General features: G+C 50.4%; 2 protein-coding genes and 1 long non-coding RNA gene across 5 annotated transcripts; 1 reads left to right on the top strand and 2 right to left on the bottom strand.

Annotated features, from left to right (window-relative positions):
* Nucleotides 1-969: 969 nt before the first annotated feature.
* On the bottom strand, nt 970-23,411 carry LOC146349108 (BPTI/Kunitz domain-containing protein-like). Of its 3 annotated transcripts, XM_084854589.1 has the most exons (6): nt 19,532-19,655; nt 17,717-17,806; nt 4,809-4,985; nt 3,829-3,969; nt 2,968-3,135; nt 970-1,148 (listed from the first exon to the last, which is right to left on the bottom strand). In XM_084854589.1, the coding sequence occupies exons 3-6, from the start codon at nt 4,975-4,977 to the stop codon at nt 1,138-1,140; spliced, it is 489 nt and encodes a 162-aa protein (XP_084710715.1). In that variant the 5' UTR covers nt 4,978-4,985; nt 17,717-17,806; nt 19,532-19,655; the 3' UTR covers nt 970-1,137. The 3 variants fall into 3 exon arrangements, with proteins under 3 accessions (XP_084710715.1, XP_084710716.1, XP_084710714.1); XM_084854590.1 differs by lacking the exons at nt 17,717-17,806; nt 19,532-19,655 and adding an exon at nt 23,334-23,411; XM_084854588.1 differs by lacking the exon at nt 17,717-17,806 and having other exon boundaries at nt 19,532-19,774.
* Nucleotides 23,412-32,164: 8,753 nt separating this feature from the next.
* On the bottom strand, nt 32,165-44,246 carry WFDC3 (WAP four-disulfide core domain 3). Its single transcript, XM_084854965.1, has 3 exons — nt 44,102-44,246; nt 33,597-33,743; nt 32,165-32,344 (listed from the first exon to the last, which is right to left on the bottom strand). The coding sequence occupies exons 1-3, from the start codon at nt 44,181-44,183 to the stop codon at nt 32,334-32,336; spliced, it is 240 nt and encodes a 79-aa protein (XP_084711091.1). The 5' UTR covers nt 44,184-44,246; the 3' UTR covers nt 32,165-32,333.
* Nucleotides 44,247-50,310: 6,064 nt separating this feature from the next.
* On the top strand, nt 50,311-55,363 carry LOC146349106 (uncharacterized). The gene is made up of 3 exons (XR_014790827.1): nt 50,311-51,196; nt 53,858-54,028; nt 54,514-55,363. It is a non-coding gene; the product is annotated as an uncharacterized LOC146349106 (long non-coding RNA).
* Nucleotides 55,364-60,902: the final 5,539 nt, after the last annotated feature.

Below are 60,902 nucleotides of genomic sequence, written 5' to 3'. Positions count from 1 at the left end.
TCTGCCAGTCCGCTTTCCTCCGCTGGTGTGCCATTCACTGATATGCAGGAAAATGTGGCGAAGAGAGTCCATAAATACCGCTCCCCCACTGCTTCATCTCCCAATCCCGCCATTGTCCTGCCTCAGAGTATGAAATCCTCGGTCTCAGATGTGCCACTCTGTCACTGTAAGGAAGTTCACTCTGCGAGTCTTGGGGAGGGGTGCAGCTCATTGGCAGAGCCCCTGCTTTCCATGCGGAAAGTCCCAGGTTCAATCCCCGGCCTCTCCAGTTAAGAAACTTCATGTAGCAGGTGACATGGAAGCCCCTTCTCTGCCCGAGGCCCTGGTGAAAAGCTGCCAGCCAGAGCAGAGAATCCTGGGTGGACATGTCTCGCCTGGTAGAAGGCAGCTCCCTCCTTCCCTCCCAGTCCTTCAAAGTCTCTGGAAATCATAGCATCCTAGAAGGACATTTGGGTTCCTCTCTTGCTTGCCCACTGGGGCAGCCCCACTGCTTCATTCCCTTTTCTCCATCCCTCAGATTCTGTACTAAAGGGGGTCCTGGCATGGGCTGATGTTCCTTCCATCCAAGCAGCAGCAACAGCAGCGACAACAGGAGGGGCTTTGGGCACTTGCTCTTCCAGCAGCACAGCTGGAGATGGAAAGACCCCTGGGGCTGCTGCTGCTGCTGGCGTAGAGGAGAACCATCCAGGATGCGGTCAAGTGAGGCAGCAGCCAAGCAGGCCCCTCCTCAAGAGTGCTTGTGGCAGAGCGCGTGCAGGCAGCCGCCGCTCGGCAGGTTCAGTCCCTCTCCCGCCATGCCTTTGCAGAGCACAGAGCGCTCTGTTTTGCTGAGGGATGATGCAAACCCTTGGATGGAGCTCAGCACTGGAACTGCATGGAGAGGCAGGCAGGCAGGCAGGCAGGCAATCCTTTGCACTGCTCTTGAAAGAAGGGCACATGCCCTGGGGGAAGACGCATCAAGGCGTTTCTAGGGATGTGCAGCAGTTGTGACATCACTCCACCAAATTTATTCATTGTGACTTCATTTGTTTGAAAATGTACACCCAGACTCTCTATGCAATGCAATCAGTCTCTTCTTGTACGACATTGTATCAGGCTGGTCTGGTCAAGAGCTTTGCGTCAGTCAGTGGGGGAGAGTTAGGAAGAGCCTAGAAAAAGAGGGAGGAGACATCAGAATGCTGTACCAGTGACTGACTCCTAGCTGAATTTGCTTGTAGTCTGGGGCCCTTTGGTGCTACCAAGGCACTGCGTTTCTGCCAGGAGTTGGAGCTGAAATTAAAATGATGGTTCCACACAGCATTTGATATAGAACTATTTTATCCAGCAATGCCCATTCTCCTGGCCAAGTTCCTTCTACGATATTTACTCAGAAGTCAGTCCCATTCAGAAAAGAGTCTCAGCAATGTTAATTAAAAGCTTGAAATTTTCCCCCTTCTTTTGTTGCTTCCTACTGCTTCTTTACTGATTAATAGCATCCCTTAATTTTCTCTTGATGTCAGTTCCCACTCCCCAGTAGGGGTGGGGCTTTAATCGCTATTTCCTCTCATTATTATTTTCCATTCCTTTTTAAATATAGCACTATTTCATTACATTAAAATGAAAAATTGAAAAATAAAAAAACAAGTAATAAAGCACCCCCCACAGGAAAATGACATTAAGGGGCAATTAAGAAAGTCTGTTGACGGGGCAATTAACAACTATTCATCAGCAACTCCACTGTCATGTTCAACAGGAAGCAATAAAAAGGCAGAAAATGCAAGCAGGAAGCTTTTATATAAAGACACAGTAGACCTGAAAACCCCAATAGCACTTTGCCAGTCTATGCTGTCCAGGTTGGCTCAGCAATTTCATTTTTAAATAATAATTTAAAAGGTTGTTACAAATCAGGTCAGGCACAGAAAGTACTGGAATGATATCTGGATTCTCTGTAAAAAGCAAGTGGAAAAAGGAAGCAAATTCCAAACTAAACCATTAATGTGTAAGCAACCAGTGATGGTAAATACACATGCTGAATATTCTGTGGGAAGGGCATCACTCTCCACTTGTGCAAACAAATTTGCAGTATTCTCACCTCTGTCTTACATGTCCCCCAGTATATTCCTTTTACAGATGGGGAGACATCTGCTCAGACCAGTGTTGTCTGCACCTAGGTTGCTCAAGAAGGGGCTTCCCCACTTACCAAGGGCTTTTGCTTCCCCCTTTCCCCACTTCTTGCAATTGCCGCAAACCACAGGATGCCTTGTCCTTACTGTCGCTATTGGGGTGGGGGTGGCGTGGCATTACTTTGCATTACTTGGAGAAACTGCCTCCAGGGCAGGAGTAGGACTGGTAAAAGGGCCAGAAATGAGAGGCATAAAATTGCAGCTGCTCTCTGCGGAGAGGATCCTGGGCCCTGCCACGGACTATACTTGACAGCTGTGCAGTCAAGAGGGCACCAAGGGCTATTTGTCCGCCATTATTGAGGAGATTATCTGGATTCATCTGACCCTGGCATGAATATTGTGAAGGAGAGCAGTGGGGCGGCAGGCTCATTGGCCTGGCTTCATCTTTAGTCAAACGGAAGGGACTTTCCAGGTGGTCAGACTACGGATCCCAAGGCATAAACCAGACTTGGTTTGGTCCAGACCAGGAGCCTGCAAAGAAATCAGGTGGGAGGTGCACAGGTCTGCTGAGGGGATGGAAACTACAAGGGCAGTTGAGGAGACATGGTGCAGGATCCGACCCCTTGAGATGTAGAAGAACCTGCTGCCCTGCAATCTCGGATTTGCCCATGTTAATGCATTTGAAAAGGCCTCCATCTGAGGAGGGGGCCTGAGTTAAAAAACAAAGACGCCAGGAGAGGGGAGACAACCTGATGGGGACTTGAGGGGCTCCTGGGGAAAAGTAAATCCTCGGACATAAGACAACCCCCCGCTTCTCTCCCTGCCATCCCCCGCTGGGTCCCAGCCTGCTGAGGTTCATGCTTACCTTGTCGGACGCACCTGTGCCGGCACTCTTTGAGCTTCTTGAAGTTGTTTTGGTTCCCGTGGCACCCACCATAGCTGAATCTCTTACATTTTTTGGTGTTCCAGTCATAAAACCAGTTCCGGATTTTGGCATCACAGGGGCCAGGCTTAGGAGGCAGCCTGCAAATATCTGAGATCATGAAGGAAGAGCAAGGGAGGGCTGAAAGCTGGAGCAGGACAAGGAGTGGCCTTCGTTCTGCACTATGTCTCTTTGAGGCTCCCCTCCCTCCATCTCCCTGGCCTGGTCTTCCTCTGAAGGGCTGTTGGTCCTGGCAGTCCTAAAGTCATGTTGCCAGGGCAGAACCGAATGCATGCAGAGTTTTCCAGGTAAGGCATTTATGGTGCCATCACTCTGCTTCATTCATGGATGAGGGGCAGGGGGGGGGGGGCTGATGTCGTTGTCATCCACTTGTAACCCTCCAGGGTTTTCCCACCAGCTATCCATCTTTTTTCTCACCATGGAAAATCCATTAAAGAAGAAAAGGCAGAATTCAGTGCCTTCTGCCTGTTAGCACTAGGACCCATCCAACTGGAAGCACCCTATTCCAATTTATTCAGACATGATTTATCTAAATAAATATCCTTAATTTTTAATTCTCTGTGTGTGAGTATATATTGATGAAGCTAATACTCCATTGTGACGCACCACGTCTGAAGCTGAAACATGGCTAAGGGTTTTCACGCGTCTGCGGAGGACACGCATTAACAGTACGCAGCTCAGTTCCCACAGAAGTTCAGCATTATTCAGAGAAGGACCCAGTCCTTCTCTGAATGGGACCCCTTTCCTCTGTGTCCCTCCCAACCAGCAATATTTGGGTCTCACCTTTGACGGGGGTGGTGCAGCGCAATGCACACCCAAAGGAGCAGCACTTCTGATCTCCAGGACAGGTTCCGTCATGCGTGCAGTGTACTAAGCACTCTGCCGTGACAACTTCGGGACTCGGGAGACAGAACCCTGGCTTTTCTGGAATACAAAACAACGCCATGGGTGCTGGGTGTGAAGGGGCTGGTGGAACATGGTTTGTGTGGCCCCCGTGGGTTGTCAGCTGCCATAAGAATCTACAAGGGTACAAATGGGTGGCAGTAGGGGTGGTGCATGAAGCGGGTGGACTCCCAGCTGCTCTCAGGGATCAGCTGCATGGAGAGGAGTGTGGTTTCATCACGGATGCTCCTAGGTACATCAGAAGAGCCCTGAAGCTGGATCAGGCCAGGGGTCTGTCTGGTCCAGCATTCAGTTCACATAGTGGCTGACCAGCTGTCTGCGGGAAACCCACAAGCAGGACATGAGTGCAACAGCCCATGCTCCCAGCAACTGCTGTGCACAGGAGCACTGCCTCTGACACTGGACACAGCATGTAACCATCAGGACTAGTAGCCATTGATGGCCTCCTCCTCCTCCTCCTCCTCCTCCTCCATGAATTTGCACAATCCCCTAAATCTATGGGGCCCTTCTCTTTCCCAGAGAGAGAGAGACAGATTGAGACCCCGACCTGGATTTTTGTTCTGGAGCTTGCATGAGCACTGTGGCAATTCAACTGCCAGCACCCCCTGCTGACCATGGCTCCCTGGCATGGGGGCAGAGCAGGTGTCAGCCTACATTGGACTAGGCTGCTGAGTGCAGAACACGACAGGGGCCAGAAAGTCCAGGGGTGTCCAAGGTGTTGCATTCTGAGCTCATCCAGGTGAGAAGGGCCACCTGTGAGCCGCCTGAGGGGCTGTCACCCAAGAGGGGCAAGGGCCCTTTCCCACAGCCCCTCACCCACATGGTGGTTACTCCCACCTATATTTCTTGCTTTCACTCACCAATGTGTCCACAGTTGCGATGACATTCTTCGATGGTGTAAAACCAGTTGAGGTTCCATGGGCAACCTGTGTAAATGAAAGGCTCACACATCTTGGAGGTCATGTTGTAGAAGAAGCGACTTTTGGGCTCACCACATCTGTCGGAGTCCTTTGGGAAGGTGGTGCACATGCCTCTAACTGCAGAGAGAAGGGTGGGCTTTGAGGAAGGGGAGGTTCCTCCTCCTCCTCATTTAATTTATATGCCACTTTTCCACAAAAGCGCCCAAAGCAACTAACAAAACACCAATACAACAACAAAAAAGCATGCCAACACATCACTATAACAGAACCTCATTACAATCATAAACAACTCATTTCACTGATACTAACATATGATTTCAGATTAATTACGAAACAGGTAAAATCAAACATAGAATCATAGAATAGTAGGGTTGGAAGGGGCCTACAAGGCCATCGAGTCCAAACCCCTGCTCAATGCAGGAATCCAAGTCACAGCATCCCTGACAGATGGCTGTCCAGCCTCGTCTTGAACGCCTCCAGTGTGGGAGAGCCCACCACCTCCCCAGGTAATTGGTTCCATTGTCGTATTGCTCTTACAGTCAGGACATTTTTCCTGATGTTCAGCTGGAATCTGGCTTCCTGTCACTTGAGCCCATTATTCCGTGTCCTGCACTCTGGGATGATCAAGAAGAGATCCTGGCCTTCTTCTCTGTGACAACCTTTCAAGTACTTGAAGAGTGCTATCATATCTCCCCTCAGTCTTCTCTTCTCAAGGCTAAACATGCCCAGTTCTTTCAGTCTCTCTTCATAGGGCTTTGTTTCCAGTCCCCTGATCATCTTGGTTGCCCTCCTCTGAACCCTCTCCAGTTTGTCTGCATCCTTCTTAAAGCGTGGTGCCCAGAACTGGACACAGTACTCCAGCTGAGGCCTAACCAGTGCTGAGTAGAGGGGAACTAGTACTTCCTGGGATTTGGAAGCGATGCTTCTATGAATGCAGCCCAAAAGAGCATTTGCCTTTTTTGCAGCCACAGCACATTGTTGGCTCATATTCAGCTTGTGATCGACAACAATTCCAAGATCCTTCTCGCTTGTCGTGTGGTTGAGCCACGTATCCCCCATCTTGTAACTGTGCATTTGGTTTCTTTTTCCTAGGCGCAGAACTTGGCATTTATCCCTATTAAATGTCATTCTGTTGTTTTCTGCCCAGCGCTCCAGGCTATCCAGATCACTTTGAATTCTGTTTCTGTCTTCCAAAGTATTAGCTATCCCGCCCAATTTGGTGTCATCTGCAAATTTGATCAGCATTCCCTGCACCTCCTCCTCCAAGTCATTCATAAAAATGTTGAAGAGCACTGGGCCCAGGACTGAGCCCTGCGGTACCCCGCTCGTTACCTCTCCCCAGTTTGAGAAGGTCCCACTGATAAGCACCCTTTGAGTCCGATTCTGTAGCCAACTGTGGATCCACCGGATCGTTGTTTCATCTAGCCCACTTTGAGCTCGTTTGCTCATCAGGAGATCATGGGGCACTTTGTCGAAAGCTTTGCTGAAGTTGAGGTATATGATGTCTACAGCATTCCCACGGTCTACAAGGGAGGTTACTTGATCCAAAAATGAGATCAGATTTGTCTGGCAGGACTTGTTTTTGACAAATCCATGTTGGCGTCGAGTAATCACGGCACTGTTTTCAAGGTGCTTCCAGATGGATTGCTTTATCATCTGCTCCCGAATTTTCCCAGGGATTGATGTCAGACTGACTGGTCTGTAGTTCCCAGGTTCCTCCTCTTTACCCTTTTGGAAGATAGGGACAACATTAGCCCTCCTCCAGTCATCTGGCCCTTCCCCCGTCCTTCATGATTTCTCGAAGAGAATAGACAGCGGTTCTGAGGGTTCTTCTGCCAGTTCCTTTATTACTCTAGGATGCAGTTCATCTGGCCCTGGAGATCTGAACTCATTCAAAGTAATTAGGTGTTCCTTGACCATATGCCTATCGATCTCAAGCTGCAATCCTGCCCCTTCAGCCTGTAGTTCGCCTTTGCCAGGGGGGTCATAGACCCTCTTTTGGGAGAAGACTGAGCCAAAGTAGGAATTGAGCACCTCTGCCTTTTCTTTGTCATCTGTTATCGTTTTGCCATCCTTATTTAATAGCTGAACCACCATTTCTTTCCTCTGCCTTTTACTATGCATGTAGCTGAAGAAAGCCTTTTTGTTGTTTTTAGCATCCCTCGCTAACCTCAGCTCATTCTCAGCTTTAGCCTTCCTGACGCCATCCCTGCAATTCTGTGCTACCTGCCTGTACTCTTCCTTTGTTACTTGGCCTTCTTTCCACTTCCTAGATGTGTCCTTTTTTGTTTTCAGGTCATCCCTAAGCTTTTTGTGAAGCCACATTGGCTTCTTCTGTTGTCTTCCACCTTTTCTTCTTGTTGGAATGGTTTGTGATTGTGCCTTGAGAATTTCCTTTTTTAAAAGCTCCCACCCATCTTGGACTCCTTTTCTCGTTAGCATTGCTTGCCATGGGACCTTACTGATCATTGTTCTGAGTTTATGAAAATCAGCTTTCCTAAAATCCAGGGTACGCGTTTGACTACACTCAGCTTTTGCTTCCCTTAGAACCAAGAACTCAAATGCAACATGGTCGCTTTCCCCCAGAGTTCCTGTAACTGCTACTTGATCCACTAAGTCATCTCTGTTGGTTAGGATCAAGTCAAGGATAACCGATCCTCTAGTTCCTTCCTCTACTTTCTGTAGGAGGAAGTTATCCGCCACAGAAGTCAGGCATTTCCTGGAGGGGCCATGTTTTGCAGAATTTGTCTCCCAACTAATATCAGGGAAATTGAAGCCTCCCATTACTACTACATCGCGCTTCCTTAAAACATTGGCTATTTGCTTTTTAAAAGTTTCATCCTTGTCTTCTCCTTGATTGGGTTTCCGGTAGTAGACTCCGACCACCAGGTTCCTTTTATTCTTTGCTCCATTTGTTTCAACCCAGATGCTCTCGATGGGGCTACCAAGCTCATCCTCCTGTATTTCTGTGCAGAGATATGTATTTTTCACATACAGTGCAACCCCACCTCCCTTTCTGTTCCTCCTGTTCTTTTTGAACAAGCTGCATTGTTCAAAAAGAACAATGCAACATTGCAACACAATATCTATTATGATCTTTCAGTAGTGTGTAGACTGGAGCCCAATAAACTAGAGCTTTCCTATGCATTAAGGAAATGCATAGAGTTAATAAACTCTACTGTTTAGAGTTGTACTGTTAGAGTTAATAAACTCTACGAACTGCAACAGCTACGCCAGGAAAACAACGTTCAGAAAACAGAAGCCAGATTTCTTGCAGCCTACAGCAGTTGACCTCTCCCGTGCTCCACTCTCTCATGCTGGTGAAGTTCTCAAGGATCCAAGAGAGACAAGGGTGGTGGTGTTCAGTCTCTTCTCCTGTGCTCTGCATGTTTCTGCTGCTCTGCCCTCTGCCCAAGAACTCAGGCAGCCCCTTCCCCAAGGATGGTGATCATAGAATCGTAGCATCACAGAGCTGAAAGGGGCCACTTAAGTCAAGCCCCTGCCCAGTGCAGAAATCCAGTTTAAAGCAGCCCTGACAGATGACTGTCCAGTCTCCACTTGAATACCTCCAGCAACTGAAAGCTCACCACCTCCCTAGGAAGATGGTTCCATGGTCTAACTGCTCTGATTGTCAGGACATTTTCGTGATGTTCAGCTGAAATCTGCTTTCCTGTAACTTAAGCCCCTTATGTTGTGTCCTACAGTCATAAAGAACAGGCTGCAACTCTTTGTGTGACCCTTTAGGTACCTGAAAAGCACTATCATATCCTCCCTCAGTCTTCTCTTCTCAAGGCTAAACATACCCAGTTCCTTCAACCTTTTCTCTTGGTCTTAGTTGCTATTCCCCTGATCATCTTTGCTGCCCTTCTCTGAACTTGTTCCAGTTTATTGGAATCCTTCGTAAAGTGTGGTGTCCATAAATGAACACAGTATTTGTGGTAAGGTCTGATCAGTGCAGAGTAGAGTGGAATTATGACTTCCCGTGATTTAGAAACATGATGGTATATGTGGTGCATCTGAAATTGAAAATCTGGCCCACTATTTAATGGGATACCAATTATATTCCAGTTGTAGGGAACATTATTTATCTCCATTTCTTGGCCATATGAAAAACTGGGTGGCTGAGGACAAGCTGGATTTTCTTTTATGAAAGAAAATGAAAACATTTTCTTTCTAACCAGTTGGTGACTCAGAGCGTCACCCTCTTTGCAGTTAAGGCAGCCAGTTGAAGGAAAAAAGAAAAGGAAAAGTTGTCTGATTAAATGAGCCATGTAACTGTTTTTAAATCATGTGGGGTCATAAGGGGTTCATAAAACCTCATTTTATTCAAGTGTGTGTGTGTGTATAAATTTTAGATTCTTTTATGTTAGTTTCACATTTTAAGATTTATGTATTATTGTTTATTTTAAAGGTGTGCTTATTGTGTTTCAAATGGTCTGGACTGGATGGCATTACGACTAGCCCATGAGACCTCAAGCTGCACTCCCACCCTTTCAAGCTGCTTGTCCCATATGACACAGGATGGGACACGATCCTCCGTTGCGGGAAGACTGAGCCAAAACAGGAGCAGCGCAGTTCTGCCTGTTCTTCATCACCTGTCAGCATTTTGCCATCTTTGCTGAGCAGCTGGCCCACCGTTACTTTTGTTCTCCTTTTAACGAGGGGGGGGGGGATCATAATGGAAATGCACTGAGACTCGGTCAGCTTTTTTCTGCTTTCCCCTGAAATTGGCTTTGGTCTGTCAGCAGCACACTAAGCTGAAACATGCCGACTCTACCCCTGCCCAGCCAGCGGCTTTCGCAGGCCACAGTGCGCGCTCATAGATTCATAGAATAGTAGGGTTGGAAGGGGCCTACAAGGCCATCCAGTCCAACCCCCTGCTCAATGCAGGAATCCAAGTCACAGCATCCCTGACAGATGGCTGTCCAGCCTCATCTTGAAGGCCTCCAGTGTGGGAGAGCCCACCACCTCCCCAGGGAATTGGCTCCATTGTCGTATTGCTCTTACAGTCAGGACGTTTTTCCTGATGTTCAGCCGGAATCTGGCTTCCTGTCACTTGAGCCCATTATTCCGTGTCCTGCACTCTGGCATGATCCAGAAGGGATCCTGGCCTTCTTCTCTGTGACAACCTTTCAAGTACTTGAAGAGTGCTACCCTGTCTCCCCTCAGTCTTCTCTTCTCAAGGCTAAGCATGCCCAGTTCTTTCAGTCTCTCTTCATAGGGCTTTGTTTCCAGTCCCCTGATCATCTTGGTTGCCCTCCTCTGAACCCTCTCCAGTTTGTCTGCATCCTTCTTAAAGTGTGGTGCCCAGAACTCGACACAGTACTCCAGATGAGGCCTAACCAGTGCTGAGTAGAGGGGAACTAGTACTTCCCGGGATTTGGAAGCGATGCTTCTATGAATGCAGCCCAAAATAGAATTTGCCTTTTTTGCAGCCACATCACATTGTTGGCTCATATTCAGCTTGTGATCGACAACTATTCCAAGATCCTTCTCGCTTGTAGTGTGGTTGAGCCATGTATCCCCCATCTTGTAACTGTGCATTTGGTTTCTTTTTCCTAGGTGCAGAACTTGGCATTTTTCCTTATTAAATGTCATTCTGTTGTTTTCTGCCCAGCGCTCCAGTCTATCCAGATCACTTTGAATTTTGTTTCTGTCTTCCAAAGTATTAGCTATCCCTCCCAATTTTGTGTCATCTGCAAATTTGATCAGCATTCCCTGCACCTCCTCCTCCAAGTCATTCATAAAAATGTTGAAGAGCACTGGGCCCAGGACCGAGCCCTGCGGTACCCCACTCGTTACCTCTCCCCAGTTTGAGAAGGTCCCATTGAGAAGCACTCTTTGAGTCCAATTCTGTAGCCAACTGTGGATCCACCAGACCGTTGTTTCATCTAGCCCACTTTGAGCTAGTTTGCTCATCAGGATATCATGGGGCACTTTGTCGAAAGCTTTGCTGAAGTCGAGGTATACGATGTCCACAGCATTCCCACGGTCTACAAGGGAGGTTACTTGATCCAAAAATGAGATCAGATTTGTCTGGCAGGACTTGTTTTTGACAAATCCATGTTGGCTTCGAACATGGATTCATCCGCCTTGCTTTGGGGTGGCATGGGCACAGTCAACCACATCTGAGAGCCTTGGTCTCCGCCGCCCTCTTTCCCCTGCTCAGGACAGGAAATGCATTGCAAGGGCTATCAGGCATCCAGAGAAAGGCGCAGAGCCCTTGTCTGGACATTGCCCTATGTCCCACCAGCAAGCGTGCTTGCCAGTCTTTCTCCGCAGAAACAAGACTCCCATATCGCTAAAGCGTTAAACCCTTAAAGCAGGGAATCTTTAACACGTCCCAAGGTTGGATGAGAGTCTCTGTAAACACTCCCCCCACACACACTTTCTGTGCATGTTTACTGGGAAGCAGGAAATAAATCTCATTCCCCTGCAGTGAGTATGGGGTTAATTTGTGTTGGCTTTCAGTCCGGGAGCAATACCATTTCAATACCAAACTGAGTCACTACTAATAAAATCCCTCTGGACCCTCTAAGCATATTCAAAGGGCAGTTATCCATCCCTGCCCCCTGCAAATAGCCATAGACCTATACACTAGATCAAATTCAGCAGCAGGGTTTCCAGGGCGCATGGCATGGCCTTCAGGCAGCTTTAAACTTTTGAGCCCTAACACTTTTCTTAGGCATTAAGGCCTGGCCTCTGAGCATATACAGAATTCCCTTCCCATAGCATAGAAAGTGACCCTAACCAATAAGGAAACAGCAACAACACAGGAATGGGGTGGAACAGCTCTTTCTGGCCCACTTTTCACAGATCAGGTCATCACTCATTAGTCAGACAAGAAATGCCTTACAACTTGGGAGGGTGGCCACGCAAGACCCCCGACCTGAGAACTGCTGCCTGCCCTGAGAGAGGCATGGGCCCAGGCTCAAGGTCAGCACCCTGAGCCCCCCCAGCAGCTGCAAGAGGGCACCAGCTCTACTGTGCTGTACAAAGGGGGATTTTGCCTCTCCTCTGCCCCTATGGATGAATGAGGCCTTGACTCTTCTCGTTGGACTCCTCCAGCTCCCTCTCTGGAACAAGCATCCCTTTCCTCCCGAGAATCCACCAGGTGACCATAGCTTGCAAGGTTACAAGGACATTCTGCATCTAAAGAACAATATTGACAGTATGAAGCATTCACGTTTGAGTGACTCAGACAAGGAGGAGGAAGAAAACAAAAACCGCAGAAAGATGCTCAACAAACAACTCAGCGGAAAATAACCTTATTCACCTGCACTGCTGCCGCCTCTGAGGCACCTGAACCGAAATCAGACCCAAGATCAGCACTACCACTGCTGACTGCAAGAGAAAACGCCCTCCGAAAGCTTGTCATCATTAGTAGTGGCCCTGTGCCAGGCGGTGAGGGGGAGAAGCTGACCCCCCCCAGCAGTAAAGAGACTGACACATCTGTGAACCAAGACCAGTGGTGCAGCTGTAAGCGCAGCGTACGACGTCAGTGTGTTGCAACTGGAAGATGTTTGTGGTCTGCTGTTAGAGTAGAGGTAGTGTCATCATTCATAAACTTTCTCTACGTCAGACTACAAGTATATACTATCTCAAAGGTGCCTTCCCTTTAGACACTATTGACCCCCAGAGAAATGATCAATGCAGGCTGGTCGAGTCCATTTCTGGCAACAAGGCTGTGGCAGAATTTTTCTCAAGTGTCTGCAGTAACTGGCCAGTAGTTCTGGAAATACCAGAAACAGACACTCCAGACTGTGACACAAAATATTCTAATAAGCTGCAGGTTTACTACAAAAATCTAAATAAATAAATAAATAAATAAATAAATACCGTGTTTGCTTTGATGTTGGTACTGTTTCCCCACTCTATGAGAGGGATTGCAATCCAATAAAATCCCCTCACCGTATGTCCCTGGTAGAAGAATCTATGAATTCAAGACTATTTGTTTCAGAGAACGGCATAAGAGCTGTAGCTTATGATCTACATCCTGCTGAAGCAAAAATTTTATCAAAAAAAGAATGAAGATACAGAAAACCAGACATCACAGTGTACAGGGAGAGAAATTTTGTTAAGAGGTTTTTCAGGAAAAACTGGTGGTTTGTAAGAACCCTAAGAATTATTGTGTAATGAGCCCCTATATTCTACTGTTTCAATTCAATTTCACTAAAATTTCATACCTCTGGTCAGGGTTTCGGTGGCTTCCAATTTGTATGTGTGTTTTTGGTTCATTGATTAAATTTTATGTGTCCATTTGTGTTCACTGGGTGTCCAAAAGCTAGGACTGGGTGCCCATTTGGACACACAACTATTACTTAAAAATGCCTTGTTCAGTGGCCTGCCTCCTTCCATTTCCTGTATGTGTCCTTTTAGATTTTCAGATCATCACTATGCTTTTTGTGTAGCCCCGTTGGCTTCTTCTGTTGTCTTCCATTTTCCTCCATCTTTGGGATTGCTTCTGATTGTGCTTTAGTATCTCCCATCCCTCTTGAACACTTCTTCCTGGTAGGTTTTCTTGCCATGGGATCCTACTTATCATTGTTGTTATTGCTGTCCAGTCGTTCAGTCATGTCCGACTCTTCGTGACCCCATGGACCATAGCACACCAGGCCTTCCTGTCCTCCGCTCTCTCCCGGAGTGTGCTCAGGTCCCAATTTATTAAAATACGCTGTCTTGATTTTAATAAAGTCCAAGGCACACGCTCCACTACACTCAGCTTTAGTTTTCCTTAAAATTGAGAACTCAAACATTACATGGTCACTTTCCCCCAAAGTTCCTGCTACTTTCACCTCACCAACTAACTCTTCCCTATTGGAATCAGAATCAAGTTACGGATGGCTGATCTCATTCCTCCCTCCACCCTCTGAAAAAGAACACTGTCAGCAAAGCAAGTCAGGAATTTCCTGGAGAGACTATGCCTGACAGAGGGGCCCCCCCCCCATTTTAGGCTAATTAAAGTCTCCCATTATGGCTATTTCATGCTTCCCTGACATATCTGCAATTTGCTGTTGGAAAGCATCATCCACATCTTCTTGGCTGGGTGGCCAGTAGTAGAGTCCAAACACAGCATTGTTTTTATTCCTTCCTCCATTTAAAATAAATTTATTTTAACCCAGAACCTTTCCATAGGGCCACCATGTTCATTCTCTTGAATTTCTGTGCAGGTGTGTACATTTCTAACCGATAGTGCAGCTTCTCTCTCTCCTCCCCTTCTATGGCATCTGTTCTTTTCGAGTAAGTTATATCCTTCAATTGCTATGTTCCACTCATCTCATCAAGGGGCTCATCACACGGGCGCAGAATCCACTTCAATACCAGGACTTTCTCCACCTGGTTTCATCATGGGATTAGATCGGGCTCCTGTACAGAGTTGTTTCTGTCTCGTTATAGTCTGTTCCTCACCTTTTCACAGGGCGGCTACTTTTCCGTAAAGACGTTTCATGCACTGGGGGCATCATGAAATTTCCTCCCTGGTTCCCACCACTCCCCTCCCCTTTGCAGATTACTGGTGGTTTGGTTGTGATTGACACGTAATGCAGGTGGATAGCAACTTCCACTGAACTGCCTGGACCCCGCCCCCCAGGCACTGGTTTCCCAGAGAACTGCTGGCGTGCTGGTATGCCAGCCGTTTTGTGTTGTGGAGTAAGCAGCCAAAGCTGGGAGCAAAAGTTGGGGCATTGTGTTTAGTCACACCATGGCAGCAAGCCGGCAGGTCAGTATAACGACACCCCCACATCACTGCTGTCATCATCATGACCGCGCCCCCAGCAACCCCAAACAATGAGAGTTTTTCACGCTGCAGGAGAAGTGCATGGGCGGGCTGTGGTGCTCCCCTGGCGCAGACTGAAAAGATGCCGCATTTCTCCCATTTGGGGATAACGTGGGATAGGCAGGGGGAAATGGCAGGAAAATCACTGGAGGATTACGGCGTCGTGTAATGGACCCGCAAACTTCCATGAGTGGCCAGTCATGAATGTGCAATCAGTCACAGGTGTAGAGTTGCCCCAAGTCCCAGTTATACCTATTTAGTCAGATTTGCCTTCTTGAATCAAGAGTTCAAACTCATCCTGTTTATTTCCCATACTCTGAGCATTAGTATAAAGACACTGAAAGCCATGAATGTTATGCTCCAGTGACCTCCCAGCACTTTTATTAAGAGGTTTAACAGGCCCCACTGCAGCTGCTCTTTCAGTTCCTGCTCCTGTGCATGAGCCATCGCCTTCTGGGCATCTGCCATCATTGCTCCCCCAGGTTTCAGTTTAAGGCCCCCCTGATCAAACTCACTGTTCTTCAGGCAAGCCCATTCTTCCCAGTCTTGGTGAGGTGCAGTCCATCTCCTGCCAGCAGCCCTTCATCCAAACAGCATCAGCCATGGTGCCAGAAGCCAAATCTCTCCTGGCGACACCATCTTCCTAGCCAGTTGTTCACCTGCAGAATTCTTCTTTCCCTTTCTAGTCCTCTTCCATGGACTGGAATGATGGAGGGAGGACTAGACCACCTGAGCCGTCAAATCCTGAGCATCCTTCCTAGAGCGTCGTAGTCCGAGATGATGCGATCTTAGCTGCACTTGGCAGTATCGCTAGTTCCCACATGGATACGCACTGGGGGTAGCCGTCAGTGGGCTGGATAGTTTCGTAGCCACTCTCATATCTCCAGACCCATCCTCCTGGAGACAACACACCTCTTGAGCTAGTGGGTCTGGCTGGTGCACACACCCCTTCGATTCCTCGCAGTAGGGAGTCACCAGCCACAACCACCCTTCTCTCCCTCTTGCTACAGGGAGTGGTTCCATCCCAGCATCTTGCTTACTGCCCTGCGAGGTCTGCTACAGATCCTCCCCTGAAAGCTTGGAGCTGCTCCCTTTGCAAGAGCCTCAGAGTGGTTTCGTGGTCCCAGGGGTGCAGGGGGCCTCCAAACCTCTTCCTCTGCGCGCCACTGTCATCCATGCAGGCGGCTCCTCCTCTCCTTCATCCCGCTCCGGTTTCTGAGTAACCCACTTTTAACACCGTCCAAACAGGTGGCCATCACTGCATCCTGTGGCAATGGATCCCATAGCTTAACTCTGCGCTGTGTGAAGAGCTCCTTCCTTTCCTCTGTCCAGACTCTCCCACCAATCAGCTTCACGGGAGGACCCTGTTGGGTTCTAGTATTATGAGAGAGGGAGAAAAAAGTCTCCCTGTCCACATTCTCCACACCACGCATAGAGCTGTACACCTCTATCATCTCTCCCCTTACTTGCCCGTTCCCCAAGCGAAACAATCCCAGCTGTTGCAACCTTCTGCCATAGGGGAGATGCTCCAGCCCCTTGACCATTTTGGTTGCCCTTTTCTGCCCCTCTCCTGCTCTACAATGTCCTTTTTTTAGGTGCAGTATCCAGAACTGTACACAGTATACCAAGTCTGGTTGCACCATAGATTTGTATAGGTGGAATACGATCTTGGAAGCTTTATTTTCCTTTCCTTTCCTAATCACGCCTAACATGGCCTTTTCCTTTTCCACAGCAGCCCCACACTCGGCTGACCCTTTCATCAAGCTGCCCACCACCGCCAGTACTGGGAGGAGCGCATCGCCATCAGGGCCAGCAACCATTCATTCCCCCCGCCGCCTCCTCCCCTTTTAAAGCCACCCAGGTTGGTGGCCATCACTACATCTTGCGGTAGTGAATTCCATAGTTTAACTATGAGCTGATCAGGAATTCATTCTGGGAGGGAGCAAGCAGTGGGACTTGTTACTTCCAAAGAGAACAGGGTGTGGCTGGGAGAGGAAGGCAGCTGCAGCCGCAGCCGCAGCCCCAACTGCAACGCAAGCAGAGATCCACCTTGCCCTTGCGGCACAGAGAAAATGGCCGTGTCCGTATGGAGACGACTGCCACTTGAAAATTAGACCTGAGCAGCAATGGAGATCCTTGTGCACACACGTGCACACAGCCTGATTAGCCTTGCATGGAGTCCTCTGGTCTTCTGCACTGAGAGGCCAGGGGGAAGGCTGCCACAGAAACCAATGGCACCCATTGCACGGAGGAAGAGAGGCAGCAGGGCGTGTGTGAGATTCAGCGAGCACCTTGTCCGTTAGGAAGAGAGCAAGAAAGAGTTGCATCTCTAGCGCTCCACTTGCTCTGTGCAATGTTTGTGTCTTCCGCCCTTTCCTAGTTGCCAACATAGCATCGTCTTAAATTTCTGTCAGAGCACCAGAATGGGATTGCGCTCTGGCAGATAAACAATTCAGCGGCGAGTGCATCCGTCCCAATCCTTTTCAGCAGCAGCATTCCCCCCAACTGCAATGTGTGGATGGATGTTAGTGGGGCAAATGTCACTCTGTGAAGTGCTGTGTGGGGCCACCATTGAAGATCCGCCTCCAGCTCAGTGTGCCACAGCAGCAGTGGGAGTGTGGGGACGCTCCCGCCGCCTCGCTCACTGACAAAGCATTCCTGGGCTTTTTGCTCAAAAGGCATGCCGGAGCCATGCATGAATCACCGTGGTTTGCTCTGACGGGTTTGACGTCAAGTACTTCTGAATCATACTGGAAGTTGGTTTCTCTTGCTGACTCTGAGGAAATGTGGAACACGTATGTATTCCTGCCAAGCTGTTCACTCTTTCCCGTTTGCAGTCTCAAAGGCTGAGAGCTCACCGCTTCCCTTTCCGGACTCAGGGTCGCATGCAAAATCAGCAGACGTTCTGTGGAACTGAAGGTTTACTGGAGCCTGTGCGTCCTTCCAGACAAGTCTTTGGTTGTGCTATTGCCCTGCTTTATGCATGGAGTTTCAGGCCAGCGTCCAGACCATGATGCCTTCCGTGCAGTGCCCTCCTTTGTTCTGCCACCACTCCTTCTATCCTTTTCCTTACCATGGCAGGCACTTCCAGAGTGAGGGTTCCCACGCTGTCAGCGAGAAGGAATTGCACAGTTACTTCATTTTTTCTTAATGCACAGATCTTCTGCGGTAAGAGAAAAGACAGAAGACGCAGTGGGAAAACCCAGGAGAACTGAGTTGAGCACGTCCTCGTCATCACTGCATTTCTATCCCACTTTTTTCCTCTCACAAGGAACCCAAGGTGGCTTACATAGTCCTCCTTCTCTCCATTTTATCCCCACAACAACCCTGTGAGGTAGGTTAGGCTGAGAGTCAGTGACTGGCCCAAAGTCACCCAGGGAGCTTTATGGCCTGAGTGGGGACTAGAACCCAGGCCTCCCAAGTCCTAGTCCAGCACCCTAACCACTGCACCACACTGGTTCTCTCTACACCACACTGGCTCTCAGACACTGTCTGGAACGTCATAAAATTGTGCAAATGAGGCAGGATGATAGCAACACAAAAGCCTCATCTGGAGGCACCCAGGGAATCTGTCCATCAGAAGTCCAAACAGCTGCACCGTGCCTTCTCCTTGGTGGCGCGAGGAACCCTCCCTCCATCTGGAAGAACCCTGCCTGCCTTTCATGAGCTGTGACTGAACCTTTCAGAGGTTGGCTGGAGGTCTCCCCACTTTCCAACCATGTAAAGGAGCCACTTCTAAGAGCCCCATTCCTTCCTCTGCTTAGACATGACTAGTAATTTCTGTGAACTGCCCATAGAGCTGTGGCTATTGGGCGGAATAGAAATGCGATCAATCAATCAATCAATAGTAGATAGATTAGGGGTGGGTAGAGTTCAGGCCTGCAGGATCTACTTGGGCTTTGTTTGTTTTTACTAGAACCCCGAGGTCCTAACTGAAGCCAAGTGCAATGTTATGGTGGGCGGGGGGGGGGCACTCTTAGGGTGCTTCCAGACACAGGGATCTTAGAAGAGGCAATCGGAGGGCGCTGTGCGGATGCTCCATCTCTTTCTCCTTAATGCGGTTTTTGTGTTAAGGCAAAAGGCAGAAGTGGTAAGAAAACACGGGAGAGTCACGAGTACAAGGTGGCAGCATCTGGACCCCTGGGAAACCTCTGTGAACTCGGTGGGGTGATGGCACCACAGAAGCCTTGCCCGGAAGCACCCCTGGAATGCAGGAGGGTGCCTCTGAGCTCATGCTCCCCCCAGTGTCTGTGGAAAGTCCCAGAACTGGCCTCACTCACAGCCCCTCCACACAGAAATCTACTCCTTGTTTTCCCCAGCACTCTCCGTTTCACCCCTCAGTGGAGTGTGAATGAAGGAAGCTTGTTTTATCGACTGGTGCCACATTCCCTTTACAAGCTGGGAATGAGAAACCGTCGCCAGTCTCCTGCAGCAGATCACCTGGCGCTCTCTCAGCAGACCTGCCTTTAGCTTCTGCCCTGCCCTGAGTAAGATTCGCTTCCACTCCAGGACTGTGGAGCCCCTGGCACTCGGGGCTGGGCTCTGCAATTCGCGGGCCACCATCAAATGTTCTAACTGAAGCCCCTGAATGTGACGAGAGCTCCACCTCCAGCCCCTCATAGGTTCCACGAGGATGTGGTTCTGGGAAGGCAGGAGAAACCTTCAAGTTCAGCATCTCCCGGTGTCCAGCCAAGCTGCTGCAGTTGCATCTTGTGGCTAGGAAGTGAGGACCCCCCACTTCGGACTAGGCGTAGCCACAGCAGCGGGACCGTAAGACCACCATCCCAGCCCCGGCAGCCTACCTCGGAAGGCCAAAAGGCCACCCCCAAACATGGTCCCCGCTCACCCTCAGCCTCCCCGGCCCGTCAGTGCTCGAGCAACTACTCACACAGGGCGGACACCGATGGCAGGGCAGCCCACAGGACAAATGGCCCCACAACGGAGAGCCTGGACCTCATGGTGCTCCTGGAAGGCAGGTCTGGGAGACAGATGTGGCTGTTCAGGGCCAAGGCAGAGTAAGCCCTCCTCCCTTCCAGGCACTCCTCCCACAGGGCAGGGCTGGGGTGGCAGCAAAGCCAGACAGATCAGAGTGGCTGGCAGCTGACACCCGGCCCAGCTGGTTTTGCCTGACAACCAGCGAACAGCAGACAGTACACAGAACTCAAGTGGGGGTCAAACAATAGCTGCGTGTGCGTGCGCGTAATTTTCAGCAGCAATCTGGCACGGGACCCTGATATGGACTGGGAACAAGTTCCAGATTGGGACCCCGCAACTGGTTTTACTTCAGCAAAAGAAAGAAAAAGTAAATGTAACAGTGGCCATTTAAAACCCCGAGTGGGGTTGGACTCAATGGCCTTGTAGGCCCCTTCCAACCCTACTATTCTATGATACTATTCCATGAAAACATGCTTTTAAGGAAGGTTGTTCAGTTATTTGGCCCTATGTCTCTCCTGGACAGAACCAGGAAATGACCAAAGCCCTGGGCAGGCTTAGCCTTGAGAAGAGAAGACTGAGGGGAGACAGGGTAGTGCTCTTCAAGTGCTTGAAAGGTTGTGACAGAGAGGAAGGCCAGCATCTCTTCTCCATCATCCCAGAGTGCAGGACACGGAATTATTTATTTATTGCATTTATACCCTGCCTTTTTTTGTCTTGCAAGGAACCCAAGGTGGCTTACATTATCCTCCTCCCCTCCATTTTATCCTCACAACAACAACCCTGTGAGGTGGGTTGGGCTGAAAGTTTGTGACTAGCCCAAAGTCACCCAGTGAGCTTCCATGGCCGAGTGGGGACTAGAACCCAGATCTCCCAGCTCCTAGTCCAACACTCTTGCCACTACACCACACTGGCTCTCACACTGGGAATCATGGGCTCAGGTGACAGGAAGCCAGATTCCAGCTGAACATCAGGAGAAACGTCCTGTTAGAGCAATAAGACAATGGAACCAATGACCTGGGGAGGGGGTGGGCTCTCCCACACTGGAGACAGTCAAGACAAGGCTGGACAGCCACCTGTCAGGGATGCTCTGACTTGGATTCCTGCACTGAGCAGCAGGTTGGACTCGATGGCCTTGTAGGCCCCTTCCAACCCTACTGCGCGATATTGAGGTTGGACCACAGGAAAGGCTGTGAGAATCTTTCTCCCCTTCCCAGTTCCTCAAAGAAATCACAGCCTTTTGTTGATTCATGGTCAAGGGACCACCAGGTTATGAAGACAAGTTGTGGGGGATTTCCTCCGGCTTGATGAAAATGTAGCCGGATTTGCAGGCCAGGAGGGATGGGCTGGCTTCCCCTCCAGGGGTTGTGCAGGCAACTTTCCCCCCTCCACATTGTAGACACAGGAAACCTCAGCGTTCCAGCTCTTGAATTTGATTCCACCTTCGCCCACCTGCATTAGAATCGTTCCCATTGCCATGCATGCCTTTTCTGGCTCTCGTATCATTCCTACAATCTCTCTCTCTCTCGTCACATTCTCTACCATACGGGTGGGCAGAAGTGACAGCATGGCTAACGGTCAGGAATGCTGGGAGTTGCACTCCGAACATCTGGGGATCTACTTCCTGCCCACCTGTTCCACTGCATTAAAATGGGCTTGTTTAAAAACACCGATGGGATCTTGCGTCCAAGCTGCGTTGTTCCAGTCACTGTGCTCCTGCTGTGTAAGATCGCAGGAAGCGCCCTGCTGGATCAGACCAGGGTCCATCTGGTCCAGCATTCTGCTCACACAGCGGCCGACCCGCTCTCAGCCGGGAAGCCACAAGCAGGGCACGAGCGCGACAGCCCCCGTGTTCCCGCCCACGGTCCCCAGCCACTGGCACACGTGGGCTCCCTGCCTCCGGCGCTGGAGGGCGCACGCGGCCCTCTGGACTGGTTTGGCTCAGCTGCGCCCCCCTTCAAGGGAAGCCCCCCGGGGCACGGGAGCACCGCCCCGCCCCGCCCCGCTTCTGCAGCTGAGGCGCCTCCCTGGCCCTGCGATCCCGCGGGGGGGGCAGCCTGGCGCCCCCGGAGGGCCTGTGCCGCTCCTGCTGTTGCTCCGAGACTTCGCCGTCATGGCGATCACTCGAGACCGAGTCAGATCGTCTTCCAAAGACAGTCGATAAAAAAACCCACGCCAGTGCAAAGGCGGAGGTCCAAAGAGGAACTAGAACTTAAGAACGCCTGGCGGCTAAAGGGAGCTCAAGAAACCCGGCATTTTGCAGATGCCCGTGACGCACGGGGCTCTTTTAACGCCACAAAGGCCACCTGCGGACCAACACCCCGTGGTCCAAACCCCTGACGCTCAGTGGATGGTGCCGAACTGCTAACGGACCGAGTGTCCGCGGCACTGCGTTGGGAAGAGCATCGCCACAACCTCCTTGGCCGTAACTCCACGGCGGCCGGTGGGGTCTTCTCGCAAGTCCCACAAACACCAACCGGGGACGAGCGCGCCGCGCCCCCGCGTCTGGAGGAAGTCGGTGAAGCCGTCAACCGCACGAAGAACAACACAGCGAGCGGGCCCGACGGGGCCCCCGGGCCGAGGAAGCCCGTCGCCGCGGAACAGCCACCGCGGCGGCGCCTCGCCCGTTGGCCACGCTGGCCGGGAACGGCGGGGCTCGCAGCCGGCAGCCCCGAGGGCGCCAGCCGCGGGCGGCCGGGGCGCTCCGTGGGGCCGGAGCGCCGCCTCCAGCCCTGGGAGCTGCCCCTCGCTCGCCCTGGCGCGGCCGCGGCCGGCCAGGCAGGCAGACCCCGTCGGGCCGCCTTCCCCGCCGCCGCCGCGACGCGGCCTCCGCTGGCGGGCGGGCTTCCGGGCCGCGGGCCCGCTCGGGCGAGTTCCGGAGGCTGCTGCCGCCGGAGACGCCCGCGTGCGCACGCCCTTCCGGGCGGGGAGCCGCGGCCGGGACGCCGGCCTCGCTCGCGGCCGGGTTCCCGTGGGAGGCGGGCGCCGGAGGCTGATGCCGCTTCTGCGGCACCAGGTTCGCGCGCGCACCGCCCGGAGCGCGCCAGCCGCCGGGCGGCGCAGCCAAGTCGCGATCGCAGGGGCGGGCTGCCGGCCGAGCCCCCGACGGGCCCGCCGCACGCGCCCTCCCACGGGCTCCTCCCCGCCGGAGGAGCGGAGTCCGCGCGCTGCTGCTGCTGCAGGCGGAGAGCGCGCGGCAGGCGAGCTTGGGCGCGCGGTTCGCCCCCGGCGCAGCTGGCCCGGGAAGAGAGGGCGCGGGGCGTCGACGCCGCCCGGGCCTTCGCCCGCGGCCCAGCGCAGCCTCCGCTGGCGCGCCCCAGCAGAACGTCCCCAGCCGCCTCCTCGCGCCTCGGGCATCCGCGTGCGCCCAGAGGCGCCCGCGGCAGCCGACAACCGCGAGCGCTCCCCGGAGTGCCTGCGGCGCGGCTGGCCCAGAGGGCAGCCGGGGGCTGCGCGGCAGACCCCCCCCCCCGGGCAGCGCGAGATCTGCACGTCCCGGCGGAGCGCTCCGGGCCTCAAGAAGTAATTTGTGGGTTGTGGGCCTCGCCGCACCCCTCAGTCCAGGTGAGCCAAAGTGCTCCCGCAACAGACGTGTGTATTGCTCAAACAGTAATAGAGTAGAACAAAGCTTTGCAGTGATGAAACAAGCAAGACGCATCACCGTATGCGATACGGTCAGCATGAGCTGAAGCGCAATAGAAACCGCAGCGGGCATAACCGTATCAGGAGTCGCCCAGCGAAGCAGCCCTCATCCAGACCTTGGAGTTCCTTCACTGGCAGGCCGAGCTTGGGCCATCATGTTTGGGAGGCCTCTTGTTCTCTCGGGAGCTCTCTGCTCAGTGATGTCAAAATCTCGCTATTTATAACATTTTACCCAACATCAGCTCGAGTTTCTAGACTTACACCTAGATTTACATCTGTGCGGCTTGACTTTTTGGACTCGGTCATAGCTCCTGCCCATAACCTCAAGGGGGCCTCTCAGTCATGCAGCCAGCGAGGTGAGCATGAGCCTAGCTGAGCCCAGCTCCTGTTAGGGAAGGAAGAGCTGCCTCGGCCTCCACCAGAGACACGCTCTCATGATGTGGCCCACCTGCATCCTGCTCCTGCTTGACATCCTCGGTTGCATGAAAGCCAAGAACACTCTCCCAAAAGTGGTGAACCAGATTCGAGTAGACTTGAATGTATCCACCTGCTAGATCTGCAGCCATGTGCCAGTCCATGCCCATAGAGGCACACCAATGATCCAAATCCCACTAAATCAGATTAAAATGATTAAACCCCATTACCTAGATCTACCAGAAACAGCCACCTAGCAAGGTGTGCCATGTAATAAGCATAATTGTTTGTTCTCCTCCATGTGATCATTGCTTTGATCAAATGTTGTATCAAATTCCTTACTAAAACTATGCACAAAGCTGAACTGCACCAGGTGGTCTGTAGAATGCAAAGAGAAATGCGAAAAGAAGAGAAAGAGAGCAGTGAAAAGATTGAACAATTGATAACAATACAGACAAAGATGGTGAGCCTCATAGGCTCAACCGGGGGATTGTGACGGTAGGTTGGTTCAGGCGAGGTGCCTGATGGGGCTGTGTGTGTGCGTGTGCATGTGTGAGACCACAAGAAGGCAACTGTAACTTGCTCATAAGCAAGAAATTCCTATCCACCAAAGTAACTCATCCCTAAAGATAGGAAGGCTGCTGTGCTGATAAGCCTGTGCTGAGCACTAATTGGTTTCTGAGCATGCGTAGTGTGTCTTTCTTTGTTCTCCAACTTTCAGTCTGTATAAATGCATCCTGTTTTCTCTTTGGGGGAGAGACACAGCTTTGTCTGTCTCTGCTATGGCCATGATGTAAATTTTTGACTGTTCAACCTAACCTGACTTGGATATTTCCTTAACGTGTTGTTCACATAAAGCAGAGAGGCCAATATGCTACAGGCAGAGTGTTATGAAGTTGAGTGTTGCCAACATTACTAAGCTGGAAGGGACTGTGAATCTCTTTCTAATCAGAGGCACTGGGCTGTGAGGGATACTGAGCGGTCATTTAGATGGACCCCAAACACAGTATGGTTGTGGCTTCCCATCAGTGTGTTGCTTCCTTCTGTGTGTCAAGAGTTACAGGGGGCATTCCTGTTCTCGCCTCAACACAGGTTGGGCTGTGTGTCTATCCAGGCAGCTATACTCACATCCAATCCACATTTTCATATAAATCAGTCTTCAACTTTATTGAAAACACAACTTAAGCAGCAAATTGTTAATAAAAGCAGAGGATCCATGTGTAACTGTAGAAGGAGAGTCAATGCATGGTTGAGATTAAAGAGATGGTGCAGCCGAAGGGAAAAGACAATGCAAGGCCAGACCTTCCGGGCTGCAGCTCAGGGCAGCAGCAGAGAAGCAGGCCAGACGGAGGCCTGGCTTCTGCTGAGGAGGAACCGGCCCAGACAGGATGAGAAGCTCTTCCTAGGAACAAGCAATCAATGCCTGTGGCAGCAGACAGTGAAGCCTGGTCAGCTGCTGATAAACCGAAGCAGAGGAAATGAGCCATTCCAAAGGCAAGGGCCGCGGGGCCCTGTGGCAGATAACACGGCCAGCGCCCAGGTGGGGCAGAGGGGGCACTGCTGCTGCAGCCTGTGACTGGTGAGCACCGGCAGCATTAAGGGAAGAAGAAGTGCTCCAAAGTGCTGAATTGCTGTGGCTGCTGACATTTGGCAAGGAAGGAAAGGGAAAGAGGAGGGCAAGGGACAGTGCAGGATGTGTTTTGTGCATGCGCTGTTGATCTGTTCTTAATTGGGTGGGGGTGTTGAAGGGCAGTGGAATAGGGTGGTACTGAGTTGCTAGAAGGTTGGCAGTTTTCATGATTTTAGAGTTTGTTCTCGTAGCTGTATTCACACACAGTGAAGGCCGTACTTTGTGCTACCGGCAGAAGCTAAAACAATGCACAGCAGTTGTTCTTCACACTGTGTACCTTCTAACCGATAGGGGATGCTCTTCTCTGTACTGTGAGAAACTATTTTTGCTGCCAAAGGAGAAAGACCTTGGAAAGGGGGAAGCGAGCAGTGTGTTCTTTCACACAAAAGATAGATACAATTCAGAAAGATTGGTACGCTCCTGGATTTGCTGCAGGAGCCCAGCAATATTGCCAATCTTGCTCAATCAGCCTTGATCACAATGTGGGAAAAACCTGTGAGGGTTGAGCAAGCAGCCCATCCTCCCCTGTGGGGGCCATTTGTAAATATTCCGATTGATTTTATCCAGATGCCGAAATGCTGTAATTACCAAGATGTGCTTGTGATAATTCATTGACATGTTTTCCAAGTGAGTCAATTTGCAGGCCAAGTCATGCAAGAACTGTGTCAAGACCTGAGAATCAAACAGAATCAAAAAGTCATGCAAGAACCGTGTAATGCAAGAACTGTGTCAAGACCTGAGAATCAAACAGAATCAAAAAGGGTAAAAAGGGGGAACTTGGGAACTACAGACCAGTCAGTGTGACATCAATCCCTGGGAAAATTCTGGAGCAGATGATAAAGCAATCCATCTGGAAGCACCTTGAAAACCATGCCGTGATTACTCAAAGCCAACATGGATTTGTCAAGAACAAGTCCTGCCAGACAAATCTGATCTCATTTTTTGATCAAGTCACCTCCCTTGTAGACGGTGGGAATGCTGTGGACATCATATACCACGACTTCAGCAAAGCTTTCGACAAAGTGCCCCATGATCTCCTGATGAGCAAACTAGCTCAAAGTGGGCAAGATGAAACAACGACCCGGTGGATCCACAGCTGGCTACAGAATCGGACTCAAAGAGTGCTTCTCAATGGGACCTTCTCAAACTGGGGAGAGGTAACGAGTGGGGTACCGCAGGGCTCAGTCCTGGGCCCAGCGCTCTTCAACATTTTTATGAATTTTTATGAATGACTTGGAGGTGGAGGTGCAGGGAATGCTGATCACATTTGCAGATGACACAAAATTGGGCAGGATAGCTAATACTTTGGAAGACAGAAACAAAATTCAAAGTGATCTGGATAGACTGGAGCGCTGGGCAGAAAACAACAGAATGACATTTAATAGGGATAAATGCCAAGTTCTGCACCTAGGAAAAAGAAACCAAATGCACAGTTACAAGATGGGGGATATGTGGCTCAACAGCACTACAAGCGAGAAGGATCTTGGAATTGTTGTCGATCACAAGCTGAATATGAGCCAACAATGTGATGTGGCTGCAAAAAAGGCAAATGCTCTTTTGGGCTGCATTCATAGAAGCATCGCTTCCGAATCCCGGGAAGTACTAGTTCCCCTCTACTCAGCACTGCTGAGGCCTCATGTTGACTACTGTGTCCAGTTCTGGGCGCCACACTTGAAGAAGGATGCAGACAAACTGGAGAGAGTTCAGAGGAGGGCAACAAAGATGATCAGGGGACTGGAAACAAAGCCCTATGAAGAGAGACTGAAAGAACTGGGCACGTTTAGCCTTGAGAAGAGAAGACTGAGGGGAGATAGGATAGCGCTCTTCAAGTACTTGAAAGGTTGTCACAGAGAAGAAGGCCAGCATCTCTTCTCGATCATCCCAGAGTGCAGGACACGGAATCACAGGCTCAAGTGACAGGAAGCCAGATTCCGGCTGAACGTCAGGAAAAAAACCCTGTTAGAGCAATATGACAATGGAACCAATTACCTAGGGAGGCGGTGGGCTCTCCCACACTGGAGGCGTTCAAGACGAGGCTGGACAGCCATCTGTCGGGGATGCTCTGCCTTGGATTCCTGCATTGAGCAGGGGGTTGGACTCGATGGCCTTGTAGGCCCCTTCCAACCCCACTATTCTATGATGCTATGATTCTGTGCACTGCCCTTACCATCCGCAGTCAGCAGGTAGAGAGACAGACTGGAATCTTAAAGAACGAGCTGCCAAAGTTGCGTGACGAGCTGGCGCTCAAACGGACGGATGCACCGCCACCCGCTCTCGTGAGCATGACGAGCACTCCCAGCAGGGTTAATGGACCGAGCCCACATGAAATCCTCGTGGCGAGGCCAATGGGGCTCCCAGTCCCGCCTCCATGTGCTAAAGAACTTTTTAGAACTGACAAACTGTATTAGAGTATTACGAAGGACTACGCCTTTCTTCGCAGGCCAAAGAAGCCCTACTGGCTCCACCTGCTTCAGGCCGCCGCATCTGCCCGGCTGACAAGGTGCGCGCAAAAGTTTTCCGGAGGAAGAGCGCCTCACGACCCCCGCCAAACAAAGGAGAACACCGCCAGAGCAAGGGAGGTAGTGGGCTACCTAGGGAGGCGGTGGGCTCTCCCACACTGGAGGCGTTCAAGACGAGGCTGGGCGGCCATCTGTCAGGGATGCTCTGACTCTGATTCCTGCACTAAGCAGGGGTTGGACTCAATGGTCTTGTAGGCCCCTTCCAGCCCCACTGTTCCATGATTCTGTGATTCTAAGGGACGGAAGGCCAGGCTGAGTGTGCTGTGATGTGGTGGGTCCCTGAAATGCACCCCCCCCCATCCAGGAGGAGGAGGAAGAAAATAGTAGGCAAGATGCTACTGCATGGAAGAATATGATGCGTAGGACGAGAAGAATCAGGAGACATTCTGTGCCCCTGAAACTCGGCAACCAACACCTGGTTCTTAGAGCATAAGAACATAAGACGAGCTGTGCTGGATAGGACCAAAGGGGCATCTAGCTCACACAGTGGCCAACCAGCTGCCCATGGGAAACCCACAAGCAGGACATGAGTGCAACAGCACCCTCCCGCCCATGCTCCCCAGCAACTGGTGTACAAAGGCATACTGCCTCTGATGCTGGAGGTAGCATATAACCCTCAGGGCTGGTAGCCATTGATAGCCTTCTCCTCCAGGAATTGTCTAATCCCCCTTTAAAGCCATCCAAATTGGTGGCCATCACCATGTCTCGTGGTAGCAAATTCCATAGTTGACCTCTGTGCTGTGTGGAGAAGCCCCTCCTTTTCTCTGTCTTGAATCGCCCACCAATGAGCTTCGTGGGATGACCCTGGGGTCTAGAGGGAGAAAAATGTCTCCTTAACCACTTTCACCACACCATGCATAATTCTGGACGCCTCTATCATGTCTCCCCTTACTCGCTGTTTTTCTAAGCTAAACAGTGCAAGATGGTGTAACCTTCCCTCATAGCGGAGTTGCTCCAGCCCCTTGATCATTTCAGTTGCCCTCTTTGGCACTTTTTAAAACTCTACAGTATCCTCTCTCAGGTGCAGTAACCAGAACTGGACACGGCATTCCAAGTGTGGACGCTGAACTGCAGACCGGAAGGTCGGCAGGACAGCAGTTCGAGACCCGAGTGCTGCGTGACGGAGTGAGCTCCCGTCTTCAGTCCCAGCTCCTGCCAACCTAGCAGTTCGAAAGCAAGAAATTGCAAATAGATAAATAGGTACCGCTTCAGCGGGAAAGGTAACAGCATTCCACGCACCTCGGTGTTCAGTCATGCCGGCCACATGACCATGGAGGCGTCTTCGGACAGCGTTGGCTCTTCGGCTTAGAAATGGAGATGAGCACCACACCCTAGAGTCGGACACGACTGGGGACACCTTTACTTTTACCTTTTTAGTATGATCCTGGCAGTTTTATTCTCAGCCCCTTTTCTAATTATGCCTAATGTGGAGTTTGCCTTTTTTACAGCAGCCGCACACTGGGTCAAGAACTTCATCAAGCTCTCCTCCACAGCCCCAAGATCTCTTTCCTGGTCGGTCACCGCTAGCTCAGATCCCATCAGGCTATACCTGAAGCTGGGATTTTTTGCCCCAACGTGCATCGCTTTACACTTGCTTACACTGAACCGCATTTGCCGTTTAGATGCCCATTCTCCCACTTTGGAGAGATCCTTTTGGAGCTGTTCAGAATCGCTTTTTGTTTGAACTACCCTAAATAATTTGGTGTCATCCTCAAACTTGGCCACTTCGCTGCTCACTCCTAATTCCAAATCATTTATGAACAGGCTGAAAAGCATTGATCCCAATACAGATCCCTGTGGGAACCCCCTATTTACTTCCCTCCGCTGGGAGAATTTACCATTTGTTCCCACTCCCTGCTTTCCATTCTTTAACCCGTTACTGATCCATAGTCAGACCTGTCCTCTTATTTCATGACTGCTAAGTTTGCTGAGGAGTCTTTGGTGAGGGACTTTGTCAGCAGGAGGGGAGGGAAGAATGGGGAGGATTAAACTCTTCTGCTCCACCTGCCATGATCCCGGTCATGCTCTCCACCCTCCCCCACAGTGGCTTTTCATGTTTCCGTTTCTTTGTTTAACAGGCAGGTTCAATGCAACAATGCATGTAGTGTCACTTTTATTTGGCCCTAATCCCCGAGTTGGTTATGGCAGAGAAAGTACTGCTGCTGTTCCTTACTGTCCTGGAATTCAAGAAGGACCTGTGACCCTCAACTGTTGCACTCTTGACACCCTTGTGGCATGAGGTTTTCCTCCTGCTTGTTCAGTACAGCTGTTTGTCTGGAAACTCTTTATGTACTCACTAGCTTTGGTACAAAATCTATGTTGCTTTTAGAGAAAACCAGACCCACCCATCCTCCCGGCGGTCCACCTCATCCACTTGTCGCCGTGTGCTTCGTTTCAGCTGAGTGAGTCCCGCCATCTTACACCACCACGCTTGCCCAACTGCAAGGAGCAGTGAAATGGCAGGATTTGGCCACCGCTCACCACGCTCCATGAGAGGCTCGAAGTCTTCGGGGGGCTTGGATTGAGCTGAATGGGAGTGCCCTCTGACACCACCAAGCTTGCCCAGGCGCAAGCAGCATGGATGTTGCAGGACTGGGTCACTGTTCCCCATGTCTTGTTTCCGTTTGCTCCGTGAGAAACCTGGAGTTTGTTGTATCTCAGAACAGATCACTCCTCCGTTAAGGACGGCAGACCTATTTTTGCAAATGTAGTCAACCACCTGGCTAAGAGACGCAGGAGGTGTGCAGGCAGTGGGGGAGCCCTGGCGGCTGGATTCAGCAGGGGTTTGCGAGCCTCTCCTGTTCCAGATGCATCTGAAGTCGGGGGGTTGGATCCAGAACAAGCTAGCTGAACTACGGTCCCATTGAAATCAGAGCCCCCTTGATTCCTGCATTGAGCAGGGGGTTGGACTCAATGGCCTTGTAGGCCCCTTCCAAGCCTACTATTCTATGATTCTGTGATTTCAATGGGATCTATGTTTGGCTAAGTTATGCTTCCAGGGTGGAGGCGCCCAGCTTCAAGCACAGACTTCTGTGGGGGTTCCAGACATCACCGTCTTCCGTTTCTGTCCCTCCTGTGGGCTCCCAGCACTTCCTCCCTCCGTTTCTCTCGCCACAAAAACGGTCAAGGAGGGAAAGACAGAAGAGCTGCACCGAGCCTTTGGAGTGACGGCAGCGTTGGGAGCCCTCTGCCTGGAAGTGCCCTGGGCCTCCTGCCACGTCCACGTGGGATTAGGCTGGTTTGCTCCTTCCTTTCTGCTTCCCATCCTCAGAGAGGAAGCGTTGCTAGAAGCTATAACATGGCAGGCGCCAAGAAAAGCCAGCCAGCCAGCCAGCCAACAAAGATACTGCGTCCCGCCATCTTGCACCACCATGCTTGCCCAAGCCCAAGGAGCAGGGAAATGGCGGACCTGGCCACCGCTCACCATGTTTTCTCCCCTTTTGCCCTGTGCGAACCCTGAAGGCCACTTCCTCGCCAAAGCAGATGACCCCTTGCGTTTGGCACGAAGTGTGGCAGGCTTACGGCAGGCTTACGTAGGCAAAAGTTCTATCAATTCGCTGCTTCCCATCCTCGGGTAGAAGGCATGGCCAGAAGGGCAGGCTCCAGCAACCCCAAAACACAGCGACAAACGAACACGGAGGCCCGAACTGCTTGCAAGGAGAACACCGCCAGAGCAAGGGAGGTAGTGGGCTACCCAGGGAGGCGGTGGGCTCTCCCACACTGGAGGCCTTCAAGACGAGGCTGGGCGGCCATCTGTCAGGGCTGCTCTGACTTGGATTCCTGCACTGAGCAGGGGGTTGGACTCGATGGCCTTGTAGGCCCCTTCCAACCCCACTATTCCATGATTCTGTCATTCTAAGGGACGGAAAGGGAATGATATTGAAGGCAAAACTGAAGTCCTTTGGCCACATGATGAGAAGACAGGATACCCTGGGGAAGATGCTGAGGCTAGGGAAAGTAGAAGCCAAAGGAAGAGGGGCCGGCCAAGGGCAAGGTGGATGGATGATATTCTGGAGGTGACGGACTCGACCTCGGGGGAGCTGGGGGTGGCGACGGCCGACAGGAAGCTCTGGCCTGGGCTGGTCCATGAAGTCACGAAGAGTCGGAAGCGACTGACCGAATAAACAACAAGAAGGGACGGAAGGGCAGGCTGAGTGTGCTGTGATGTGGTGGGTCCCTGAAATGCACCCCCCCATCCTTGCCAGGAGCCCTTTGAGTGCCTCTCCTGCCACGTTCCCACCATCGGTACCAGAGGAAACTGCCCCCCCGGACCTCGAGGCTGTCCCTCTCAAGTACACAGTGCGAGGCACAGCAGACCAGTTATCCCGCCCTGCCCCCTTCGTGTTCTCCCACTAGCTTGCAGTCCCAGACAGAGGCTCGTGATGCTGGGAGCTCATATCATCTTTATTGGGTGAGCCCATGCCATGCAAGGCTGTGCTGCAGGGAGGCAAGACCAATCTGCAGCGCCCGAGAAGCAAGAGAGGCTTTGCCAGCAGTCCTGGACGGCCAGGTGAGGCGTCCTGTGGAGAGGCTCATCCTCGCTGGAGCCCAGGTCAGCGCGTGCCTGCGAGAGAAGAGAAGATGCAGCCGTCATCAGGATGCTCATCCCAGACACCTGTCAGTGACTGAGCAGACCTGGGAGCCCCCGCACAGACAGGCTGGGCCGTAGTGTGTGCGTGTGCGTGCGTCTCTGGGCTGGGGGGAGCGTCATGCAGGCATGACTGTGGACACAGGGACAAGGCCTGTTGGCCCTCTGTGCCCCTCTCAGCCTGGCAAGGGAGGAGAGGGCCTGAGAAGCTTCTGAGTGGCCTGTTGGGAAGGGTCTATCCCAGGCCAGGCTCTGTGCCAGGAGAGACGGGGCTGCCCCAGCCCCAAGCCCGTACCTTGGGCGATGGGCAGCAGCCCCGGGCCGGGTGCCTTCCCACCCCGCGCTGCATGCAGGACGTCCCATGTGATTCAGTCTGCACACATGTGCATCTGCGCAAACACGCCACCCATCAGTTCCGGCATTGCTACAGGGATTCCCCCTCCTCTCCTGCAGAATCCTGCGCTGGACTGTGGGCGTGCTGCAGGAGGCAGAGGGCCGGATGATGGGTTGGGCAGAACTCCCAGCACGGCCCCAGTGCTGCACCTGTTAGATGGACGTAAGGTGAAGTGCTGAACGCCTGGTCCAGAATACTCTGGTGTTACCAGGGGCGGAGGGGGAAGTGCGCCCGGGCGGGCGGGGGGGCTGCTCTTCTCCCCTCAGTGTCCAAAGCCTCCTTCAGGTTGATGAGCACTGGGAAGGCAGGAGATTTTGGAATGCGCGGCTCCTGTCCTGGAGCGGGGCTGGGCATGCGCTTTGAGCACCATTTTGGGGGAGACAGGCGGGGTATAGAGCAAGCAAAGAAACAAACAAACACAGATGCTGGGCATGTGCCCCTCCCTACGGGAGCAGCCTTCCTCCCTCCTCGTGTAGGGAGAGGCAGAGAATGTGAGACCTGCCTTCCCGGATCAGGCCAGGAGCTTTTAGCAGGGCTGCTAGCTGGGGGTGGGGTGGGGTGGGGTGGGGGCGAGGGCAGCTTCAGCCCCACCCTTGCTGTGCTCCAGCTCCCTCTCCCTGTCCCCCTCCCTCCTACCTAGCAACTCTGCCACAGAACTCACAGGCCAGGGGTACTGCTGCCGCTCATGCTCAGCACTGCATGAAGGGGCTCCAAGAAAGGCGATCTAGAGCCACTCTGCAGCTCCCTGACAACAGGTGAAGCCCGTTCGCCAAGCTCCTTCCTGCGCCGTCCCTGGTCAGAAAGGGGGACTTGGCAGCCATGCGCTTCTCTTACCTCCAGTGACCTTCCGGCACTCGTGGCCACAGCCGTTGCTGCAGCACTTTTCCCCTGGGCCACAAGCGTCATCGCTGCCGCACCTTTCCACGCAGAGTCCAGGGCCGGAGGGCCTGGGACACTCTCCGAGGAGCTTTGCGGGACGCACTGAAAGGAACACAAGTTGCTGCCACTCCAGAGTGCTCCAGGGCAGCCTTCTCCAGCCTGGTGCCCTACTGCGCCTTGGACTGCAGCTCCCATCACCCCCAGCCAGCACAGGCGATGGCCACATCTCACGGGCTCTGCCAGGCTGGTCGAGGCTGGTGTGGAGCTGCAGCAGCATTGCTTCTGCGCAGCCTGCCGGAAGCAGCAGTGCTGCGCGGTGCTTCCAGACAGTGCTGCATGGTCCAGCAGTGCCCTCTCCCATGGCTCAGGCCCCCCCAACTCGTTTGCCCACAGGTCCCCCCCGGCACTTTGACGGCTGTTGCTGGCAGGCTGGAAGGGTTGGTTCCTTGATTCCGTGACTCCCAGGCGTGGGGCAGAAGGCCACATGCAAGGGGCAGGTGGTGGGCCTGCTCAAGGGGTGCCGGTGCACTGAGCAGGGGATCTTTTGCTCCCCTGGAGCATGGCCCACGCTACGTGCAGCCCTGGACTGGGAAGGAGTGGCTCTCCAGCACAGAGATCGAGCAACCACAGTGAGCGCAGCCAGAATTAATGCACGCGTTTAAGGCTTTCTTCCCATGGAGCTTTTATCCTGCGATTGAGATGGCTCAATCACGTCACGGGCCTTGCGGGCTCTTCACATGACACCGTGACCCTCCAGGGCGTCTCCTGCACTCAGTGCCCTTTGTTCCATTTTTAAATAGATCGCAGATAACGAGCTATCAACTTACCCCCTTGTGTTCCGCTTGAGTTCTCTCTGCGAGAACTTAAACTGAATCCTACGGGGAAGGGAGATGTAATGTTGGGGGTAACAGTGGATGGAGGCGCATGCACTGCAACGGAGAGAACAGCTCTGATAGCGCCCAATCATAGTCTTCAGACACATGTAGGAAGAAAGCCAGACTATGAAGCACATGGTCTTCGATGCCTATACACTAATGCCCAGAGTATGGGAAACAAACAGAACGAACTTGAACTCTTAATACAGGAGGGAAATTATGACTTGATAGGTGTAACTGAGACTTGGTGGGATGACTCTCATGACTGGAATGCAGCAACTGAAGAATATAACTTGTTCAAAAAGAACAGGAGGAACAGAAAGGGAGGTGGGGTTGCACTGTATGTGAAAAATACACATCTCTGCACAGAAATACAGGAGGAGGAGCTTGGTAGCCCCATCGAGAGCATCTGGAGCAAAATCAACGGAGCAAAGAATAAAAGGAACCTGGTGGTCGGAGTCTACTAGAGTCTACTCTGCTCAATTCCTACTTTGGCTCAGTCTTCTCCCAAAAGAGGGTCTATGACCCCCCTGGCAAAGGCGAAGTGCAGGCTGAAGGGGCAGGATTGCAGCTTGAGATCGATAGGCATATGGTCAAGGAACACCTCATTACTTTGAATGAGTTCAAATCTCCAGGGCCAGATGAGCTGCATCCTAGAGTAATAAAGGAACTGGCAGAAGAACTCTCAGAACCACTGTCTATTATCTTTGAGAAATCATGGAGGATGGATGAAGTGCCAGACGACTGGAAGAGGGCTAATGTTGTCCCTATCTTCAAAAAGGGTAAAAAGGAGGAACCTGGGAACTACAGACCGGTCAGTCTGACATCAATCCCAGGGAAAATTCTGGAGCAGATGATAAAGCAATCCATCACCTTGAAAACAATGCCGTGACTGGAAACAAAGCCCTGTGAAGAGAGACTGCAAGAACTGGGCCTCTTTAGCCTTGAGAAGAGAAGACTGAGGGGAGATAGGATAGCACTCTTCAAGTACTTGAAAGGTTGTCCCAGAGAGGAAGGCCAGGATCCCTTCTGGATCATGCCAGAGTGCAGGACACGGAATCATGGGCTCAAGTGACAGGAAGCCAGATTCCGGCTGAACATCAGGAAAAACCTCCTGACTGTTAGAGCAATACGAGAATGGAACCCATTCCCCAGGGAGGTGGTGGGCTCTCCCACACTGGAGGCGTTCAAGATGAGGCTGGACAGCCATCTGTCAGTGTAGCAGCCATATCGGGGGTCAGACTAAGTAGCCTCATGCAGTCTCATGCTTCATGTTCTTGCTGAGCTCTTTCTCCCTTGAATATATTGTTGTAAGCTGACGAGACACAGGAATTCCTTATCTTGTCAAAGGTCATACAATTGTATATCTTGTTCTCTGCTGTTCTCTTCTGTTCTCTCCTTATCATGGCTACCCTATAACCCAGTTCTTGTATTATAAACAATAGTGCTAAGAGAAAAAATGTTGAGGATTGCAACCCCATGCGGGAGGGAGAGGAGGAGCCGTTTCATATGTGTCACAATGTCTATAAAACCAATGTGCTAATGTAAATCAGGGCTTCTGGCTCTTTGGAAACGATTCCAGCCTTAAGCCCGCGCGTTAAATAAAGAATCTCTTTTTCCTTCACTCCGTGGTCTCTCTGACTCTGGGTTCTGCAACATAAATGGTGCCGTGACTCGGATGTGGCAGGCTCTGAGCCAGACAGGTGGCAGTTGCCTGCTCTTGATCGCCGCACCAGGAGGACGAGCTCGGCGCATGCCTCCCTTTCTTGGCGCCACCGACCTTTTTGTCGAGTGAATGGGAGAAAGCCTGCACCAGGATCGCCCAAACGGCAGCGAGCAGCAAGAGAACCTTGGGAAGCGGAGGAAGGAACTTGAGCCCTGCCTGTATCGCAGCTGCAATTGAGTTGAAACCCACATTGGAAGCCTTCAGGAGAAAGGCAAGTATATGGGAAAAAGAGGGCCCCGCCTTTAGGGAGAAAGGCCACTGGGCAGAAAAAAAGAGGGCCCCGCCTTATGAAGAAGGTCAGTGTTGGTGGTATACATATACAAAAGAACCTACTCCTTGCGGGTAGAAGGGGGGCCTGATCACACCCCCGAGTGGGCGCCAGTACCTAGCACGCCAGTACTCAGTAGGAAGCTGAGGAAGCTGGGGAAGCCGTTTTCCGCTCTGGTAAAAAGTGGGAAAAGTGGGTGGCAGGGACATATGGATGTAGTGGAGAGATTGATGATTGTGTGAGTGGCTACTGCGGTTTCTGACGCATACCGTTGACCGTCCGGGTGCCCAGGCCAGTAGCAAAGTGCGTGGTGTGAAAAATCCTCTTGTGTCGGCCAGTGAGACCCCTTACTCACTGACCAATTCCCATTCCCTAATTGTGTCTGTCTTCAATTTAGGAGGGAGGCTATGGGTGGTGGGGGAAGCAAACCTTGCACCCCCTTGAGATGTATGTCAAACAAAGAAGGAAAAAGGTTTTTTTTAAAGATTCAGAATAGAGAGAGAAAACAGCAAAAAGCTCAAGGTCGAGCTGAGAGGAAAAAAAACAAGATCTGAGGCTGTTAATTAGAAAAATGTTGCAGGACAGTCTGGCTTTTAACAAAGCGTGGGAGCGTGAGAGTGTAAGGCCGAAAAAGTAGCTGTTAGCCTAGCGCGCCGAGAGGGGGGGGGGCAGGAAAATTGCCCACAACGTTCTGAGTTGTGCAACATCATCACCTCGCCTAATTGAGATAAAATCCCTAAGAAATGGAAACTGAAAATGAAGACCCAGAAGATGAAGGCAAAATAGAAAATAAAGGTGAAGAATCAGCCCCCAGAGCACAGGCTAGACCCCTCTTCGAGTGAAAAGTGTGCCATAAGACTGTCCCAAAGCAGAATGAAGCGGAAAGACCATGTTGAAGATCTCTGTCAAGGTAACCGTGTTTAGCTTTGAACTGTGTTAGAATTGCATAGAGCCTGTAGCTACTGACCATCAGCTATATGATTTCTGAAGAGCGTAACCATTAAGCTTTTGCCATGGGATTCCCTGCAATGAAGAAATCTCACTGATTTGAGTGTCCAGTGTTACACTGCCTAAGTGTGTGTGCTAAAGAGACCGAGAAACCAGACAGCATGTTCCTGGCCAAGCCAAAATCATGCTACTGCCATGCTCCTGAAAGCTGCAATAAACTGTGTAAGCTGGGAGACCCAACCTGATTGAGAAGAAAAGAAGATATTGGAGCAACTGTCTTAAAAAACAATGAGATCTGTGTAGCTGGCTGGCTGACGCTGTCAGTGATGTTACAACTTTAAATTAAGACTGTTTTCCTATTTGAGACCCCAGCGAAGAAAGCTAACCCGAGTTATTTGTTGCCCGTGCCAAAGCAAGAATTTAGCTGCCCTGTACCTCATCGTGTCCTGTTTTAAGCTTGGGATTTACAAATACAAACAAACTGAGAAGCTTGCCTTTGAAGTCCTGCAAATCACCCCACCGCCTCCCCGAAGATTAATGGCTGCCTGAAAAATGCAAGTATAAGGCGATGCCCATCACCCCCAGCGTCCTGAGTTTCGGCACTCAGTGTTTCAGTGCTTTCGTGTACCAGGTTAGAAGAGAAAAAAAAAAAAAGAGTAAGTTTTTAAAATGTCTGTGAGAGAACCTGACAGAAGTAAAATAAAATTTACAGAGGAGTTGCCCAAGTTAAAGCGTCACGGCTAGAGAGCTGAGCTGTGCCGCTCTGTTTAGACAGAGGCCTTGCTAAAAAGTTAAAGGCCCTTGTCTGTCAGAAGGGGTGTAGGGCCACACTTCCCCTTTTTAAACTCATGCAAAAGTAGAGAGCCTTTGCTGGAAACATCGCATCTTCATTGCCCAGAGCCTTCACTGTTTGCCTCCATCATCATCTGGGCTTTTTAGAGACACTCTGCACATGAACTAAAATTTTAAATTGTCAAAGACTTGCCATGGACAGTGCTGTGAAGCTTTTGATAAACTTGAGCTCTCATCGCTGTGGACCATGTGTCTATGTTTGTAGTCAGCTCAGTGTACAGCAGGCTAAGTTTGATTTATAACTTTTAAATTTCCTTCTGCTAAAACTCATGCAGCATAGAGTTGCTGATGCAAAAATGGTGACCTAGAACTCTTTGTGTGTGTGGGTATGCCTTTCCCTTGATTTTGATGAGCCCTGAGCTTTCAGCCAGAAGAGCAGTATAATTGCTGGATCTGCTCCATCATGCCTTACCATGCAAAAAGTGTTTTCCATTCATTGTGTTAAATTGCAGAAAAAGTTTGTTGTGTATATTTTATGATTTCTTAAATATCATGAAATATATGTGATATTTGCAAATTAGTGTTAGTTGCAACTCCAAATGATAATAAGTGTAGTTCCCAATGGATGACGAAGAGAAAAGACAAAAGCAAGTAGAAAAGAAAAAATAGAGAAAGTAGAAGACAGATAGAGAAGAGAGGAAAAAAAAAAAGAAAGAAAAGGCAAGAGGCAAAGAAAAAACATTTGTAAAAAAGAAGCGTGGCCATAGTTGCCCCCAGGGTAAATTAAAAGCAGCTGATTGTGCCTGGAGCTTATTACCTGGAATAAAGTAGCCACAATAATGTAATAGTTCTTTAAGATAAAGAAAATGTAACTAGAAGGAGAAGAAGAGCCTATCCCAAATGTGTGTCATTGGGACTAGTGTAAGGCAGAAAGGTTTAAGTAAGTTTAACTTGAAACAGACAAATAAAGAGACAAGGCTGGTGCATGGAGCAGAAAGTTTTGTGTAAAAAGTTTGAAACATGATCTGCAATACAGGCAGATCAGCAAAGAAAAAGAAAGCAAAAAAAAGAGAAAAAATTTGTCTTCCCATACTAATAAATAAAAGTGTTATCAAGCACTCTGAGAAGCGAAATTGTTTACAGGAAGCTGTGCCTGAGAACCAAACACTTCTAGCCTATGCTAAAAATGCTTGCTAGTGTTGTGCTGCCTCATGGGTAACATGTATAGTATAAAAACCCATTTAGTGCAATAGCTCATGGTTCAGAGAAGCTGTCTGATCCAAAAATTAAGTACGCCTGTGTGCTGTAAGTTACCCAATAAAGCCTCCTTGTAAGTACCCCCCCCCCCGCTGGAATCCCAAAACACAAGTGGGGCTAGAGCGCCTCACCCAGTATCAAACCCTGCTGTTAGAAGCCATGAAAGCAGGTATGAAGAAGTCAGTTAATATGACCAAAGTGTCTAAAGTGCTGCAAGGTGCCACCGAGGCCCCAGAGCGTACTTGGAGCATCTTTCAAATGCCTATCGCCAGTACACCCCCCTTGACCCAGAGGCCCAAGAAGACGTAAACGAAAAAAAAAAAAGAAGAAGACCCAGCAGAGGCAGAAGATTCTTAAAAAAGAACCAGTGTGCCCAGTGTGGACAAGATGGACATTAGTGGCATGAATGCCCAAATAAAATAAATCAAATACACAAAGGAGAAAACCAAAGGGGCCAGAATGGGCGAAGAGGGAGACAGCTTGAGAGGGGCCGTGACATTGACTGTGAGGGGCAGTGACATTGACTTCATAACTGACACTGGAGTGGCATCAAGAGCAAGCAAACGTTAGCCTTAAACAAGAAGTCCAAACACTGAGCAAAGGTCTTCAAGCCCAGCGTCGCTTTGTCTTAAAAAAATAAGCCATTCCCATCACAGAAGTTCATCCTTTCCAACCAAGAGTTAAAGTATGAGTTAAAGAGGGAAAAATAACCCTTTGACTCCCAGATGGAAAGAACTCAGAACTGTCATACTTTCCACCCCCGCAGCTATGAAAGCAGCTAGAATTAAACCCTGGATACATTGGACACGAGTCAAGAGAGCGAGAGGGGGAGAGTAGACTGTAAACAGAAATCCTGAAAATCCTTTAAAAATCATTCTGAAAAAGCAGTAAGAAGACTCAGGCTAGACCTTACTGTGGACACACCGGGAAACTGTCCCCCTGTGTACGGTCAGACCTGCAACTGGAGAATTGAAGAAGGGGACTAGACCCTACTGCAGCTTGCCAGGTGAATAGCTGCCCAGCGTACGGTCAGATCCCAAAGAAGATCAAACATGCGTGTTGTAGTGTTAGTAGTGTTGCATTGTGTTTCCTTAATAAGGTGCAAAAAGGGGGGTCTGCCCCTGGAAAAAGAAGTTTGTCCCAGTGATTTGCTGATAATTACTGGCTTCACCTGGCTAACATCACGAGAGTAAAACATTTTTGTTTGCCAAGAGGTATACCTGCAAACAGGCTTATTGGCTCTTGCCTAATACCTGTCTGTAGACATCCTGGGAAAATTCAAAAAGATACCATGTTAAGAGTTTATGGTGTAAGTTTAACTTATTCCCAAAATGCTAATTGGGGCGTGGTTGCAAAGATCCTACCCCCTACAGAGTTCACTCTACGCACCCCCATCATTGCTGAAACAAATGCTACGTGTGCACGAATGCTTAATTGTCAAAAATTTTCCAGAAAATATAAAGCTATCCCTGGCCCCCTTCCACTGAAATAAAATTCAAAACATATCTTTTAATGATGCCCACATACTTTTGCCTCATGGATAGTTTTAGACATGTAATTCCCGCACTTGGTCATTCATTCCTGCCAACTTGTCTGATAACCACCCATGTTGCCTCAGCCGCCAATTGAACTGGTGCCAATTCTTCCCCTGTAGCCCGAGAAAATCCGTCAACGGCAGCCTCGAGCACTCCAACTAACTAAAAATTGTAATAGTCATGTGCAGTTATATTCTGACTCAGAAAAATTGGCCTTAGCAATGTCACTAGTTGGGGTTCCAGGTTTAGCCTTGGCTAATGGTCTAAAGAACAACTGGTTAGCTTGCAGCTTAGCCAAAAGCATAAATGCCACCTCACGAGCATTGTCATTGTTAAATAAAGAGTTGCGTGATCTAAGAGGTGCAGTTCTAGAAAACAGAGCTGGTATAGATTACCTCTTCCTTCTCCATCATTTAAGTTGTAAGACACACCAAAAGCTCTGTTGTTTTAACTTAACTGATAATGGCAATGCTGTAAATAAACAAATCAACAAGCTGCACAATATAGTAGCTTACAAAACAATAAAACAAAACAATTAGCTCAATTAGTTAACCCCTTGGCTTCCAGATCTTAGCTAGCTTAAAAGCATTGTTCATCCTAATTCTACCAGTATTGTTCATAAAAGTTCTGTTATGTCTCTGCGTTCCTTGTCTTATGCGCTGTTTAACCAATCTGTTTTATGTCTCAGCTAGTAAAACTGCTGCCCTCTATGCTCTAATAGCCCAACAAGAGGCTAAGTAATATGTATGTCACAAAAAGCTTTGTATGGTTATCAAAAATGCTATAATTGTAATGAAATTATGCATTTAAGGGGGGAATGTAGCAGCCATATCGGGGGTCAGACTAAGTAGCCTCATGCAGTCTCATGCTTCATGTTCTTGCTGAGCTCTTTCTCCCTTGAATATATTGTTGTAAGCTGACGAGACACAGGAATTCCTTATCTTGTCAAAGGTCATACAATTGTATATCTTGTTCTCTGCTGTTCTCTTCTGTTCTCTCCTTATCATGGCTACCCTATAACCCAGTTCTTGTATTATAAACAATAGTGCTAAGAGAAAAAATGTTGAGGATTGCAACCCCATGCGGGAGGGGGAGGAGGAGCCGTTTCATATGTGTCACAATGTCTATAAAACCAATGTGCTAATGTAAATCAGGGCTTCTGGCTCTTTGGAAACGATTCCAGCCTTAAGCCCGCGCGTTAAATAAAGAATCTCTTTTTCCTTCACTCCGTGGTCTCTCTGACTCTGGGTTCTGCAACATCAGGGATACTCTGACTTGGATTCCTGCCTTGAGCAAGGGGTTGGACTCGATGGCCTTGTAGGCCCCTTCCAACCCTACTGTTCTATGATTCTATGATTCTAAGAGGAAAAATGGCAAGAAGAGGAGCGAGATCAATGAAAGGTCATGGAAGACTCGGATACGGGGAGAAGGGGGGGGAAGGAAGTGGGTGAAAAGGGGAGTCCTTGTGATCCTGCATTTAAAACCGACACAGAAAGCCCCGTTTCAAATGCAGGATCTAGGCTGGTGTAGAGATGCTCTAAAAGGGAACCGTCCTTTCTCCTTTGACAAAGGTGGGATAGGAAAGGCGTTCACTTGCGTGGCCTAGCCTGGGTGGTTAGACCCCCACGTGAAGTACTAGTTCCCCTCTACTCGGCACTGGTTAGGTCTGGAGCACTGTGCCCATTTCTGGGCACCACACTTTGAGAAGGACGCAGACAAGCTGGAGAGGGTTCAGAGGAGGGCAACGAAGATGATCAGGGGACTGGAAACAAAGCCATATGAGGAGAGACTGAAGGAACTGGGCCTGTTTAGCCTTGAGAAGAGGAGACTGAGGGGAGACAGGATAGCGCTCTTCAAGGACTCGAAAGGTTGCCACAGAGAGGAAGGCCGGGATCTCTTCTCGATCAGCCCAGAGTGCAGGACACGGAATCACGGGCTCAAGTTCCAGGGAGCTAGATTCCGGCTGAACATCAGGAGAAACGTCCTGACTGTTGGAGCAATAGGGCAATGGACCTGATTCCCTAGGGAGGGAGTGGGCTCTCCCACGCTGGAGGCCTTCAAGAGGAGGAATGCTGTGACTTGGATTCCTGCACTGAGCGGGGGGTCGGACTCGATGGTCTTATAGCCCCTTCCAGCCCTACTATTCTATGATTCTATGGGTCCATCACACATAGTTTTTATCCTGCTCCTGGAATGGCTCTCTCGCAAGTTTGTGGGCTCTTTAGATGATGCTGTTACCCCCCAGGGTGTCCCCCGCCATTTCCTCCAGCCTATCTTGTGTTTTCCCCAAACGCAAAAAATGTGGGTTTTTTCCAGCCCACGGAACAGGAGCGCCATGACCTCCCCGTGAAATTCTTCCATCGCGGAAGAAACCGCTGTGTCTGCCTGCTGTGGGTGTTTGTTTTCAGTTGTTGGGGGCGCAGTCCGGATGAGATTTGACAGGCGCGAGGGCAAGAATCGCCTGCTGATTGCGCCTCCGGCCTCTGCATTTCTCAGTTGGAGGGAGAAGAGGGTAAAATGCCTCCCTGCAACGAAGGGAGACACATCTGATCCCCCACCCCACCAAGCTCAGAAGCAACGTCCTCTGTTGATTCAGAGCACCCCATTATGTTCAGTGGGGCTTACTCCCAAGCAAGTGTGCAGACTTACAGCAGAACCTTACATTTTATGTGTACTCAGAAGTAAGTCAGAGGTTTCCTGGGGACTGCGAGAAAACAGTACAGCAGAAGTGAAGCTATGAAAACAAGACACCCCCCCCCACCCTTGGCACACATGCCAGGGAGGGAGGGAGGCACTCCCTCAGTTTAAACGAGTGTAAAGAAGCCATCCCGCAAAGACACTGAAAGCAGGAAGCTCTGGAAAGGATGTGGGGTTTTGCGGGGGGGGGTGCTTAATGTAGAAACACCCCATGATTCTGTGAGTCCTTTGAGAAAGGTGGGATAGGAAAGGCGTTCACTTGCGTGGCCTGGCTTGAGTGGTTGGACCCCCCGGGAAGCGTCCCTGCAAAACAGCACCTCGGAGGGTGAGGAGGGCCTGGACAGCCGGGCTTCCCCCCTTACCCATTTCTCCAGTTGCAGACCGCAGCTCAGCCCCGATGGTGAGGAGCCCCACGAGCAAGAGGAGAGCGAACCGTGCCTTCATGGCGCTGCTGCTTGCAGAAGACCGGAGTGCTGAGGCTGATCTGCGCCAGGGCTCGAGTGCCTTTTAGAGGACGTTGGGCAAGAGGGAAGTGAAGCATTCCAGGGCCTCTTTCCCAACACAGAGGGCCGTTGGCTTTCGCCATTCTGCGGCGGGGCTGACGGGCATTGTCGTTGAGAGCTGTGGCTGGCCTGGCGATGCTGACGCTGCTCAGCATCTCTGCCTGCAAAGTGAAGCTGGGGACCCCAGTTCCTAGTGTCCTTTCCCCAGCTCCTGCATTGCACGCACGCACGCGCACACAGAGACAGTCTGGCAGCAGCTCTGTCCTTGTGGGGATAGGCAGCCTCTGACGCTGGTTGCAGTAGACTCCCTTTTGGACCTGCCCATACCTCAGGGAGGCCGAGGTCAGGTTGCCCAGCTGGGGAGAGCCCACGTGTGCAGCAGAGCCAGGTGCCAGATGATGCCAGGAATGATGTGCCACCCCTCCTGCAGCTTCCCCACGGCCACACTAGCCCTTGTGGAACCCAAGATATGAGACAAAATACTCAGGCTGCATTCAGTCCAATCACTTCTGTGAGAAATGAGCCTGCTACCGCCTTTCAGTGTGTTTAGCCAAGTTGTGAAGTAGCCACAGCGATGAATGAATCATAGAATCATAGAACAGCAGGGTTGGAAGGGGCCTACAAGGCCATCGAGTCCAACCCCTGCTCAGTGCAGGAATCCAAGTCAGAGCATCCCTGACAGATGGCTGTCCAGCCTCGTCTTGAACGCCTCCAGTGTGGGAGAGCCCTCCGCCTCCCTAGGGAACGGGTTCCATTCTCATATTGCTCTAACTGTCAGGAAGTGTTTCCTGATGTTCAGCCGGAATCTGGCTTCCTGTCACTTGAGCCCATGATTCCGTGTCCTGCACTCTGGGATGATCGAGAAGAGATCCTGGCCTTCCTCTCTGTGGCAACCTTTCAAGTACTTGAAGAGCGCCATCATGTCTCCCCTCAGTCTTCTCTTCTCAAGGCTAAACAGGCCCAGTTCTTTCAGTCTCTCTCATAGGGCTTTGTTTCCAGTCCCCTGATCGTCTTGGTTGCCCTCCTCTGAACCCTCTCCAGTTTGTCTGCATCCTTCTTAAAGTGTGGTGCCCAGAACTGGACACAGTACTCCAGATGAGGCCTAACCAGTGCTGAGTAGAGGGGAACTAGTACTTCCTGGGATTTGGAAGCGATGCTTCTATGAATGCAGCCCAAAATAGCATTTGTCTTTTTTGCAGCCACATCACATTGTTGGCTCATATTCAGCTTGTGATCGACAACAATTCCAAGATCCTTCTCGCTTGTAGTGCTGTTGAGCCACGTATCCCCCATCTTGTAACTGTGCCTTTGGTTTCTCTTTCCTAGGTGCAGAAGTTGGCATTTATCCCTGTTAAATGTCATTCTGTTGTTTTCTGCCCAGCACTCCAGTCTATCCAGATCACTTTGAATTCTGTTTCTGTCTTCCAAAGTATTAGCTATCCCGCCCAATTTGGTGTCATCTGCAAATTTGATCAGCATTCCCTGCACCTCCTCCTCCAAGTCATTCACAAAAATGTTGAAGAGCGCTGGGCCCAGGACTGAGCCCTGCGGTACCCCACTCGTTATCTCTCCCCAGTTTGAGAAGGTCCCATTGAGAAGCACTCTGAGTCCAATTCTGTAGCCAGCTGTGGATCCACCGGATCGTTGTTTCATCTTGCCCACTTTGAGCTAATTTGCTCATCAGGAGATCATGGGGCACTTTGTCGAAAGATTTGCTGAAGTCAAGGTATATGATGTCCACAGCATTCCCACATTCCACAAGGGAGGTTACCTGATCAAAATATGAGATCAGATTCGTCTGGCAGGATTTGTTCTTGACAAATCCATGTTGGCTTCGAGTAGTCACGGCGTTGTTTTCAAGGTGCTTCCAGATGGATTGCTTTATCATCTGCTCCCGAATTCTCCCTGGGATTGATGTCAGACTGACTGGTCTGTAGTTCCCAGGTTCCTCCTCTTTACCCTTTTTGAAGATAGGGACAACGTTAGCCCTCCTCCAGCCATCTGGCATTTCCCCCATCCTCCATTTTGGGAGCAGCATTAGCCACAGAGGCGATCGTAGACTGATGATTTGGCCATAGAAAACAATCTAAAATCCAATAGGGAAAGCCCAGCGGTAACCTGTGCACGCATCTGGTGTGGCACTGTGGCTGAACATGGGTTATGCTCCTATTTGGGGGAAGGGGAGGAGAGAGTACCGTGTGCTGACACCCCTGCAGGGGTCTCCAGTGTTATTTTCCATTCTGCATGGGGTGGGTGTTTTTAAAGTGAAATGCAGTCTGAGGGCAGGCTGTGTGTGGAGGGCTAGAAGAACGTTTGCATATGCTTCAGTGACAGCAAAGTCCTCTACCCATCTGCTCAGAGAAGTAAGTCCCATTGAGCTAAATGGGGCTTGGTCCCAGGTAAGAAGGTATAGATAGGGCTGAGGGGCTGTAACCCTTTGCCCTTTGGCCAGGGACTAACAGCCCCATTTCGCTCAGGGACTTCCTTCTCTGCCTAGACATATAATGGGCTGCCCCCCTGCCCCCACTCCCACCAAAGTGACCACCAAAATTGCTGCTGTGGCAGAGTTTTCACTTGCAAGCAGTGAGGTCTTTATGCCTTACTTTCAAGCAAAATTGCTCCTGCTTTTGCTCCTGCAGCAGCAGCAAATTCAGCGGGGGGGGGGGCAGTGTTGGCTGCAATCAGGCCAGGGGGCTGCATTCAGCCTGCAGGCCATGTGTGTTGGCCACCCTGTCCTGAAGCCCTGTCTGGCTAACCCATGGCCTCCTCCAGTTGCTGACAGCCCGAGTCCCTCACTGGCTGTTCAACCTTGCCACCCCTTCCCAGGAAGCTGGGCGTGAGGTCAGGCAGGGAATGTGACAGGGGGGCCTCTGCACATCCACCTTTCACCTGCAGGGGATGGCAGAGGTGCCCCCCTTCCCAGTGTGCCAGTCAGGTTCACCCATGGGGAAAATAACTAAGGCAAAGCCATGTCACCTCGGCTTCTTCGTGCCTCCGTGGCAGATTCCTCATAGGTCTAAAACTGTTGTCTCTGTTTCTTCCATATTGAAGGAGAAACCGCTAGGACAGTAGAGATAGGTGATTTTGTTGGCGCAGCAACTCACCCCGCACCTGTGAATCATCGTGCTTCCAAAATAATTGGGTCATAAATCCTGGGAAAGTTGCAGGAAGTGGGGGGGGGGGGTGTCAGTAAAAGTTTAGTTGATAATGACCAGACATGTGCACTGGGCTTGGCTGATGTCACTTCTTTAGCCACACTATGATTATAAATGTAACTGGTGAGTGTGGATCTGGGCTGCCTCTGGGTTGACAGAGCTGCCTTCATTGTACACGAATAAACGCAAGTTGGATCTTGCCTGCGTGTCCAGAGCTTAATTGGAGGGCTGGGCATGGACCTCCAAGTCCGGTTTTAAACTTTTACCACACCCCCTACACATTGCAGCAGCAAAACAGCAACACACCAGCTCCCCCAGTGAGCCTCTCAGCCCAGGTTTCATTATCCATTGAGTTCTTTCTGTGCCTTACAGCAAGCGGAAGGGAGGGAGGGAGGGAGGAGCTGAAGAAGAGAGACTTAGGCAGCAGTCATTTACACACGCACGTGAAAATAAGTCTCATTGACCACAATGGGACTTTGCCTAAGTAGACATGCATAGGATTGTGCTGTAAGGCTGCAATCCTGTACACACTTATCTGTGTATGCCTATTCAATTCAGTGGTACTTACCTCTGAGTAGAAATGGGAGAATAAGGAAAGCTTGAGCCCATGGACTTTCTCAGAGCCTCACCTCAGAACTCAGTTTGTCCCATTTTTTGTTCAAACCGGAAAAAATACACATTTCGGTGCACATTTTCTAAATTGTGCGCTGAAAACGCACTTTCCCCATTGACTAAAGAATAAAAATGAGTATGTTTCTAAAATGTGCATTTGTGTTGTTGCAGAACCCAGAGTCAGAGAGACCACGGAGTGAAGGAAAAAGAGATTCTTTATTTAACGCGCGGGCTTAAGGCTGGAATCATTTCCAAAGAGCCAGAAGCCCCGATTTACATTAGCACATTGGTTTTATAGACATTGTGACACATAGGAAACGGCTCCTCCTCCCCCTCCCGCGTGGGGTTGCAGTCCTCAACATTTCTTCTCCTAGCACTATTGTTTATAATACAAGAACTGGGTTATAGGGTAGCCATGATAAGGAGAGAACAGAAGAGAACAGCAGAGAACAAGATATACAATTGTATGACCTTTGACAGGATAAGGAATTCCTGTGTCTCGTCAGCTTACAACAATATATTCAAGGGAGAAAGAGCTCAGCAAGAACATGAAGCATGAGACTGCATGAGGCTACTTAGTCTGACCCCCGATATGGCTGCTACAGTGTGTGTGTGTGTGTGTATTTATTTATTCACCCCACCCCACCCCCTTATCTGCAATAGTCCAGGCATATCAAAAATTATAATAGGTTAAGGCAGAAAAATATAGAATTCAGTTGTGAAGGTGGGCCTGACCTGGCCTTGTAAGTAGCTTGGTTCAGGCGAGGTGCCTGATGGGATTGTGTCTGTGTGTGTGACCACGAGAAGGTACTTGTAACTTGCTCATAAGCAAGAAATTCCTATCTACCAAAGTAACTCATCCCTAAAGATAAGAAGGCCGCTGTGCTGATAAGCCTGTGCTGAGCACTAATTGGTTTCTGAGCATGCGTAGTGTGTCTTTCCTTGTTCTCCAACTTTCAGTCTGTATAGATGCATCCTGTTTTCTTTGGGAGGGGGAGAGACACAGTTTTGTCTGTCTCTCCCACGGCCGTGATGTGCTTTAATAAATTTCTGACTGGTCAACCGAACATGCCTTGGATATTTCCTTAACAATTTGGTACCGTGACTCGGATCCCAAATGCTGAGGAGAATTGAACCAATTTGGGCCGCCATTCGCTGACCATCCCAGAAGCGCACACCAAGGTGAGAGACCTTTTGAAATCTCCAAGTCTGGGACTCAGCGTGAGGCGGCCAGTGGGACGATTCTGCCTTGGCTGATGGGATGCTGCTGTTAAAGAGACAGTCAGTAATTTAAGCACTTGGTAAGTTTTTGTTTTTGTTTGTTTGGGGAGGTTACAGAGGTCCGTGGGATCTGGTGTCAGGTGAATGAGAGTTGCCTTCTGTGAACTGAGAAAAAGAACAGAATGAGAGCTGCCTGGCATGAATTGAGGTAAAAAGGACCAAGGCAAATTATAGTCGCTGGAGCCTTGTGTGGGTGCGTTTTCCTTCTTTCCTCCATGGTATGAGCCGGCCGACAAGGCACGGACCTCCTGAATACATCATACCGGAATAGGGATGTACGAAACTCACCTTTTCGCAGAATCTTTCGCGGTGTGGGGGGGAGGCGATCCGGTCCTCCCCCCCGGAATCCTCGACGGCTGGCTCCGCTCTGCAGCCAGGCCGCGGAGCAGACGGCCAGGGCCATCCGCAGCTGGATTTCCGGCCGCGGACGGGCTGCTGCGGACACAACTGGCTTTTATCTTATGTAAATATTTATGATTTATCTTGTAATTTATGATTTATCTTGTAATTTACGATTTATCTTACGTAAATATTTACGTAGGCTAGAACGCGAAAAATAAAGGAATGCAAATAGCACCCACTACGCTATTTGCGTTTCCCTTTTTTTGCCGTTTTATCTTACGTAAATATTTACGTAAGATAAATCGTCGAAAAATAGGGAACGCAAATGGCGGCCGCAGTAGCTGCCGCCATTTGCGTACGCTGGGGGGGGGTTTGTGGGGGGGGTTAGCTATGATAGGCTATGTAAATTCTTACGTAGCCTATCACGACTGCAAGGATGGCAATTCGGCCACCGAATTGCCATCCTTGGTAAGTGCCGTCCCGGGGGGATTCCGTGGGGGGTGGGGGGCAGGAGGCCGTTCCGCCACAGATTCCGGGGAATCCATGGCGGAATTCTCTGCCATCCCTATTCCTGAATGAACGGAGATTGCAGTGAGCGACCTGACCTTTCCTTCACTCCCTGCCATGGTGTGAGCTCCCTAGACTGCGAGTGACCGATTGTGCCTCCGATTCAGTGGGAGTCGGTCTCTGACTGTACCTCGGAATTTGGCAGTGCCTTTCGTTTCTTGCAACCCATGGAGACCTCCCAGTTGTTTTCCTGTGTGCTCCTGTGTGAATTGAGGATGGGGTCAGATTCTTCCAAAGAAATTCCATAGCCCCAAAAGGGATGCCTTCAATGTACATGTGCAGGAGTTCCAGACCGAAGACTTGCAAGTTTTAGACAAATGGAACTTGACCCATCCAAACAATTCCCCGTGGTTGGGACCTTTGATTTGGACAGAATTGTGCATTTAAAGGAAACCTCGGAATCTCGAGGTCCAGGGTGGCACAGCGTCAATGAGAATGCATCCTTTGATTGCGATGTTGAGACGTCAAAAAAAGAAAGGAAAAAAAGAAGTCACCTAAGTCCCGGGGAGTGGGGTGTTAGGGACTCCCAAGAAACACTGAAAGACCAGGCCAAACTTTGAAACATCAGAAAAGCCACAAAAAATTTAGAAAACCAGCGATTGCTTGCTGAAATCCTAATTGTGCTAGTGTGAACCAACTCATGCAAGTTATTTTGCCCCAAGAAGTGTGCACTAGATTAAAGGAACAAGCAAACTGGCCAAATGAAGAACCAGCTGATCTTAATACTTTAGACCAAGCGCGCATCAGACGCTGCAGAAAACTGATTAGGCTAAAAAAAAGATCGTCAATCTAAGCAAAACAAAAGTGAGACTACACAGACTACATGGATTGTCTAAAGACGTTTTGGAAGAAAAAAAATCCCAGCATTGCTGCCACTTTTCTGTAGCCAAGTTGAGCATTAGAAAAATAGGTGTCCCCACCAGCCTGGACAGCTGATGGAAATGCTTCACACCTCCAAGCGGCTTCCCCTTCCTCCTCAAAACTTCTAAGCTGAGAGGTTTGTTACTTTTTCTTTCTATTGACCAGAGACCTTTTGTGTAAACTTGGTTGCACTATCTTTGTTCCCTGACAGAGCAGAATCATAGAATCATAGGGCTGGAAGAGGCCTGCAAGACCGTCGAGATCAACCCCCTGCTCTGTGCAGGAAGTCTGATTCCCAGGCGGTCTCCCATCCAAGTACTAACCAGGGCTGACCCTCCTTAGCGTCCAAGATCAGATGAGATCGGGCGCATCCATGTTGCCTTGAGCCACACAGAAGAGAGGTGTGATATATAATTTCTGTAAACCGCCCAGAGAGCTTTGGCTATTGGCTGGTATAGAAATGTAATAATAAATGAAATATCAATTTAATAAAATATATAAGTATCCTGCAGTAACAGATGTCCCAGCATTGCCTGCCCCAATAAAGAGTTGCAGCCTCCGTCTGTTTTAGCTTTCCTGTGGCTAGAAAAAGTGGAATACATTCTATTAAAACTCTCTCACTGCCAGTTGTATTTTCCCCATCTTTGTACTATCCACGTGAGTTCCCCGGCCCAACATCAATACTTCAGCATCCTGCTGAAGATGTGGACAGTTATCAGAAGGTGACAAGGCAACACAGTAGCATTACTGAAATCTCTTCCCCACTTTCTAATTTAAAACTGTCTGAACTGGTATGGCATTATAGTGAAGAGTAGTTGCTGTGAGCCAGGATGCATCCAGTTCAAATCTCATTTCACTCAAGCCATTATTCTCTCAGACCTCTGCCCTGCTTTCCACTGTACATATGGGGATAATAATAATAATACTCTCCCACTTTACATGGCTGTTTTGGGTGGTCATGTCTCCTAGTGTGCTTCCAGATGAGCTTTTTATCTTGCAATTGTCCTGCCTCGTTCACAGAATTTTACGGGGGGTCCAGACGTCATCAACTTCCATTTGTAACCCTCCCGTGTTTTCCCATAGCTTCTTCTGCCTTTACTTATTTACTTATTTGAATTGTAACCCACCCGTCTACCAAGAAAAATGGCACTCAAGGCGATTTTCTTTATCAGAAAAGCAATCTATTAAGGAGGAAAAGATGGAATAGCTGTGCAATGCCTTTCGATTGGTAGTGTTAGGAGCCCTCCCTCTGGAAGCACCCCTGCTTTTCAAGGACAGTCCTCTATTTGACGGCATCCTCTGTTTGAAGGGCTGTCTGGCCCTAGTCACAAAACAATCATTTCCCAGAAGGCAAACTGGTGGGTCTAAGATAAAAGTACCTACAAATCAAGAACCGAAGGGCAAGACTTAAACAGCACCACTTTCCAACATTATTTCGTTGCTGAGCCGGAATGCAGAGAGCCAAGGATGGGGGCTGAGCTCCAAAACACAAAACCACTCTTTTGAACCCAAATTAAGATGGCACTTCCCTTTGCAGCATGCCAGCTTCTGTGTTAAAAAAAAAATCCTTTTTCAAATTAAAATAAAAAGACGTAAGAAGTACAATAAAAATCAGGAGGGGCAGGGAGCCTGGTGGGGACCAAGAGAGGTGCCTGCGGGCACACCGGCACCCAGAAACACCACACTGAAGACACGAGATCTAACTGAACCTGGGAGGACAGGTCTGGAGTGTAAGAGTCTTTATGGGTGGGGAGGGTGTCTACTTGGCTCACCTGAGACTAGGGATGTACGAAAGTCACTTACCTTTTCGCGGATTCTGTTCATGGGGGGGGGAGGCGTTCCGTCCCTCCCCCCGGAATCCTCGACGGGTGGGGGAGGCAATCCGGTCCTCCCCTCTGGAATCCTCGACGGCCGGCTGTACTCCGTGGCGGCTCCGTGGAGCAGCCGGCCAGGCCCAGGCCAGGGTCGTCTGCAGCCGGATTTCTGGCCGCGGAGGGCTCTGGGTAAAACAAAACAAAACAAAACACATACGCAAATGGCCTCGGCTACGGCCACCGCCATTTGCGTACGTGTTTTGTTTTTTTTCAAAAACAATTTGCATTCCTTATTTTGGGCCATCGGAATCTACATAAATATTTACAAAGACTATGACGGCGAAAATAAAGGGGAACACAAATAGCGTAGCGGGTGCTATTTGCGTCCCTTTTTGATTCACCGTTTTAGCCTACGTGTAGGCTAAAATGGTGAATCAAAAAAGGATGCAAATACCACCTGCTATGTTATTTGTGTTCCCCTTTATTTTTGCTGTCATAGTCTACGTAAATATTTACGTAGATTAAGAGGGCAAAAATAAGGAACGCAAATGGCGGTGGCCATAGCCACTGCCATTAGCGTATGCGGTGTTTTGTTGTTGTTTTTTTAACCCAGAGCCCTCCGCGGCCAGAAATCTGGCTGCAGATGGCTCTGGCCTGGCTGGGCCTGGCCGGCTGCTCCACGGAGCTGCTGTGGAGCACAGCTGGCTGCGGAGGATTCCGGGGGGGAGGAACGGATCGCCTCCCCCCCATCGAGGATTACGGGGGGAGGGACGGAACACTCCCCCCCCCACCACCATCAACATAATCCGCGAAAGGTAAGTCACTTTCGTACATCCCTATTGGCAAGGCCGGTGTCCACCCTGGGGTCTCAGCATTCCTGCTCAAAAACGAAATAATGTTGAAAAGTGGTGCTTGGCATTAGCACTGCATTTCTGTTCTTGGCACTAACACAGTCTCTCCCTCCCTCCCTCCCTCTGCCTCAGCACTATAACAAAATGAATAATTGGCAGGCCTGGTCTGGAGAGCACCCCGAAAGGTGGAAGACAACAGAAGAAGCCAATGTGGGTTCACAAGAAGCTCAGAGATGACCTGAAAACAAAAAAGGACACATCTAGGAAGTGGAAGGAAGGCCAAGTAACAACGGAAGAGTACAGGCAGGTAGCACAGAATTGCAGGGATGGCGTCAGGAAGGCTAAAGCTGAGAACAAGCTGAGGCTAGCGAGGGATGCTAAAAACAACAAAAAGGCTTTCTTCAGCTATGTGCATAGTAAAAGGCAGAGGAAAGAAATGGTTGTTCAGCTATTAAATAAGGATGGCAAGACGAGAGGTGGATCTTCCATCCAGCGACTGGGCCCAACCCTAAGGCTGACCCGAACCCAGCAAACGGCTAAGCCGAGCCAGCTGTCCGTTGTGGGAAGGAGGTGGGACAGGCGAAGGGGAAGTGGCTGAATCCCCTTCGCTTCCCTGATGGAGGGGCAAAGGGGACTCAGCCGGCTTCGGCCACCCCGCCTCCTTCTCCCAGCGGGGATGGAGGTGGGGCAGCCTGAGCAGAGGGAGACTCGCGCGCGTGCTGGGAGAGCGGCCACCTTCCCCGGCGCAGGCGATGCCCAACGCTCTTCATCCCCGTTGCTGTCTCTAGTCTCAGGTTCTGCACCCTGCACAAGAGGAGGAGGAGGAGGAAGAGGCCCAGTCCAAAGGTGTGAAGAAGCCCCCGCCAGAGCCGAAGTCTGAACAACTCTTGATGCTGCTTCCATTTGTACAAGTCCAGTGTTCACTGCTACTTTCTACGTCCCCGGAGGAGAATGAATAAGCACACATCTTTTCTGAGATGCTTTCACTGTTCGGCTTGCTTAGTGGAGCGAGCCCCCTCCCCCTCGCCTTCCCCTGGATCTCAATTTGATCACCGGGTGTTTATGGCTGCTCAGCTCCTCACCGTGAGTTCTTGGACAGACGCATGGCGCTGTTCTCCCATCGGGGAGTGAGCGCCGCCGCCTTCCACAACACTGGGATGAGGGGCGACTGTTTGGACCCCAGAAGGATGTCCTGCTTTCCACCACGAGATGGGGCCAGGCTGCCACGTCTGCTGCAACCACCTGGAATCGCCTGTTATCTAGAGGCGCTTGGGCCCTTCGCTCAAGGCCAGGCGCCATCCCTGCTGACTGGGAGGTGCTAACAGCTGGAGTTGGTGGGGGGTTCCCGCCTCTGGGAGGCCAGGGCGGTCTTTGAAAGGAGGCTGAGGCATGGCGTCTCCCTTCGCCCTGGCGGCCCTGGACCTGCAGATGGCTGGGTGCTCTGCAGGGAGATCCATACTTCGGGATGTGAGGACAGGCCAGGTAGCTTTCTTACTTTGCTTGGGTGTGCGTTCATACAGCTCTGTGTATACGGCTGAGTAATTTGGCTTTGTGCCCCCTTGTGTAACTTGTTACTTCCATTCTCCCCTTTCCCTTGACCCCTTTATTTCTGTCTTAATAAACCTTTATCCAACCTTTAGTTGGTGTGATTTCTCTGCAGAGCCTCAGTGCTAATTTCAGTGCCTCTCGGCTGAGGACGGTGGCTACTGGGTATTTGGGGGACTGGAAGGCCGGATTTGGCCAGCCTGATTTAGTAGGAGAGCTGGAATCAGGTCCAGAGAGGCCCTATCTTACAGGACGGTTGGCGCTGGTCCCAGCGGATCCTCCACAATCCTTTTAGAAACTAGCCACAGACATGACCAAAGAGGTTCAGCAGCAAGGAGAACAGGAATCCCAGCTTGGTCCCTTCTGTACTTTGCCCTTTTCCCTTGAGGGGCAGAGAACCATGGACAGTGACTTCATAAATGCCGGACTTGCAGGGCCCCATAACGCTCTGCCCCCCCCCCCCCGGCCACAGGATGTCTTTTCCGATCTCCCCTGCCCACCCGCAAGCCCCGCTGCTTCCACGCGGTGCAGGAGGCGCTCCAGCCTCCAAGGCCTCCTGCTGCTTTGTTTCACTCTAGAGGGTAAGAGAGGGCCGGCAAAGCCCCCCGAAGCCGTTTCAGGGAGGCGAGAGATCCAGGGAAGGAAGCCAGCTGGAGAATCTCAGGAGCCACCTGCAGGATTAGAGGCTCACAGCGACTTGTGCGAGTCACTGTCTTTCCCACCCAGCCCCGGGCACAAACACAGGGGCGCGGCCGGGGGCTTGCGTGCTGGCAGAGGGGCGGAGAGAAGGGGTGGCGATTCCCGGACGAGCAGGCCTGGCTCACCTTCAGTCTGTTTCCCGCCTCCCAGCTGAGCAGAGCAGAGCAGAGCAAGCTGCTCCAGCTGGTCCAGGGACTACAGAAGCAAGCAAGCTCCCAGAGCGAGTGGACAGGGGGAGCGAACAGTAGTTGGCCAGGGGAGTTCGGCAGGGGAGGTCAAGGGGGAGGCCCCTAACATTTTTTTTTAACTAACTTTTTTCCATTTATTTGTCTTGTAACACACACTTCCACACCAGTGGGACTCTGCTTTTAACCTCTACTGAGCAGAGGAGCAGGCACAGGCTAGTCTAGAACAATCACAAAGCTAGACACAAAAAGGGAAAAGAGGCTATGGAAGGACAAGACTCTCCAGTGGTGGTTACCTGCAAGGTGTGTGCAATGTTTGTTTTCTTGCCTGAGAACAACGTGGCCTACACCTGCAACAAGTGCAAGTTGATCACGCTGCTGGAGGAAAAAGTAAGTGGACTGGAGCGGCGACTGTCAACCCTCCGGGGAATAAGAGAACACGAAGAGTTCTTGGACAGAATGGGGGAACTACAGCAGCAAAGGGCAGACCAGAAGCTTGAAGAGCAACAGCAAGATGAGGCAGTGGGAAATGCTGAGGTGAAGAAAAATGGAGTAGAGGACACTCCTTGGAAAAGGGTGACAGTTAGGAGAAGAAGATCTAGATGCCACTCTGCACCAGTGGAAGCAGTGGAGCTGTGGAACCGATTCCAGGTACTTGCGGATGAGACTGGAGGGCAGCCTGCAGAGGAAGAATCACAGGGGAACCTGCATGAGAGTGAGCAAGAGGCTGAAGGTCAGTCAAACAGAGGCAATGAAACCCAGGCCTACAAGAAGAAGAAGAGAAGAGTGGTAGTAGTGGGAGACAGGAGTGCTGCGTGGGATCGAGACCCAAGTATGTCGCGAAGACCCATGGACTCGCCAGGTATGTTGTCTCCAGGGAGGACGAATTAGAGACGTGACTGAAAGGTTGCCTGCACTCATAAAGCCCACTGACAGGTCTCCCTTTCTTCTCATCCATGTGGGAACAAATGATACCGCTAAGCGGAGCTACGAAGAAATCACGTCAGACTTTGAAGCTCTGGGAAGGAAACTCAAGAACCTTGGGCCAGATAGTTTTCTCATCCATCCTTCCAGTAGCTAGAAGAGGGATAGAAAGGGAATGAAAAATACTCCGGGTGAATGACTGGCTACAAAGGTGGTGCCAACGCAAGAGATTTGGATTCTGGGACCATGGGCTATACTTCCTGGAAGATGGGCTGTTGGCTAGGGACGGGTTGCGCCTCACAAAGGATGGGAAGAATGTGTTTGGCCACAGCATGAAGAACTTCATCAGGAGGGCTTTAAACTGAATACTACAGGGAAGGGAGATGTAATGGGGGTAACAATGGACGTAGGCTCATGCACTGCAATGGAGAGAACAGCTCTGACAGCGCCCAATAACAGTCTTCAGACACATGTAGGAAGAAAGCCAGACTATGAAGCGCATGGTCTTCGATGTCTATATACTAATGCCCAGAGTATGGGAAACAAACAGAACAAACTTGAACTCTTAATCCAGGAGGGAAATTATGACTTGATAGGTATAACTGAGACTTGGTGGGATGACGGTCAAGACTGGAATACAGCAATTGAAGGATTTAACTTCTTCAAAAAGAACAGGAGGAACAGAAAGGGAGGTGGGGTTGCACTGTATGTGAAAAATACATATCTCTGCACAGAAATACAGGAGGATGAGCTTGGTAGCCCCATCGAGAGCATCTGGATCAAAATAAATGGAGCAAAGAATAAAAGGAACCTGATGGTCGGAGTCTACTACCGGCCACCCAATCAAGGAGAAGACGAAGATGAAACTTTTGAAAAGCAAATAGCCAATGTTTTAAGGAAGCATGATGTAGAAGTAATGGGGGACTTCAATTTCCCCGTTATTTGTTGGGAGACAAATTCTGCAAAACATGGCCCCTCCAGGAAATGCCTGACTTGTGTGGCGGATAACTTCCTCCTACAGAAAGTAGAGGAAGGAACTAGAGGATCGGCTATCCTTGACTTGATCCTAACCAACAGAGATGACTTAGTGGATCAAGTAGCAATTACAGGAACTCTGGGGGAAAGCGACCATGTTGCACTTGAGTTCTTGGTTCTAAGGGAAGCAAAAGCCAAGTGTAGTCAAACATGTACCCTGGATTTTAGGAAAGCTGATTTTAATAAACTCAGAACAATGATCAGTAAGGTCCCATGGAAAGCGACGCTGACAAGAAAAGGAGTCCAAGATGGGTGGGAGCTTTTAAAAAAGGAAATTCTCAAGGCACAATCACAAACAATTCCAACAAGAAGAAAAGGTGGAAGACAACAGAAGAAGCCAATGTGGCTTCACAAAAAGCTTAGGGATGACCTGAAAACAAAAAAGGACACATCTAGGAAGTGGAAAGAAGGCCAAGTAACAAAGGAAGAGTACAGGCAGGTAGCACAGAATTGCAGGGATGGCGTCAGGAAGGCTAAAGCTGAGAACGAGCTGAGGTTGGCGAGGGATGTTGAAAGCAACAAAAAGGCTTTCTTCAGCTACGTGCATAGTAAAAGGCAGAGGAAAGAAATGGTGGTTCAGCTATTAAATAAGGATGGCAAAGCGATAACAGATGACAAAGAAAAGGCAGAGGTGCTCAATTCCTACTTTGGCTCACTCTTCTCCCGAAAGAGGGTCTATGAGCCCCCTGGCAAAGGTGAAGTGCAGGCTGAAGGGGCAGGACTGCAGCTTGAGATCGATAGGCATATGGTCAAGGAACACCTAATGACTCGGAATGAGTTCAAATCTCCAGGGCCAGATGAACTGCACCCTAGAGTCATAAAGGAACTGGCAGAAGAACTCTCAGAACCACTGTCTATTCTCTTTGAGAAATCATGGAGGACGGGGGAAGTGCCAGATGACTGGAGGAGGGCTAATGTTGTCCCTATCTTCAAAAAGGGTAAAGAGGAGGAACCTGGGAACTACAGACCAGTCAGTCTGACATCAATCAATCCCAGGGAAAATTCTGGAGCAGGTGATAAAGCAATCCATCCGGAAGCACCTTGACAACAATGCCGTGATTACTCGAAGCCAACATGGATTTGTCAAAAACAAGTCCTGCCAGACAAATCTGATCTCATTTTTTGATCAAGTAACCTCCCTTGTAGACCATGGGAATGCTGCAGACATCATATACCTTGACTTCAGCAAATCTTTCGACAAAGTGCCCCATGATCTCCTGATGAGCAAATTAGCTCAAAGTGGGCAAGATGAAACAACGATCCGGTGGATCCACAGTTGGCTACAGAATCGGACTCAAAGAGTGCTTCTCAATGGGACCTTCTCAAACTGGGGAGAGGTAACGAGTGGGGTACCGCAGGGCTCAGTCCTGGGCCCAGTGCTCTTCAACGTTTTTATGAATGTCTTGGAGGAGGAGGTGCAGGGAATGCTGATGAAATTTGCAGATGACACAATGCCAGCACCCCAGCTCCCTCCATGCATTAAGCATTTAGTGGTCTTTCAGCTAGTTCTTTTCTACTCCACACCCTGGGTTTTAACTAATGGCTGCAGTTAATTCTAGCACCCCTTCTCAACAGGCAGGCAGACAGCTGTCCTCACATCCTGCTTCTGGCTTTCCCGTGCGCAGCTGGTTGGCCACTGTGTGAACAGAATGCTGGACCAAATGGGCCTTGGCCTGATCCAGCACAGCTTTTATGTTCTTCTGTTAACCTAGTCATAGAATCATAGAAGCTCAGGGCTGGAAGGGGCCTACAAAACCATCGAGTCCAACCCCCTGCTCAATGGCGGTCTCCCATCCAAGTACTAACCAGGGCTGACCCTGCTTAGCTTCCAAGTGCCCATTTTATTCAATAGCCTATGGAGACGTTCCCCTGACAAAAGTTTAGTTAGAATATCTGCTAACATATCTTTTGTAGGGCAATACTGCAGGTATTGAAGTGCTCTTCAACATTTTTATGAATGACTTGGAGGAGGAGGGGCAGGGAATGCTGATCAGATTTGCAGATGACACAAAATTGGGTGGGATAGCTAATACCTTGGAAGACAGAAACAAAATTCAAAGTGATCTGGATAGACTGGAGCGCTGGGCAGAAAACAACAGAATGACATTTAATGGGGATAAATGCCAAGTTCTGCACCTAGGAAAAAGAAACCAAAGGCACAGTTACAAGATGGGGGATACGTGGCTCAACAACACTACAAGCGAGAAAGATCTTGGAATTGTTGTCAATCACAAGTTGAATATGAGCCAACAGTGTGATGTGGCTGCAAAAAAAGCAAATGCTATTTTGGGCTGCATTCATAGAAGCATCGCTTCCAAATCCCGGGAAGTACTAGTTCCCCTCTACTCAGCACTGGTTAGGCCTCATCTGGAGTACTGTGTCCAGTTCTGGGCACCACACTTGAAGAAGGATGCAGACAAACTGGAGAGGGTTCAGAGGAGGGCAACAAAGATGATCAGAGGACTGGAAACAAAGCCCTATGAAGAGAGACTGAAAGAACTGGGCATGTTTACCCTACAGAAGAGAAGACTGAGGGGAGACAGGGTAGCGCTCTTCAAGTACTTGAAAGGGTGTCACAGAGAAGAAGGCCAGGATCTCTTCTTGATCATCCCAGAGGGCAGGGCACGGAATAATGGGCTCAAGTGACAGGAAGCCAGATTCTGGCTGAACATCAGGAAAAACGTCCTGACTGTTAGAGCAATACGACAATGGAACCAATTACCTGGGGAGGTGGTGGGCTCTCCCACACTGGAGGCGTTCAAGATGAGGCTGGACAGGGATGGCCTTGT

Source organism: Heloderma suspectum, chromosome 4 (assembly GCF_057233095.1).
Source record: "Heloderma suspectum isolate Gila_16-S chromosome 4, 16-S_ref, whole genome shotgun sequence".
Classification (NCBI taxonomy): domain Eukaryota; kingdom Metazoa; phylum Chordata; class Lepidosauria; order Squamata; family Helodermatidae; genus Heloderma; species Heloderma suspectum.
Note: the sequence above shows the minus strand (reverse complement) of the source record. Positions and strands in the feature narration are given on the sequence as shown.

Coding starts and splice junctions, on each gene's coding strand:
- LOC146349108 (XM_084854588.1), bottom strand. CDS start 19,601: ATGAGGTCCAGGCTCTCCGTTGTGGGGCCATTTGTCCTGTGGGCTGCC. Junction 3,970..4,808: donor TCGCAACTGTGGACACATTG/GTGAGTGAAAGC, acceptor TTTGTATTCCAG/AAAAGCCAGGGTTCTGTCTC. Junction 3,136..3,828: donor CTGCACCACCCCCGTCAAAG/GTGAGACCCAAA, acceptor TCATGATCTCAG/ATATTTGCAGGCTGCCTCCT.
- WFDC3 (XM_084854965.1), bottom strand. CDS start 44,183: ATGAAGGCACGGTTCGCTCTCCTCTTGCTCGTGGGGCTCCTCACCATC. Junction 33,744..44,101: donor GTCTGCAACTGGAGAAATGG/GTAAGGGGGGAA, acceptor TGTTCCTTTCAG/TGCGTCCCGCAAAGCTCCTC.